Here is a 71,179-nt window from a genome sequence, read left to right as displayed (position 1 = left end):
ATGCTTTGGCGGTCGAGTCAAGCTAGCATGATAACGTTATGGAGATGCTGCTGTTTAGCCAACGAAGTTGGCCTCGTAAGACATACGAAATGATCCAAACCGATAACTGATAAAAAACAGTTTCTAAAGCCGTTTATTTCACCATAATCACTGGATACCTGAAATGTATTGGTTAAAATATAAATGTTTACATTCAATGAGAGCACGTTGTTATATAGCAGTTTGGTACGAATGAATACATCGTTAAACAGACATGGATCCTGTTTTGAATATTAATTATAAATAGAAATAATAATGAATTAGAAAGTCAAATGTCTAATCTTCTCCTCGTCGTTGCTGATGTCTTACGAATTCATTAAGTCCGTCAAAAATAGAGAAATTATGGAATTTCATTTTCATGTTTCAATTAGTGTGATGTTTGCATGATAAAAGCTATCCTAAACATTGCAAACATTCCATAATAATTAACAGTGAATAATTCAGCCTAACTGAAGCGCCTTTTAATCTGTCCATCACTGAACACAAACATTTTCATTCCCTGGTTGGCCTGAAATCAATCCTTCACAAACCAGCGTGATTACAGTGGACTGTTGCTGACATTGCTGACTCGAAATGACTGCTGATAAACAGTTTACTAGATTACGACAAAGCTGTATGGGAATCACTCAAATACTTATTGAAATACTCGTAAACAATATTGTAGAGCTCTGATATTATAAAAGTAGCAAAACAGGTGGTATACGGTTGGGTTAAGCAGCGCAGACGAGCGGCTGGAAATCGACATACGGACTTATCTCACTCCAGACTTACACGCTCTCCAACAGATCAAGACATATGTACACACCGAAAGATGTCTCATTGAATCCTTTGAGGGCTATTATTCAGCTCACCATTTTTCACTTTTTGTCCGGACCAATGTCTTTCTTCACAAAATTGTACATCTGGAAGTATAGAAAAAAAAAACAAGCAGAAATACAGATTTCCATTGACAAAAACCGTTATAACATTTACATAAAATGCATAAACATATGTTATGGATAGGTATGGATAGTTGATTAGTTTATGTACGAACCCTGAAGGTTTCGTCGACGAACTCTTGTTCAGTAATCCACCCGTCATCTGAAAATAACAATATGTGCAATCGTAAGATCTTCTTTCTCTGGCTTACTGTTTAAATGGACATGTATTAGTGTGAAATCGATGTGGGTGTGAAGTGTGAAGTCGTTGTGGGTGTGAGCTATTTAGCGCTTCGCTCTGGCCATTAGTAATCATTGCTGCTTGGAACCAATATTTCTTCCCAGATTCGCCAAACGCTGTTACTGAGATAAGATAATATGCAAACCTTCCCCTTTTTGTACAGATAAGATAATTCCACGGGCATTATTCTGTGTTAAAATGTGATCTGTTCTGTACTGTTCTGAACATGAATAAATTTTTATTCCTGATAGCAACCCATCCATATCATTAAAGACAAAGTGCGAACCAGTGTTACGCAGGGCTATCTCATACTGTTACAAAACAACAACACCACCAACATAAATACCACCACCAACAACAACGGCAACAACAACAACAAAGACAGAAACAAGAAAAAAAAAACCAAACAAACCCCCCCCAAAAAACAAACAAACAAACCAAACCAAAACAAAACAAAAAAGACTGAAGATACCGCAGTTAAACCACTCGGACGCATTATACTGACAACTAAACGACCAGTCCTTGTACCGTTTAATGTCGAGCGCCGGGCAGGGACTATGAAGTACCATATTGACGTATTCTGACGCGGCCGGGGATCGAACCCACGACCTTCCGCTCTCCGGTCGGACGTTCTCACCACTACACCACGGAGGCCGTCTCAACTATGAAGAATCTATCATTTAGGAGATGTCTACCACAGAACACAATTTATCTCTTTACCGTTAGAAAGTCTAAAGATATAATTGTTAAGGACAGAAAAAGATTCATTTACTTACAGTTTGTATCAAACTCCGTGAACAATCTGGGTACTTCTTGCATACTGATAACGCCATTGTGATCATGGTCCAGGTATTTGTACACTTCTCTTGAGACGAACCGTGTGAAGTGCAGTGTGGTTGAGTACTCTGTCAAAGTTATGGAGCCATCACCTTCAATCAAGGGAAATAACTTCGTGTCTAAAATTATTATCAGCTCCGATGGATGGATGATAAAATATTAACTGTTTTATTGAACTACATTTATTATTATTGGATATTTATATAGCGCATATATCCATGCAACTAGTGCTTGATCAAGGCGCTGATATTAGTTTCCCTCGATCACTGGATGCCAATCTCATCTTCACATCGCATCATTAATCTCAACTCCCTGTGAAGTATACAACTCTTTCTGCCACTAGGCCCACAGAGTTTACTGTGGCTCTCTCATCCTAACGGGGTACCAAATTCACAGCTGGGTGGACTGGGACACATAGTCACAGTGCTTTGTCCAAGTTTACTGCACGTCGCTGTACCCGCAAACAGGTGTTTGCATGTATTCATGTGGCCACCATCTGGTCATATACCAACGGATTCGTGGGTTCTTTTAAGTGCACAGGGTTGTAAACTGTACACTAGGAGTTGTGACAACACATAATGAGTCTGCACACAAAGTTGACTCCAAGGTTTCTACACCCGGTCCCAGGTGGGCTCGATCGCGACACCTCAACCTCGCTGGATCACTAGCCTTGCGCTTTAGCCAGCTCGCCCACCGCGCCCCCAACGGCATCTTTTATTATGTGAAATGCAGATCTTCGCCGTGGATCAACTGCCAGCGTGGCTGTTTGATGTTGGATTAAGATGCTTAATCTGCTTGGAAGACAAATCTCAAGGCAGATTATAACAATAGTCTATATGATTAACATTTTGACTTAACGAAGGATCGACACAGGTTACACAAAATATGCTATCAACGACCATCAGCTCCACCTAGTGGCCTCTGGTGACCAGTGAAGGATCAGGGGAGTTTCTGAAGTGACCCATTGAAAGAAACAGATTTACTATACTTCGTGCCTCAAACAGTCAACATTTATTATGCACATTTGAATTTGACGTTGTTGGAATTTCACATGGTGTGATCAGCACTCGTTTCTCACAATTTTCCAGCAATGCCTTCCGGATGTTTTGAAACAAGATTGGAATACTAACTTGTTTATAAGAATTACCAGTGTAAGTAAGTATAAGAGACCACTGTTAACATATAGGAGTTTTAATTCCTTTTGAACTCATAGTATACGATGTATATGATAAAGAAGGTATTGGAATGTGTGTCCAAGATGAATGTTTTGAGTGTTCAAGATATACAACAGTGAGAAAACACTTATTGCTGAATCTGATATGAAGGGTACTGGTTGCTTTTTATTTTTTATTTTTTAATCTTGTTTAATAGAGACAGATAAATATTATTATTACTATGTTTTACAGGTTAGACTATAATGCAGCAGAGAGTGTTCGGGTGATCCTGGCACAGTCAGGCTGGTAAAGCTCATCATCAGCTCAGGGCCCTCGCCCCCTCTACACGTAGCCCAGACAGCGAATGGGACTTCTCCCAGGAAACACTGCCTAGTCGAACCCACCAAGAACTTTCCAGAGAATATGAAGGCTCCCCAGCCTTCTGCATTACCCAGATTGTCAGAAGGGCTGAGCTTCCGGTGGAGAACCCGGGCACTGTCCGTCTTTACATTCATTGATTTCGGTGCATCGCCGAATGCTGAGACCAATGTTTTACCTAATTTAACATTGTTTGCACGAGATGTCTTGAGGACCCTTTTGGTTGGTTCAGGATGTGTAAAACATGAAAAACGTCCTTTAATGAATGTGATTTTGATATTACATTTAAAAAATCCATTGAATTAAGTGTGGATAACATAGCTTGAGGATAGAATAATGGACCTGAATCATCTTAACACACACCGAATCACTGATCATTTCATAACTTCAATGAGAAAGAAAGAAGGCAAATTAATATTTGTGTCAGTGCATTAGGACCTTCACACTTCGTCCTTGAAATGTTACCATTCAGGTCAGCCTGTCTCCACAGCTGCTCGAACTCCGACAGAGTTTGCACGCCATCATTGTTCAAGTCATCTCTGTGAAACATAATCCTGAAGAGGTCTTCCAGACTCAGCGGCGTCAGTGTTGGCTTTGTCGTTGTTGTTGTCGTTGTCGTTGAGGGAAGTCTTCATGAAATATCAATACAATGTAACAATGTTGTTATCCTCTTCAGCTTGATATAGATGTACAGGAATCTTAGGCTATTGTTTTGTGTAATTATTCTGGTTAGATTTGGTTCGTCTTGCCATTGAACAAAAGACCATCGTTAAATCTTATGGCATTGCTTGCATATGTTAAGAAATAAGGTTCGATAGCCCGCTTGTGCACATTGTTAACATTCCTGAACCTAAAAAGATTGCAAAGATAGTCGCTTACTATCTAGTTTTTCGGACCAGTTTACTCTTACTTACGACATGAACACGAGCTAAAGATCAGTGCTGAAAGTATGCAACTACAACGCCATGTTCAACTATACTGTGATAAGAAAATGAGATTCTTTATGGACAACAACTTCTTTATTACATATGGTGCGACGTTTCTCTATGGATCCTTATACCGTTGCCGGATCCTTATACCGTTGCCATGCAAGAGTGGAGTAATACGGCACAGATCAGCTGACGATGGGGCAAGAAATAGGACAGAAACTTGTGTAAACAATAAAGAAGAAGCTGACATTCATACCACTTTGTCTTATATTAGAATACCGACTTCTAAATGCCTCTCAAGAAACAGACATATATGTGAACAGGGATAAAGCAATAACAACATGTGGGTATGAATCAAAGGGATTAACAACAACAACAACAATGGATGATGGCAAAGGTAACTGAGGCCGAAACAAAGTATTCAAGGTTGATAGGGTAATCAGTAATGATGGATGGAGTGCTCCAATCTGTTGTTTTTATCAGTTCATTGAATGCAGTCGGGATGAGATACCCTGATCTCAGTTGATTGAGGGTTTGATGTTATCTCTAAGGAATCTCACGTTCTTATTACGCATCAACTTCTAATAATGCGAACCTAACAAACACCGTGACATATGTACCAGCCTCGTGGTTGAAGTGGCTACTCGTCACAGAGGCCACGAGGATGCCGATGGTCATAAGTCACGTACCCTTGCAGTGATAGGGTTACCAGTTCCCTCTTGCCTCTACATATCATCACTGAAACATTCTCAGTCCCTAGGCTACTAGATTTACTCTTCTCCATCACAGTTCATGACTGAAATTAAGATTTTTGAGGTTTCCGTAAAATACTCATTGATGTTCGGGAACCATGCGTTAGACTCTATATGACCTATTGCGGCATTGGCTTCGATCTAAATTGCCATGTACAAGGATGAAGATGACATACTTAGCTGCTCCCACGCAGAGGAGGAGGCCAGCCACGAAGCACAGGGTTGTCCACATCCTGAAAGAATGAGGACAAAAGGTGAAAGAAAAATAAAATATATCCTAACTTTTTCAAGAAAGACATAGTGCGGTACCAATAGGTCACTAAAGTCGACATGGGTCAAATTTATGTTCAATGCCAGGTCAAGTCAGTTGTCCACCAGAGTGGTCACAGTACAAGATATTTAGGAAACTCTGGGTCAAAAGTATTAGTTTCATACCGTGTACTGTTTACAACAAAGCATTTGTCTGAAAAGTCAGAATAACATACAAGTATTGTTACCTAATAATAATGAATGAATGACTTTGTTGCAGCCACATGCCCATCATACGGTGCATTCTACAACACCACATGTCCATCATACGGTGCATTCTACCGCACCACATGTCCATCATACGGTGCATTCTACAACACCACATACCCATCACACGGTGCATTCTACATCACCACATGTCCATCATACGGTGCATTCTACAGCACCACATGTCCATCATACGGTGCATTCTACAACACCACATACCCATCACACGGTGCATTCTACAACACCACATGTCCATCATACGGTGCATTCTACAACAGGATACAAATACTGCTGCAGGCGATATGATAATATTCCTGGTCAAGTCGGTGACAGAAACAATCTACGTTTCTTCTTTGCAAGATATGTATACTTCCATAGATATTCAATCATACGTACATTCACTGATGTTAGATGTGGACTTAATTTATTTTCTGGTGGAAATTTACAATGTTCTCTTGGTAATATTGATTGTCTTAATTCGTTATAAAATGGGCATTGTAGAACAAAATGTAATTCTGTACCTACAACTGGAACAATACATAACGGACATAGGCGTCCTCTGTAAAATGAGTGAAATGATAATAATGATAATTATACAGCGCTTAATGTCAACAAAACAAATAATTATAAATATAACTAAAACAGCAGCACCAAAGGTTCATATGCCTGCTGAGATAACGAATATGGGAAAGAGTTCATTCCGCTCCCCCACTTCTTTCTTCCGCAGATTATTATTACTTTGATAACCCAAGTTGTCGGTGGCCCGGAAAGTGAGTCACATGCCTTTTCTCGCTGGGTACCCATTTTCTGCTGGGTGAACAGGGAGGAGACAGTTTAGAACAAACACAGTCGCCAAACTTGAGACCTCACGAGAGGCAGTTCTAAAAAAAAGATTATCAGGGGTCAAGCTGCCACACACGATCACCCATCAAAGAACTCTCCACGCTCAATATAGGGTAATGTCCGAGTAACTCTCCATGCCGCTGTGGTTTCGTCTTCATTACATTTCAGGAATGGTGAGCTAAGAGGATGTTGCTCTACTAAAATTACATTCAAAGTATTGGGTATATTTCTGTGATCAAAAGTAAGTGTCAATGAAGTCTCTAATTTGAAACTGGTACACATCGCTCCATTCCGAAAGTAATGGAGCGAGCAGACAATGGAATGACGTCACAAATGTAATTTAAGCGTTGTTTAACTTCAGCTGATTTGTGACCTGGATACAAAGGGCTACACACACCCATGCTGTTTCACAAAATCCTACCTGTTTGAAGTCGATCCTGTGAGAGACATGGCAGATAAAACGTTATCGGCAGTTTCTAGTGCGACCTTAATCGGTGCCATGAGGGTCAAAGTCTTATCTGTTGTCATGCGATTAGTGTTTGGTCCCTTGTCGGAAAGGAAACGGTTTGTGTATGTTTGTGTACTGCAAGACATACAAGTAAACAAGATATTCTTTGAAATCCCGCGGTTGATGTTGTGAACGTCAGTCAGAGTTGAACCTTGGTTTGGTGAGGTTTGGGCTAAAAATTTCAGAAGTTATATTGTCGGTTTGCGGTCGTTAAACAAGAAAATGAAAACTTTTCCTACCAACCGTTATCTTGAAAACACACAACGTGGCCCGTAAAGTGTTTTTGTTTGCTAACACGAAATGCAATAAACACTGCAATTTATTATGTTTGGTGTAAAATCACCAACGAGGTACGAGTGATTGCCGAGTCTTGGCGGGGCACTGACCGTTATTTCAACGAGGGCATATTTCCTGTATTCATTCGTACCGAGTTGGTTATTCTATTTACTACCGAGAATGTAATTTAAAAGGAAGAACCACGAAATAAACCATCCGTGAACTGGTTGTGATAGAGAATTAAGAGGTGTACATGCTATGTTTAAACCTGAACACATTTGTTCATCCTTTATTTAAAATCAACACAGGCTAGTTGTATTCCGTTTGTCTTGACATCATCGAAGTATGGCTGGAACGTTCAAATGATGGAGCAGCTGAGCGTCCTTGAACAAAAAGGAACAAGAAGATCTCTAGTTATCTACCTTAACACTCCATTATGAAGACCTGGCCGAGAAGTCTGGGTATTTAGCATCAGACTGTCGCGGAAGGCGGCGGTTGATCAGGCTCGGTGTCTGGCTTGATACCGTCCCGTGGTACCATTTTACCGTGATGTCACTTTATCCTCGCACAGGAGCAGCATGCAGCAATCACCCAACTATTTACAGGCGCCATTCTTATAGCTAGCGTATTGCTAATTGCGGCGTCAAACAACGAGCAACCAAAACAAATAGTTAGAAAGCATGACACATGTGTCCGTTAAAAAATAAGATGTTAAAGGAGGTAATCTGCCAACCGATTGTTATAATTATATAGACTGAAAATTGTTCTCGACAATCTGCAGACGTTATTCAAAAGATGATGTGTGTGTGCCCGCAACGTAGTTTGAAATACGGCTTGGGTGAATGACGGAGCCAAATGCTAATAGTATGAAACAAATAAGTAAGACTGATTCAATGCTGATATAACGTTGTCTTATGATTTCTCGAAAAGGGAAAAAGCAAGTTCGCTGGATATCTAAATAAGCCGAAAACATGTGTTGTCAAAAAAATACGAGGAAGTATAGTAGACGACCGCAAGGCTGCATTAATAGGCGCTTCAAATACTGGCCGATATCCCTCGTCACCTCGAACTATCATGGCGCTCTGTCCTGGACACAAGAGTCATTGACATTTTACCAGCGCTTCAGTCATCTTCTGCAACAATTAGACCAACAATTTCCAGTGATGTATTGCAGTATGCTATATGTCCCATGAAGATCTTTGCTAGACTTGCTTCCAAATGGCAGTGGATATGTGTCTTGAGTCAACAAAACCGAGAGTGGGGTCAGAATTACTGACTTGGCAGATGCATGTCACTTCAAACTAACTCCGTAGATCGATGCGCATGACATTGATCACGAGCTTGTCCAGCCCAGTGTGTTTGTTACCTTAGTCATAAAACTAAACTAAGCCTTTTCAGTATGGTGTTAAAATTATAGAACAACCCATCAAACGCTGAATTCAAGTTGAACATAATTCCAAAGAGACATCGAATATCATCTGATTTGAATATAAATATACCTACATGCACAGAGTGTAATGGTATGTGGTATGTGGTATGTGGTATCTTCTTGGCAAATACTAGACAGGGTAGCTACATGCACCGTCTATTGACGTGACAACGCCGATGCGTCGATAATCGACTTCCTATGAACCAATTTAGCTGCAGACTGAAGTTGCTAGATCGTATAGATGACGTATGAATGACGTCACAGACTGAGGAAGAATGCCGGTTAACAGTCATCCGTAGAGCCTATCCGGAGAATGTGTTCATATGTATTGGATTAGCGACATTTCACTAAGGTTTGATAGACCCTCTTAGCAGTGTAATGAGTAAACCTGAGCCTAAGTTTCTTAGGAATGCTATTTGTGAGAAATGACTTGAGATCTACTTTTTTAAAAGTCACATTGACAAGACTTGACTATTCTGTAGTCGTGATATAAGGAACGATGCTCACATAAAATCTCCCAATATCTGGTTCGTCTCCATACATCTTTTGTGAGTGCACAGCCACAAAAGACATCACGACTTGACACATGTTATAAACATATTAACCCTCCAGGGGGCGCTAACCTTGGCGAGCGAGGCTCCCATATTAACCCTCCAGGGGGGCGCTAACCTTGACGAGCGAGGCTTCCATATTAACCCTCCAGGGGGGCGCTAACCTTGACGAGCGAGGCTCCCATATTAACCCTCCAGCGGGCGTTAACCTTGACGAGCGAGGCTGCCATGCCCATGCACGTACTCAGTGCACAGTTTAATATGCCGGCATCAACAAAGCGTGAGGTCCATCTTTCTTATGACTCGTAGTTTCAGATGTTTCCCGTCTGTTGGCATTGCTATTCTGTGGCCAACTCGTGACTCCGTAAGTAGCTAGTCGGCCAAGACTAGTATGTGCACCTTGGCGTTTACTACATGCACCAGTGACCTCTTTCTGACAAAACCGACCTCTAGTACATCTGTATTAGTGACTAGTAGGTCAGTCCTGGAATGTAGTCTTAACGCTATTCAGTCTAGCTGTCGTGTTCAGTTGTGGGAAGACTTGTGGTAAGCCGACAGTTTATATATTTTCCTCAAATGAGATGACTGAAGGAGACATAATGATAAATACACCGTTTTTGACGCCGTTTATTTCATCTGAATCATTGGTTACCTGAAATATATTAGTTAATATATAAATGTCCATACTATTTGGGAATCCAGGGGGCGCCAAGTACCCTGTTTTTAATCTGCAACATATAACTGACGATGGATCATGGTGAATATTTCTAACACGTTGATGTCAAAGAGTACGCCATTAAGTTTCCTGTTTTTTGACTACTTTATGAACAAATTCAGACAATCCTTTCCGAATTGCTATCTCTAATTACTATTTGTTGCATTATTTACCTGGCGAAGGTGAACTACAAATGTAATTATATTTCATAATGATAGCTAATCCAATTTCCAATTTAATATAAGCCCTTAAATCCTGATTCACTGTCCACAGACGTAATGTCTTCCAATATTATGTGTCTCAAATGAATGCTGGAAAACCGCGAACTCGTAAATAACATTAAAACGTGAATAGCTAAATGACATTACATTAATACAATATTTGCCTAGGAAAATAGATGGCTTTAACTTACTTCCAGATCAAGGAGTGAAAAAATGATTGAATCCTACAAAAACAACAAGTACAAAAGCTCACCAAAGTAACTGTTATCGGTGCCAAGGTCTGTCGTGATAAACTTGTATATCTGGAAGTACAAAGAACCATATATTAATATAAATTATATTGATAATGATAAAAGATTATCACTGACAGAAGCGATGTAGTCATTTACATGAACTGCAACACAAGTAGGTGGATAGTTTGTAACCAGTTATGTACGAACCCTGACGTTCTCCTCGATAAACTCTTGTTCAGAAATGAAGCCGTCAACTGAAAACAATATGTGGAAGAATATCACTTTGATTGTATGGCTTACTGAATATATAGTACTGTTATGCATATTGTGCTCCCTCTATACTGACATCCCTGTAAACCGACATTGTATTTTGTCCCTATGCGACATCATACAGGCAACTCCCTTAAGTAATCCAACACACAGCGCTTATTAGAGGATAGTCACGATAGTTCCGTCTTTACACTTTGAACATTGAACGTGGACACATGGGACATCAGGAAGACAGAAACTGATTCGTATGCTTACAGTTTGTATCATACTCCGTGAATATCCGGGGTAATTCTTGCAGATGGATGACGTCATTGTGATCATGGTCGAAGTATTTGTACAGCTCTGTGCTGGTGAACTTTCCGAACTGATCTGAGTACATGTACTCTGTCTTGGTTACAGAGCCATCACCTTCAACCAAGGGAGATAACTTGTGCCACTAACACATATCTTTCATGTACCACTGATGAATAGGGAAACTTTGTATATTTTGATTTCATCGGTTTAATGGTTTTGTTAAACTACATCGTTTAGCCCATGGGAGTTTGTGACCGTGTGAGCATCTTTTGTATAGATTTGTGAGAATTTTGGTAGATCTTTGTGCATCAACTGTCAGAATGGCAGCCTGGTTCGGATGAAGACGTTTAGTTACCTTTACATTCAAATGTAGATGATATGTGAACATTGAATTAAAAAATATCTTAAGATGAACGTTTCGAGTTGTCATGGCTTCGAATTCGTATGGTCAGTCATTTTGTTATGAGGCAAAGTACATGTTAATCTGTTTCAAGAACAGTGGCATAACATTTATCCCCTCTGATTAATGAAGGACTTAGTCAAACAGGAATATATATCTATATGATGTTAGGCTATGATATATAATAAATCTTTGGTGACACATAAAGGAAATGAACTGTCCATTTTAAAACTAAGAACGTATGACCCTTACGCACTATAATGATTAGAAACTGAGTTTACCTTTGTGCCCATCTGAACATTCTGTACGAATTAAGCTTATGCCAGAACGTTAAGTTTTTTCTCATTCTTTTAACGACTCCTCTAAGTCGCCCTTATCATGCCAATATGGTTTCTAAGGTACACATTAAATTATAAACAGTATCGCTCTTAAATGTTCGTACTACACAACTCCTATCTCACAGCCCCGGTCTGAAATAAATGGATATATTGGACTTAGAGGCACAATGACGAACATTTTCGACAATATTTTTGACCTAAAGTTTATATATTGCTCTCATTTTAGCTTCCAGTTAATGCAACAAAAGACTTATTATCCTGAAATCACTACTTGCCTGAAATCACGAGAGGGGGTTTGATTCATTCGAACCGTTTAAATTTTCGGGGTAATACATTTCGTGGTAACGTCCCTGAGGGCTAATAGCTAGTATTATTGACAGAAATGTATTGTGTGGAGAAATGTGGTGTAATTTAACTGAACTGACACGGGCTGACCGGGAACATCTTCCTAACGAACATCCGCTCTTACGACCAGGATCTGTGAAGGATGGGATTCAAAGAATACATTCATAAAGGTTAGGGACTCACTTATCCTACATCTATCGAGTATATTCGATCGGGTGTAGTGTGGATGTCAGATGAAGCGGGTGGTACCTGCAATCATGTCTAACATTCCTTACAAAAAGCGTTATAGACTATCAGAGTGAGTGAGTGAGTTAAGTTTTACGCCGCACTCAGCAATATTCCAGCTATATGGCGGCGGTCTGTAAATAATCGAGCCTGGACCAGAAAATCCAGTGATCAACAACATGAACATCGATCTGCGCAATGGGGAACCGATGACATGTGTCAACCAAGTCAGTGAACCTGACCACCCGATCCCGTTAGTCGCCTCTAACGACAGGCAAGCATGGGTTGCTGAAGGCCTATTCTACCCCGGGACCTTCACGGGTCTGTAGACTATCAGAGGGTAACACTGACATACACACGCAGTTGTGAACAATATGTCAGCTGTTTGAGTGTAACAGATTTAGTATCGTTAATTCCATTGGAGTCGAGGTGTAGTGACGGTTAAATGTCAAACTGTACTTTTTGTGTAACATATTATCAAGTAAACGTAAATAATTCAGTTTTGCAATATCAACTATTGTTTCTGCCGGTTTAATCTTGGACCAATGTAGAGAGATAATGAGGGTCCTTTAACCGATTTACAAATGTGCAAAATTTTCAGAAGCCTTAACGATATTAACTGCAACTGTTCAAACAAATGGAGATAAATGTCGCCCATTCAAACATTGTAAGATGTGAACAAAGCAATTCAAACATTCTTCAGATAAAACTGCTTGTCAAGTTCATCCCAAAATAATCATTTACCAAAGATGATTTTCTCAATGCAGAGTAGAAACAACAATTTGTGTCTCAAACAAAGCCATATCTTGTTATAAGAAGAGTCTATTTTGAGCCAGCCTCGTGTACCTAGGTGTCTTAGAAAGAAATTAGATAATTTAATGTCTTGAGACAGTATATAGGGCCCTCATCGCATCTCTTCCCTAGATCGTTACCGTCCATGTCAGACAGACTCCACAGATGCTCGAACTCCAACAGAGAGTGTACGCCATCGCCATTGAAGTCCTCTCTCCAGAACACTATCCTGAACAGATTCCTCAGACTCAACGGTGTCGGCTTCGGCTCGACCCATGCTGTTGTCGTTGAGGGGTGCCTTCACAAAATAACAATGCACCTTTTCAACAGTCTTATCCTCTTGCCCTTCAGGTACATATTTAGGAACATTATGTTAGAGTTGCTGTAATTATCCAATTTACATTAGATTCGCCTTTTCAGAATCGCAATTTCGTTTGGCACTTTTAATCGTCGCGTAATGTTAACAAAGGTGTCCTTTTTCTATGTTAAGAATCACTATTACTGCATTGCACAGGTAACTCTAGTTCGAAGTGTTTGCCTCTATATGATGATGTAATGATAGTGTTTCCGTTGATCTACACGTGACAGTTACTGGGGGAAGGTGACATACTTCACTGCTCCCACACAGAGGAGGAGGCCAGCCACGAGACACAACGGCGTCCACATCCTGAAAGAAAGATCAATATGAGGACAAAAGGTAACGATTAAAATGCATAAATGCAAAGCTGTTCGTGACACTAACCAGGTCTGGCCCGGACAAGATGTGGTGTTCTGCATCTGACTGAGATAAGACTCTGAGGAGATGCGGTGTCCTGCATCTGATTAAGACATGACGTTGAGGAGATCAGGTGTCCTGCATCTGATTAAGACAAGACGTTGAGGAGATGCGGTCTTCTGCATCTGATTGAGACAAGATGCTGACGTGATGTGGCCGGATACTCTCGCGTCGAGACAATATTCCCACCCCATGCCAGCAGCAATGCCTTGGGGCTCCAAAGTTTAGAATCAGAATGAGTGTTAACGTGTAATTTGATAAACATGATGCATATCTAGGAGCGGCAAATCGACAGTGTCATGTGTATACAGTTACATGTAAAATAATTTAACATCCACACCATTAAACTTCATTCGTGATTTCCGTGCCAAATATCCCTGTGTATGCCATACACAATGTAACATCCCACTTAAATGGATCGATCCGTCACTATGTGTGGCTGATGTAGTCTAGTCAACCTGAATTGTTGCTGATAGAATATACTACTGAACCGCCAGTTACTACTGAAAAATAAAATAGCTTATTATTAAAAAATCATTTTTATAGTAACCAAATACTGAGACGTAAGTCAATGCGGATTATAAAAACTTTGACAGAAATGATGTCCCACTTAATCGACCTTTCCTCAAAATGGTCAAAATCAGGGATGACCCATTACTGGCTTGTCTAGCTCTGTTGTGGGCCGGACCATGCAGACTATAGGACATGTTCCAGTACCCTTATAAGCGTTATTGCATTGGATGTTTAATGCCTAGACGTATTTATACTCTAGCATATACACTCTCAGTGCTCGATACGAACTTTTTTACCGGTTATGTAAAGTGACCAACTGTTCCGTGATGCTGGCACAGTCATTTGTTCAACTAAACGAACACAGGGACAGTAGCTGTCAAAAATTCCCATCCACTGTTCAAAACTAATTATCTATCGCAACAACAAAACTTGATATATGGCTAAATATATTGAAATCCTACCTGCACGGAGGCGACCCTGTGAGAAACAAAGCAGACAAAAAGTGAAATCAGCAGATTGTAGTCTGACCTTGATATGAACCTTATCTATCGTTGTACAACTAGACATTGATCACGTGTTTGCAAGAACTTGATGCCAATTAGTTTGGGCAGTGCTTCGATTCATACAAGATAATTCCAATCAATATTGTAAGAAATCACGTGGTGGATGCTATCAGCGACAATCCGCGTCGTTTGGGTACGATCAATACTTTTCCTCCCAACCCTTATAGTCCAGACATACAACATAATCATGGAATTATTACGTTCATTACTGCGACTTTCCAGGTTAATGTGTTTGGTGTATTCACTCAAGTAAAGAATGCAGACATTAAAAAGGAATATCATGTTGCCTAATTTTACCATTACACTTTTGGAGTGTATTTTTCTCACCCGCCTTCGTTTTCGTATTTTCGTAACGTATTCATAAAAATGCAAGGGAGTTAACTCGGCAAGTATTCCATATGGCGGACATGTGATTCCACAAGTATATTATTTTAGATTTATTGGTCCTTCATTCTGCTGAACCGGATGGCAGCCGGCAGGGATAAGGTACTATCTCTCTCCTTCATAATTTAAGGCCAGGGTGTAGGAAGGTTATTTCTTTGCAGCAGCATGTACAAAATGAATACCTCCACACCCCTAAAATGCAAGTGAACTGGGCCAAGTGTTTGGCTGCCGTCATGGCGATTACGATGTAGCTAACACAATACCGTGATGCTTTGCGGCCATAAAAGTTTCACTCCAGTCCAGTATATAACAGTCATTTTATAACATTAGTACTGTATGGTTGAATTCCAATGTCAGGTGCAAACCCTGTTTCGAATGGTATACTGGACAAAAATAGTAAGGGATAATTATAAAGATATGGAAATTATTATGAATTATGATGTATTTATTCATTGTCATTCTGATGAATTATCAGTCATAAAAATACCAATATCCCTATCATGTTGTGCCAATACAGTTTATTTCAGCACCGGTGTAATCCTTTCCAACTACGTTTGTTATTTAACGCCACCCTTAGCATTATTCTACCTATAAGAAGGCTGAGTACGTAATGGAGTCTATCTGGTGATGCATGATCAGTATAATGAGCACTACTCCACCACAATAGGATACAGCCCGTGTACAAGGATACTGTAGAGTTAACATGGGGCGTCAACCATGTTACTTCGTCGACAATGTGATATTGCTACTGGGCTGTCTTATTACCCAGACCGTACATTGGTCTTCATAATGAAGGGTTAGGACAGATTAGTCGTGTTGATAACAATCACACTAAATGGATATTTCCTGTGCTCTATAGTCCATCCAGGACATGCCCAAAGTGCTGCATATACAAACAGTCACAAGAGTTTATTGGGAAAATATAACAGTGAGTCAAAATGACCATCGTGATATTTGACTGATAAACATTATCGTATTCATTTGAGAGGAAAGTTTTGAGTCCCGATTTTGAATGCTTCTAAGGATGATGCATTTTTTATGTGGAAAGGAAGACAATGACCATAGATCATGCACATTTGCGGCACCAACCCTGTGGAACAAAGTGTTTGAGATGAACTTGGGGAACTAAGAGGAGATCTTGATTCTGGGAGCGGACAGAACGGAGAGAACGAGTTAACACCATCTGAGAGACGTAAAGAGGAGCCCAGCATTTCTGAGATTGTTCGATTACTTAGTCGTTCAGACAGTCAATCTAGAAGGAATATAACCAGTGTGATTTGGTTTTAAGACTGCATGTAACAGTTGTGTGAAGATTTATAATAATCTGTACACATGTTGCAATGGAACATTGTAATATCGGTTAGGTTTACAAGTCAATAAACACCACTGCAAACTAATTATAATGGAACATTATTAAACATGAATATTATAATTGGATAAGATAGTCCATGATATTATTCAGTGTGTACTGTACGACCCAACATCAATTAGGAAAATGAATATTCCCTTCACAACGTGTTATGAATTTCGTGCAAACACGCCCGTGTTGTGCAGCCGTTTTCTATGATGTGTACATATTAAAGGGGTCGGGATAAAATTCAGATTTACAGCGAAAACTATTCGTGGGTTGTTCGTTTTGACATACAAGTATGCTACCTCAGGAATAGCGATGTGCATGTTGGAAGTTGGAAACTGGAACAGGGTATGTAAGTCTCAAGTGTAAGACCATGCTTGGCGGTCACAGCTGTTGACGGTCGTAATAGTTGCCTCGTTTGAGGATGGATAGATTGTTAAAAATTGTTATTTCTGCCAGCATTATCGGTTCCGCACAGGCATGAGACCATTCAAAAAGATATGAAACGTTGTTAGTCACGGGAAGAGCTAATGTCTCGGAGGGTACCGGGAACCTCTTTTGCCCAACAAGACAGAACATCGTGGCACGAGCTGGCAACGTTTCACAGTCAGTAATTAGCTGGTTGCACTCTCCGATGTCAAATCCTTTGGTGAAAACAAAACAAAGAGTTTCACCTTGTATAATTTATATGCATTCTTTAATACTCATCACTTGGTCCGTTGAGGAGAAAAGATTCCTTGTAAAATGGTCAACCTGATCATGAGGTCTTAGAACAAGCAACATGACTAGCATATTAGAGGACTGTCTACCCATCATGTGTTTTGCCATAAGATACTAAAATTCTGCAAATATTTAAGCAGTTTAGCTTAGTTACAGAAAGATCGAGACCAGTGATAGCGTAGGCTGTCCATTCCCGTATATTTCATGACTGATACGAGCCTATAACGGGTATGAATGGCCTTGGTTTGCGACTTGGCCAATCGTTCCTTGGTGGCGCTGTTTATTTGCTATTGTTCCCCTGGCACCGCGGTGCAGATGGAATATTGCTGCGGGGCTGCACAATAATCATTGTTTTATCTAATGCCGCGCCCTGCAATAGTCCAACGACATGACAGTGATCTGTAATAACTGAGTAAAGCCCGCACATTCCGGCGCCTTCAGCATCGGTCTACACATTTGCGACAGGATGACATGTACCAAGCAGGACGGCGAAACCGACCGTCCGATCCTGTTACTCGCCTCGTACGATATGTATAGGTTGAATACCAAGTCTTCACCTAATGTGCCGCGCAGTAATAAAGGATGTCCAAGGACCGACATAGCGACATCGAGTTACATGGCTATCAGCTCTGACATATGCGACTATACAACAATATATGACAGCCTTGTTTACTGGCGTATATCACAGATCAAAGGAAGGCCTTTTAACAGTCTGTTCCTTATGTACAAGTGTTTCTACGGTATCCTCATCCTGCGACTCGAACGTCGCAAGTTTACATCCGGGTATCAGCAGAATGAGCAGGGCCGCAGCAATCACGAAGAGACCTTGGACAGAGAAAAAAGACATGGCAAGCATGCATTTGTAATGATGGAAAAGTAGAATACGATAAAATTCCACGTTGAGCACATACACAGTGGTCCCAATTCATTGATAGATCAGACAAAGTGATACGTGGTAGGCTAAACAGGATATATTTGTATCAATCCCCAGTCATTCAAATGATTGCCAAACAAATGGTACATGAAACACCATAGTCAGTACAGCGAGTTCAAGCAAGTTAGGTTTGGTAAAAGTTTCTAGATGGGACACTTTTTACAGGGACTGATTGTACGTATTAAAAATGGGACGAGTTTAAGATAAGAATATTTTTCAACCTGACCTTGTCTTATCAAACCCAAAGTGTCAACGTTCTGAACATTAGGGAGTTCTAAACATGAACTATTGAACTGTCTCTTATTTGAACAACGTATTGTCTTTTGATTGTGGACCTATAACCATTAATTGAAAAAAAACCAACATAAAACACCAATTAATCATTTAACCTGTGTCAGTTACCAATTTCACAAGATCTGATGCACCTTTTACTCAGAAATCGTGCACTAGGAGCCATCAGACCATATGCAAAGTGCTCATTAACTTAGTTTTTTTAACTTGTTAAAGGAAGCATCCACATGACAGCAGAATAACTGAGTGCATTAATGGGCAGTCTGAAAAGACCGTTTCCGAGTAACTATCATGCACAGACTATAGTTCTAAAGACGTAGTACATTCAAGCTGAGTTACTCTTGGCAAGTTTTGTCGCAAAACGCACGTAAAAAATCCGATGCCATGAAGCAAAGCTTGCTCCTTATAGTTTCTAGGGATTAAGTCTCCTATAGCAGTAACTCGGTACCAGGGAGGATAAGATACGATAAGATTTACTGAGCCGTAAGGCACACTTGCTTGCATACTCACCAAGGAGTTGAGAATGAAAAGCGAGTGACTACTGATCTGTTGATCAGAATGTTTATAACGTAACATTTAATGTTACTATTTAAGCGGTTTGAAAGTAGTAAAGACCGAAAATCGAACTCAAAAACTGCCATCATAGCAAAGGAAAGATTCAGCGTTGTAATTAGAATAGTCTATTTTTGGATGACCTGGTTATGAGTAAATCATTTCTCAGTATTGTAGGGTTATTAACTTTCATGTTGGTACAGATTCTCATTATGAGGTAAATACTGATGATTATCATGTTGTTACTATGATTTCCTTGATATTACTGACACTTCTCCTGTGTCACTCAAGATAAATCATTACCCTAAATAGGAATGTATTGTACAATGGTTTGTAAATGACGAGCAGGTTCATGGTAGAACGCTCTCAAAGAAAAATTCGGTTCCCAAGTGTTCAGTAATCTGTATTCACTTTTCATGGCAGAGGCTGTCATTTACTTCTATCAATATCGCGAGCAAAGATTGAAGTTTCGAGGTGATATGAAAACGTCAGTTCGAAATGTCTGTCAACAAAACGAATGGTTAGCCTCATGAGATGTGAAATCTCCTACCTCCTACGTGAAACCCGCTCGAGTAGGACAGGGTGACGTCATGTAACCAGCCTGCAATGAAAGTGAGTGAGCGTTATTTCTGTCCTAGGCCATGCACGTGTATCGTCCCTTTATGAAATATGTCATATCGACCTGCATTAGCGAGTGTTGTGGCGGCTTTATTGTGCTAACCAGCGAAGATACCCACGCAATAGAACACTAGTTGAGCAGCTCTTGTATCATAAATGCAAAGTGTTAGGCAGGATAACATGCAGCACCTTATAACGCACCCAGGGGATAATACCACCGACTTTCCGGTGTTCGGGTAGATGTTCTTGTTACTTGTTCTTCAATGCCGCACTCAGCAAAATTCCAGCTATATGATGGCGGTCTGTAAATAACAGAGCCTGGACCAGAAAATCCAATGACGCCATGCCCAACGATGTACAGGATAGAGAAACGATGACATATGTCAAACAAATCAGTGAGCCCAACCACCCGATCCCTTGCGTCGCCTTCTACAACAAGCATGAGTTACTGAACATTAATTCTAACCTGGGTCTCCATGGGTATTCCGACGTTAAACCACGGAGACTGATAGTAACATGCAGAGCATGCTGCGATACATTGTTACAGTGTGTAGTGGTCGTCAAAATGTAACAGTCTTTAAATGTATGAACGTAGATGTAAATGTATGAACGTAGATGCAAATGTATGAACGTAGATGCAAATGTATGAACGTAGATGCAAATGTATGAACAATATGTAAATGTATGAACGTAGATGTAAATGTATGAACGTAGATGTAAATGTATGAACAATATGTAAATGTATGAACGTATATGTAAATGTATGAACGTATATGCAAATGTATGAACGTAGATGTAAATGTATGAACAATATGTAAATGTATGAGCAATATGCTGTTCATGCGCGTCAGAACGTCAGTGTCGAGGTCCCTGAAACCTCTAAATGTCCTCGGCAGTGGGTCCACAGTAATGTTACCTGCGATGACAGGGCCAGCAAGAGAACCTGCACCTCCCCATAGCATGATCCAACCAAACACTGTCGACAGTCTGTCAACTCCAAACAGTTGAACAACCAACGGTGTTAACGGGACCAGGCTAGCGCCATAGAAAAGTGACACCAGTATCTGATAAGCCAGGACACCAACATAGTCTTTAGCATACAACGGCATAAACACAATGACTAGTCCCTCCAAGACCTGAGTACTGAAAAACACCATCTGGAGGTCCACGGTAGTGTCGTTACACAAAACTCCACACAGTACCCGGGCTATAGAAATCACAACGCCATAGGTAGTATATAACCCTGGAAGGAGAACATGGTCTATGTGCACTGATTCCGCATATGCTGGGAAGTGAACAATCTGAATGCCATATCCAATCATCAACAGGCCGTAATTTGAGCACATTATCCACCATCTTGCATCTTTCAAGAACCACAAACGTGTTTCCGGTTTACAACATTGACCACGGATCCGTCTACGGCGTGTACAGCACAATGTAGCTTTAGTATGTTTTGTCGGGAAATATAAACATCCGATCACACAGAACTGAAGACTAACACATGCCAATGCTGACACAGTCAATCGCCATCCATAACCGTCAATCAACCAGATCGCAACGTAGGCTCCGACAGCCAGACCGGTACCACACGAAGCGAGGGAGATCCCGTTGGCCAAGGGTTGTCGGTGCGTAAAATAATGGCCAAGTATCACGTTAAGTGGCGTATATATCAACCCGAAACCAGCACCTGCAAACGACACAAAAATACATGTAATTCGTTTAAGTCATTCATATCATAATGTATTGTGTTCGCCTATCATTTTTACCCTTGGAACAGGTCAGCAATATGGAGGAAATAAATCTCTGACAATCTCTGCCCCCAAGGTTCAGCAAGATTAGCGAATTAGCAGGAAATTTTTAAAGAGTTTCAAAAACAGTTGTTTGTTCACTGATATAAGATGTTATTTCCGCGAGAAATTAAATTGCTACTGCGAGTACATACAATGTATTTGTGACGAATGCCGGATTACTTTCACGAGCACACGGTGTTATCACTAATTGACCGCCCTTCATGGGACCAGAATCATGCAAAGTCAGTTTCTAACGAGTACATTTCGGCCTGCTTCGAGAAGACCCTCGGGACCATTATCGCTTGTCGCGGTCAGAAAAGGACACAGGTTTTGTCTATGACAGATCGGATCATGTCCTGGCATTATCTAGCCTTGCTGTAGCACTTAGTCCGCGAATAACGAAATGAATTTTGCCTTTACCTCCGAGTGCCCCAAATGCCAAGAGGAGGTGAAGGAGGTCGTTGCTGAAGCTCGCGATGATGAGTCCGAGAGACATCAGGACGCCTCCCGTCATCACTGCCACTCTGATGCTAAACACGTTGCACAGTACGCTTGAGAAAGGTCCTAAAAAGTGGAATTATACAAGCATATCAGGCGGAACATTTTGGTAAATTGAGGTCAGAATAAGTGAGTTTAGCTTTAAACCGCACTCAGCAGTGCCCCAGCTATACGGCGGTGGTCTGTAAATAATCTACTGCGGACCAAAGAATCCGGTGATCAACAGTCAGCATGTCTGACCACCCGATCACGCGCCTTTAACGACAAACATGTGTTGCTGAAAGCCGGATCTTTAAGTGTCGAGTGAGGTTAGAGACACAAAAGCGTCTGATACGGCACCAGAAGGTGATGCAAATGTGGTAGACACATACGATTATTTTGGGACCATATTCAGTTTTACATGAACACCACGTCTCTCAATGTAGGCCAGGTGTTTGTGTCGGTTGAAGTTCACTGCGAGTGAAGTGAGATATTGTCCTTAAAAACAACTCAAGGCCTCTGTCTTTCCCCTATCTACCGCTTTCCCCGTTTTGTTTTAGGTACTCAGTCACCGGTTGAATCAGTGTTTAACTCACCTTACTATCTCGTATTCCGGAAAGAAGCTTACCCATGCCCAGCTCCAGACACAGAAACGTAGACGTGACGAGACTGGTGTAGCCGGTACTCTGAGAAAAGGTGTCCAGGAACTCCACCTGCAGGAACCCAGTTGCTACTGCGGCAGTACCCGCAGCAACCATTCCAAGACTTGTGGCTGCCAGGACCACCCATGCCCAACCACCGTCAATGTCCTTGTTTGTCACCATGCTTCTGGAATATAGAGAATATAGGAAACAATGGATGTCAACATACCATCAATGAAGTTACTGTGCAAAGTCAGGCATTAATTATTATTATTAACACACAGTGTTAAGGTTAATTAATTGCCGTGACAAAAGGTATAACAAATCCTCATTGAACTAGCAAGATATAACACAGACATGTCTACAATATTCAATTATGTATTGAGCAAACAAGGAGCAAGTTACAATGAATCACAATGAATGAATGAATGAATGAATGAATGAATCACAATACAGTCTAAGGTAATGGGTCACAAATATAAAATGGTAATTCACCAGAATCTTGGCATCACTGTGCCTGAATGTCAATCTAGAAGGAATATAACCAGTGTGGTTTGGTTTTAACACTGCATGCGACAGTTGTGTGAAGATTTATAATAATCTGTACACATGTTGCAATGGAACATTATTCACCATTACTACTAACTAGCATTCACTTGTTCTATAACATTAATCTTAGTCACTCACCAAACCAAAACGTAAAGAACAGGTGTTAGTAAGACATTGTTATTATGCCATTCTCAGGTTGAAAAACCCAAGGTGACCAAGAATTCTATTGGCAACAGAATTCAGTGTGAAACAGTGAATGAAAAAGTGTAACAATGCTTAACAGATGCATTGCAATATCGGCTAGGTTTACAAGTCAATAAACACCACTGCAAACTGCAAACTGAAAAGATAGTCCATGATATTATTCATGGCATCACAACAACAAAAGAAATTTTATATTCTATATGGAGCTTGTTTCCGGTGAGAGAGCAGTCAGGCACGGAGTATCAGTCTTGAATATGATGTTGATGACAAACAGACGGTGATAGGCTGAGACAAACAACTACAGTATTTCCGAGTGTAAGTCCGCGCGTGTGTCTCAACACAACAACCAGCATTTATATACACAGACACAGTGTCGGAAATATTCGGGCACAGTGCAGCAGCAGGGTCTATTATAATGAATCAGAATCACAGAAACAACTCAAACGGACAGAGGCCTGTGACAGCTGTGATTGGATGAAATAGTATAAGATGTGTATGTGTTTTAAAAGCAAGTCTATCTAGTAATTAAAACTGACCACAGTATTCAGTGCTTTATCACCATGACTTATGCTTATGTGTGCACCGATATTTTCAAGTAGGTAACATTTGGTGCGGAATGGAGGGTTGACGTGTTCCGCTTCCTGTGCTGGGAAAAATCGTCGGACAAGCTGGACAGAGTTTGTGTTTTATTGTAGTTTAAAGCCACACTGTGCCCCTATGTACATGGATTGGTTGTTGATAGCCTGGATATTTGTTTTAAAATGTTACTATAGAAGTCTATGGGAAAACATTTGGCGTTGTATAACCCGCACCACCATTCTCTTGGAACTTTCTCGAACAGGAAGTAAAAGGTAGATTGCCCAGGACAGATAACAGAAGCGCTATCAAAAAGACCTGCCGCGAAAAATATTATTGCCACTGAACATATATGATAATAAGAATGACCCACAATACGACCTCAAACCTCTTAACATTGTGACCCAGTGATAACTATCACTTAATCAATGACAATACAAAATACAGAAAACATTCTCTCGTCACAACAGTAACGCCCCCACCACTTCCCCATGTTGCAAAGAATGGCTATGCTGACTTCCTGTGTGAGCTAGAAGATATGGTACATTTTAGAAAACAAGTAGTACTGCTGTAGACCTGGGTATTTGTACCTAGTATGGGACAATAAGCATCGGTACAAACTACAATCGCTGACTTTGTTTATATAATGTGTGAGTGAGTGAATTTAGTTTTACGCCTCACTCAGCAATATTCCAGCTGTATGGCGGTCTGTAAGTCATCGAATCCAGACAATCCAGTGATCAACAGCATGTGCATCGATCTGCGTAGTTGGGAACCGATGACATGTGCCAACCAAGTCGAGCCTGACCACTCGAACTCATTAGTCGCCTCTTACGACAAGCATAGTCGCCTTTTATGGCAAGCATGGGTTGCTGAAGGCCTATTCTACCTCGAGACCTTCACGCATCCTGTATACAATAAAGATAAATTTGTCTCTGGGTATACAATGAAGGCACATCTGTCTCTGGGTATACCTTTGCGAACCCTCGAGGTGCAATCGAGCATACTGTTTTGATCACAATTTATCTTATGCAGAATGGTGTCACATGGCAAGAATATAGTTTGTCCTTAAGTACACTGATCACTATCTATTTCAAGAGGAGTTCGAAATGATGAAATTTACACCTGGTTTGGACCAAATTTGTTTTTTGTTGAATGCTGATCAATGCGTCTTTACGACGTATGCCACCCATGTATCAGCTTAACGGTTGGCTGACGTGTCCAGTCAGCACCGGTATGATATTCCGATTATCACATGCATCGTTGCATTCTTTCATCTGCACAAGCCGTTTTGAATCATGCGTGCAGAAATATTTGCTGTGACAATACATACTAGATAAATGCCATTCGCAGATGAACATCCACTGAAAACTAAGACAAATTAACTATAAAGAATCTGTGCGATGAATTAGACATGAATATAATGGGCTACCAAAGGTAGGCGTTGAAATGTATAGGGTTAATATTAGCTCCGAGCTGCATTCACATTCACGTAAGGCGTGTTTGGTTGGCGTCCTTCACGCGAGAAGAAAGTACACGCCGATCAAGCAGAGAATGAAACCACGGCAATATGCTCACATTTATTATACATCTTGTTACGCTCATGTCAGTTTCACTGTGACTTCAGGAAACCATTCACGCTGTAAGTGTTATGTTACAGTGGAAGACAATGTGCCGGATTATAGAGCTGATGATAAATGTACAAGCCATGGATGGGACTGAGATTTTATGTCGATGAACTTGCCGGATTGGACAGATGCCGGTTTTGACAACTTCCACTATATATTTTATTTTACGATATCGTCAGGCTGGATAGTGTAATTAATGAGGCAGGTGTATCCGCTGTACATTAATGTTTCAGCTGTTATACACCGTACATGTAGATTCAGTGAGGGGTGAGGGTGCACAAATTGAGACAGTTCTAATGGACACCAGTTCGAAAAAAAAACATAACTGAACTTGTATTCAAAATTGATTAAGCTCCCACATCTCTACTTATCACGACTGGTGCATCACTTTGTCAGCATAAATTAGCGTGGCTGCACAAAATCAGACATAAAACAACAGCAGTGATTTTGGGCACACCGATGGCAATATCTACATCTCAGCAACAGAACTTAACTTCCGAAATGGGGCCATGGAACGAGCATCCGTCGCCAGAGAGTGATCACAAATGATGCTGGTCTTTTTGTAGCTTGAGGTGCATTGTGAGATGCGTGGCGATAGCAAGCATCACTAAAACACTCGCAGACAGACGCGCCTGGAATAGGGTCCTTGTTGCCGTTTTCAGGTAAGTCAGTAATATTTTGTGCGGTGAAATGGGTGCCCCCCCCCCCCCACACACACACACACACGCGCGCGCGCTCACACACACATACACACACACACACACGCGCGCACATCACCACCACCACCCATGCCCTTTTCAGGTCAGTCAGTAATATTTCGTGCGGTGAAAAGGGTGCGCGCGCACACACACACACACACACCACCACCACCAACACACATACTCCTATACTCCTTTTGTACTGTCAGCTTGTCAAATGTACAATGAACCTCTCGTGAAACTGAAGCGTGTAGCCCTCTTTCTCAACGGTATGTCCCCTATTTCTCAAAAAGCTGTATCCGCCCCTGAAGTGGGTAAAGCGATCACTCTTCACTTACAATGAAGTCATATCAGGTGGCCCTCAGCCGTGATATGGGTGGACTGTTGCACACTCTAACTTGATATTTTACAATACGGTTGATACACGATGGACTTAGCATACAGAGCAGCAGCTTCTAACGCTAGTCAATCTTACCTTGACATGCAGAATAGAAGCTTGTCGGTGTTGCCTGAAATTTACGTTTAGCCCTTGGTCCAAATAACATCTGACGTCGTTTGCCCGTGAATGGACAAGTCTTGATGACCAGTTGCAGCTATGCTACCAGCTGAGACGCGACGTGCAGTCATCAACAGCTGTGTGTTCACAACTCAAGCCACGCAAACTGGATGTTGCCCAACAGTCGTTGCCGCACTGCACTGCACTAAGTGACAGAGTGGTGACCACGTGAACCAGAACTGTGCGATCACCGACTCTGGGTCACTTTGGCTTTACAGTGGTTCCGGTTGGCTTACACACGCATAAAAGTAGCGAATAAACGGTAGCTTGTTGCTTGTGACCTTGTTGTTGTGTGTTACCGGCTACACAATGACTTTCAGAATAATCATATTCATGATAACCTTTAGATCCGTGGAAGGACATTGTAGGTATAAATCCTCTCAAATACCATACGTATCTAAAACAGCATTTTGATGGAATGCACAGAGGTCACACACACACACACGCACACGCACACGCACACGCACACGCACGCGCACACACACGGAGGTATAACATGTTAGTGGTTTGATAACGCATGCAGTAATGAGAATCATACATCTTTAACAGCGGTTTAGTAACTATGTATTTATGCATAGGCCTTCCGTATACTTCCAGTGACCTTTTTTCTGCATGGTTGTAATGTATGCAGTCATGTCGCTGAAAAGACCACGGAGTCTGTATCATTGGGGCTGTTCAGCCTGCTTCAAAATGACAGGCGAGGCGAAATGTATCTTTCTTGTGCTCTACAGCAACTCCTAGCTGTACTGACAGACACAGTTATACAACATTAACCCATCCTAACAATCTGTAGAGAGTCATTGATCAGTGACATATGTTTTGTTTGTTGTGTTGTTTAACGAGCAGATGCGTGTTGTTTTACGAGCAGATGCGTGTTGTTTAACGGTCTGTGAATTATCGAGTCTCAACCAGCCATCCCATTGATCGACAACTCTAACATAAACGCTCACAGCTTACATTACTGTTGTAGCTCGCATGTTTTCACTCAAAACCTATCACACTGCAGACATAGAATACAACATACACCACAATAATTGTGATCTTGGCACATATGCAAAGCAGTTAAAATGAACCACAGTGTAAGCAAATGTCAGTCTTGTAAAACCCAGTGTTAACAATGAAATTTAGTTCGGCAATGTTCTACAGACATGAAAGGTAAGGAATGTGAATCCGCTCTCCGCTATCTACAGGTGGACATAAACTGTTAACTGATAAATGTATGGCTTTGGTGAGCATCTCGTGATTATGCAATGAAATATTTGATTTTCGTTTCCACCGCCAAATAACTGGGCTGTTCAGTACTAAAGAGGCATTAGAGACAATGACATAAACTCTCTGTCAACCCCAACACTAAGCGCCACCGTTACTTAGTGATATAATGGCGACCTCGTCGAGTACTTGCATGATACTGTTCATGATGTAAGGGAAGTAACTCTTTGGACCATTTCTTCTGGATTAAATATGTAATCATTTACATAATTTGACGTATGAGTGAAGCAGTACAATGCAACATCCGCGAGGCATGTGTACGGTTACAAATGATAGCTGTCATATAAACAAGCATACAACACAAGATTTTAAACCACACCAGTTCAAGCTGTTCTCGCTCTTTTCACTATGCATTCACCCTAAAGGCATGACCTTTGTCTGAAAATAATTAGATCAGATCCCACTTTTATCCAGGTCAGACCACATAACCAGCTCAGCTATCTTACGACATTAAGTGAATTATGCAAGTCACTTTTCTCCCTTATAAATCAAATGTTTCGGCGTAGACGAAATATAAAACCTTAGTCGCGTTCTCCCGCCTCCACAGATCGACCTGTCTCGCTTCGTCGTATTAAATTCCCTTTTAATCATATAGTATGTATTTTAATGACAACAATTAGAGTCTCGTAGGCCTTGAAGTTCGTCGGATGCTCACCTTTAATATGTGCATTATATCTGGTGAGGTTTTATCAACGAGTTTATTGTAGAGCATGTGACACTGATATAGAATATTTTTATCAACGCAACATGGTTGTAGTTAGTTTAGCTTCAATGCGCATGGCACAAACTGACGATAGGACAAGACAATAGTTTATTCACATCTGTAAACATGATTGTCGTCAGTAGGAACGTGACTTATGTAACCGAAATCGAGTATGACCGTATTTCACTAATAGGTTTAGACAGCTTAAACTTTCAATTTGACTTCAACACACAGTCATCTCGAACTGAATTTGTGATACAAGTACTTTTTTCTTGGCAGATATTTTGCAATGCAAGACTTGGTTACCATAGTAATGTATGTTGAGGTGAACGTAATGACCTGTTGAGGTGACGCGTATTGACATGTGTCTAGCCCGCGAGGTGTGCCCCACTTTTCTAAATTAGGGGATCATTTTTAGATCAGGGTATTGCGATGGTAAGGTTGGCAAGGGCCACGTGCGGATAAAAAAGAACACAAGCAACTTTGACGGTTCATGGTTTGTATTTTTCACCATTTTACAATATATTTCCACATCCATCCTCCAACGACCATCACTGACACTGATTTCAAACACGGTTGCGATCTGGAGACAATGATCAACGTCGAACATTTATGACGGACGGTACACTTGAGCGTTCCTTTGAAATCGAACAAGAACCACCAAAACGGCAACCTATACACGAGAAACGATTTGAAAAAAACTCACTAAAACTAATCTAGAGGACCTAGAGAACTAACCCAAAGATTTAACCCAAAGCATTAAAATCACTACACTGACTGGGTGTTGTTAAAATACTCCAAGGCTCTGTGGCGCTTCATCCAGTGATCTCAATTTCTCTATGGCCAATGTCTAGTAAAATGTCCCTACGGAACTGCATAAATATGTTCGTATATATGTCGAAGGGATATATGAAAAAGTTGCCCATTATCTAGACCTTGTTCAACGAAACATTCTGTGGTCCCACGGAGATAGCTCCAAATTAGTTTTAGCAAGGCATAATGCACACGCTCACACATAATTTGTATTATATACAGACTGGGAATGCGCGCTCGCGCACACGCACACGCGCACACACACATCGGATTTTGCTTTAATACGTCCATAAATGCAAAAATGTTGCCGTCTGCTGCTGCACAGATATGTGCACCTGAATACTATATGAATATGTTACCACTGACTGCGAGGACTGAACTAATGCAAACCTCAGTTTAACATATTATCTGGATCAAATGAACTTCAGGGAAATAAAAATCAAGATTAATCTGAACGGCAAAGGAACCAAACCAACTACAGGATATCCGACAAGCTAACAAAGCACAAACTGTCCCTCATTTTGTTATGTTGGCAACGTCATATCACGCAAGTGGCAAAAACCGACCATAAAGTCAGTATCTGGTGTCACCAACAACAACCCCACTTGCATCACTGACCTTCCTCCTCGTTGCCTGTATCAGACGTAGAAATGACGGTGAGTTAATGCATGCAATTTTTGAGGCCTTGTTCTAATGCATCAACATGCATTCTGCAAAGGAGTTAACACAGTTAACTCTCGTGGTCGACCTCAACGTTTAACGTCAATAATTTGCTTATATTTTTCTGGTCAATCGGCTGATAGTTGATGGGTAATAATAAAACAAACACCCCATTACCCACACTCCACTTCGAAAAAAACCCAAAACAACAACAATAAAAAAACAACAACAAAAATAACCAAACAACAAAGCAAAAACCAAAACAAATACACACACAAAAGAAATGTGATGTAATTAACAATTGTAGTTTAAATTAAATACGTTTACAAATCACAAAATTTAAGAACTAGCACAAATAACTATAAAGGTGGGGCGGTGGGGTAGCTTAGTTCGTCGTGCCGAGGACCAAGGTTCAATTCCCCACATGGATACAGTGTGTGAAACTCATTTCAGGTGTCCCCCGCCATGATATTGCTGGTATATTGCTAAAAGCGGCGCAAAAATAAAGTCACTCACTCACTATAAAGGTGTCTCTATGGCAGTGACCCGTGAAGATCCGGCTAGAATAGGTCTTCGGTAACCCGCGCTTCTCGCAAGAGGCGAATAACGGGTTTGAGTGGAACTCATCCCCTTGACTGACTCATGTCGTCGGTTCCCAAGTGCATAGATCACTGTGGTAGTACAACATAAAAGAGCAGTGATGATAATATTCATCTCTCAGCAACTTAAATCCAGCTCACAACTTGTCCAGGGTATTATCATTTTGACTATAATCTTAGATATGTGAATTAATTGTTTTACATGGATGTAAATGTGCTTTATGTAAATATTGTAAACGAAACATAAATATTGTGTAGTTTGACACAGCAGTGCTATTAGTAATTAAGAACTTAATGAAAGTGTAGAACAGACTTAATGTATTAATGTATGCACTCTCCCCCATAATTTATGATACAGGCAAACACGTTCTCATACGTTTCATATTAATACAATGGTATTAATCTTACCTCACGCATAAATGTCGTTTTTTTTGACCGGTTGAGCCAATCAGGCGAGTAACATTCTCTATGGTACTCGCTGGAAAAGCCGAACAGTGGGAATTCGTTTGAACTGGTATTTCGTGGCAATGGTGTATGACCTGTTGCCTAACTCTTGTACTCATTATTATGAACCAATAACCGTGTCTGAAACAGTTCTAAACTAACAAGGTGTTTGGTTGTAGGCCCATGTACCCCTCACAACCAGTGAACAACTCATAATGTATGCATGTATATAAATGTACAGTTGGCTTAAAATGTAGAATTGACAGGGTTATGTTCCAATTAATTAACAGTTGACCATTATTGAAAAACAGTTGATCAGTTCCCGTTACTTGGTAAACATGTATGTACGGGGCAGCTAAGTTGTCTAACTTCCGTTTAACTTCCATCACACACACTGCTGCACTTCTCATGGCTTGTAATGCGAGACGTTGTGATTTATACACTTAACAAAATCACCAGGTTCTTTCTACGCTGTTATCAGAGTCACTATGCACTATGGGTAACATAGCCCTATCCGATACTCTATCTAAATGTAAGTCTGCACATAGCACACCTCCACCCCTCACTGAACATCTGCTCCTTACTGAACGTTTCAGTACACTTTATTAAAGGAAATATGTAGTTGGTAACGGACAGAGGACCAGCGTTTTCTCAAGATTCATAGGTATGTTAGTTTCACACACACGGTATCTGCCTCGTCACCAATCTGGTGAAGTACGAAAAAGGCAGCTTAATTACTCAAATGAATCATGACATAATAGAGGAGGGTTTGAAAATGTGAGCCATGATCCACATCGTTCCGATCTAACAAGTGATCTTTGAGTCCGTTCTTGTGACAAACATAGGTGACATGGAGAAATGACAAACATGGAGACCAATGTTTCTGAGCCGAAATATCCTACAGGTATAACTTCAAATACAGCCTTGCGGATAATTTGAAGATTTCCATATTGAACATGACGATCTACATTGACTAAAACGACTTGTGATGAACCAGTCATAAGATATGACAGCCAGTTTTCAGGAGCAAATTTCATAAAGTATATTGCGTTTATTAATAGTGGTGTGAGCAATGAGGGACAGGCCAGAACGTGAAACACAGACTGAATTGCTTACTGAACCTAGAAACCATCAGTGAAATGTTTCCGGAGTCTCCAGACATAGTTTTGGCACGAGAATGCCCTGTGCAGTTGATGGCAGAGTGGCAAGTATAGCATCATCTTGTTGTCACCACACCTCCGTTCGAGCGCAGGATTTTATAAGCACCCCCCAAATTACCAAACTAACTGTACAGTACATATCAAGTTCATCATCTCCATATATGGCTTAGGTTTCAACGACTATCCACCCTGAGTGGTAAAGTATGTGTAATAACGTGTACATTTTGCCTGATCCAGCCGGAGCAGATGTGGACTGGCTCACACAAGTCACGTAATCAGATAGGATGACTCATGCATACATAGGACGTCACAGGGCAGGAAAGGCCAACGAAGGGTGGGTGTTTTAATGCGGTCATGCATTCTTGTAGAAAACCCTTAATAAGACGTGAAAGCATGACGAAAGCAAAGTGTAATGAACAGAGCTATGTAGCAGGGTGAAATGTACACGTTGTGATCATACTATACTACTACCCTGGGAACAGAAGACCTTGCACTGCGTTTCAGATATACAGCTGGTGGTGATGTCTTTGATGGAAGATATTATGAGTTGCGAGAATGATGCTCGTGGCGTTTTATGGCTAAGAGTGTGTCAAGGTACATGGTGTGGAACATTCCAAGATTCTTATCCTAATCATAAAGCGTGCGAAGAAATGTATCCTGACGCGATTGTACTGGCTCTTCATCTACCTGTATACTGTCATTGTCTTCTTCACCTTAAGCCCACTGGTTATTATTTAAATTTAAACCCGTGAAGATTCGGGTTTGCATTGATCTTCAGCAGCCCATGATTGTCCAAAGAACGGGATTGAGTGATCAGATTCGCTTGGATGACAGCAATAAAGAAGGGCATTAAGTGGTACCAGTAGGCGATGCTTTGATAGCCTATAATGTGATTGGTTCCAAAATGTTCCAATAAATACCGTTCAAGTAATTTTAGTAATATTTGGTATTCAGGCTATGTTATCTATCCAAGGAGTGCTGACCGCGAAAAAATAGGATATCAAGCTGTAGAAAGCGTTTTAGACCTCCAAATTGAAAAACAAAATGTCCGCCCAATCGCCTGAAAGTGGTAGGTGTGCAGGCTGTTGCTTTTTTAAAACGGAAACTTCACTTTTTAAGATATTTAAAGTGTCCTGATTATGAATGAATAGGATTCCAAGCTGATACAAACCCTTAAAATTGAAAAGCAAAATGGCCGCTATAGACAAGTTGTGGTGGATAAAGAGGATGCAAATAAGAAAACAAAATTGACCCATAAAAACGAAAAACAAAATGGCTACAAAAACAGCTGATTTTATGCTGATTACCTCATTGTTACCTTGACGGTATTGAGACTGTGGGGAAACAAATAGTACTTAAACATGTACCAGTACATGACTATCTGCACACATTTTTCATCAACAAGTTTAATCATATAAGATGAAAGTGTAGCAGGGCGTGGAGTCATCCCAAAGATGACATCCTTACCTTGTCAGCTTGCTGACGGGGGTTAACCTCTTTGGTCATGTGGACAAGGCGTCCGACTTCGGATCGGAGGGTCCACCGTTCGAATCCCAGCTACAAAAGCACTACGAGTAGTCAATCAGACGTCATAACAATAATGCAAATCTGTTTGCACTTCTACAAATACTTTGGTCAACACAACCATAAATGGGTTTGAATTCAACAACTCATAAAAATATTCAAAACTTCATTAAATAATCTGAATAATCCTTGGAGAGCCGAGTGGAAGGATCATCCAACGTCCTCTGTCAATCATCAGAGTAGTCTTTCATCTGGTCTCTCAGGGTATCTACAAGAACAGTCTGGAATTGCCGTAGAAGTGCCGTGTACAACTTTCGAAGGGCCATCAAACGTCCTCTACTGAGTGATTATCACAAACAAGCACGTACGTTTGGCTGGGTGTTTACCGTAGAATCTAAGGTCTAATGAAAGCCGATTCCTTCTTCACGTAACTGACACAAACTTGAGAGTTTGCAGGCAATGAAATACGGCATTTGCTACAGAAAGAAAATCAACTAACTGTTGACCTTGGTGGAAGTTCTGTGATTATAAGGGGCCGACTCTCCCACGATGACACACTTAACTTGATAATAATACTTGGGAACTGAATGAGTGATTAGTATATCCTGGAAAGATTGCATTCATTTGTTGTTTCCTATTTTGATTATCATCCTCTTGCTACACGACCTGTGTTTATGACAACGCTAGGCCACACCTTTCTCGTTCAGTGAATGTCAGAATAATGCAGTGACTGACCTCCCGAGGCCCATCATGAATCCAGACCTGGACCGTCTTCAGCATATTTGGGACCTGTTCAAAATCTATATGAGTTGGAAGCAGCTTTGCATGTACTTATCCAAACGCGACCTTTACACTTGCTGTCCAAACGTTCCCACGTACAAATACACGTTTTCGTCTCATCACATACACATCAGATGATATGTGCTTTGTGTCATACCAGTTGTCAAATGGTTGACGGGAAATCGTTTTGTGTTTTCTTGTAGCGAAGACATGATCTTACAGATACAATAACATGCAGCTTTACCAGCTTACTGTGCGTGCACACCACAGTTGTTAGCAGCTTTACCAGCTTACTGTGCGTGCACACCACAGATGTTAGCAGCTTTACCAGCTTACTGTACGTGCACACCACAGATGTTAGCGGCTTTACCAGCTTACTGTGCGTGCACACCACAGATGTTAGCAGCTTTACCAGCTTACTGTGCGTGCACATCACAGATGTTAACAGCTTTACCAGCTTACTGTACGTGCACACCACAGATGTTAGCAACTTTACCAGCTTACTGTGCGTGCACACCACAGTTGTTAGCAGCTTTACCAGCTTACTGTGCGTGCACACCACAGATGTTAGCAGCTTTACCAGCTTACTGTACGTGCACACCACAGATGTTAGCGGCTTTACCAGCTTACTGTGCGTGCACACCACAGTTGTTAGCAGCTTTACCAGCTTACTGTGCGTGCACATCACAGATGTTAACAGCTTTACCAGCTTACTGTACGTGCACACCACAGATGTTAGCAACTTTACCAGCTTACTGTGCGTGCACACCACAGATGTTAGCAGCTTTACCAGCTTACTGTGCGTGCACACCACAGATGCACACCAATATGATTGCAACATGCCCCTACCTGCTTGTCCCGATTGCTTAAACATTTTCCATCTTGTAAGGAGGTAAGACCTTTTAGAAGATCGTTGTAATCGTTTTATTAACGGCATAACAACCTCTCTTCGCGACACATTCAAACAAGTCATCCGTCTTAAAATTCCATCCAACTAGGTAGCTCATCTCGTCACTCCACACCGCTGTACATGATGCAGCACGTACAGTGCATGCTGGAGAAGAGAGATCAAATACCTTGCGACGACTGCCAAAAGGTAGTAAAATGTGTCCCAAGCTCATCAGTACTAATCAAAAGGAACCCAATAGAATTCCAGGTAAGAATTAGTTTTAAAGGTCACATGCAACCAAAACAATCAAACATAATTATAACACAGTTATCACTGATTCGTGATATATAAAATGAATTGCTTATTAAAAAATAACAACAAACAATCTAACCTATAAGCGTATAATCGTCAATCAAAGTGCAATATTTTGTACTTGGTAAAACTGCTTGGAAACGAGGCAGTCGCGATACCGAACCTAGTCAGAGCCGGTGCTTGCGCACTAAAGTGTAACGCAGCCTTTTCACTGTCCACTGGTTCATTTGCCAATCCGCTTAGCCGGCTCTTATAAATCCGATTGGTGTTAATTTCACATTGCATGTGGTCAATGAGTGAAGATGTGCATTGCATATTGTCATTAGCAAACAGGCAAGCAGTCATATAGGTGTCAATAAACCAGACATTATTTTTTTCTGTGACAGAGTTTGCTTACCAACATGATTTTTTTTTCATGTAACGAGTAGGTTATTTTCTTGTTTGTGTACACAACCAAGATTAAGCCACTGCTCACGACCTCACACTCCGTGTAGGCATACTACGAACCTATTCAATGCGCATGCGTTATGAGCGCAACGTAGCATAGCTGTTGAAACCACTTTTTCCCCCAGCGCAGGGGGAAACTTTGAACTCCGATTTCTCGGGCTTTTTTCATCGCGGTTTTTCATCTTTATTGGTCGAATTGGCATTTTTGATGATTTGTTTTGGAAAGGGCATACCGAAAGGTATAAGATTTTGCAAAGTTGTGTTTTACGTTGCATGTGACCGTTAATGAATCGGGTGGTCAAAATAGCCGGCTTTGTATGGGAGTGAGTCGTTGTTCCATAGCGCTGGATTGTCTACTCAGATTCAGACTCCACGGTATTTTCTGTTGTAATACATTTTTCAACGTGTATCGGGTCCCGTTGATGGTCTTGCCTTTCCGCACCCGTAACATTGTGCTTGCTTTCTACGATCGGAATCAACAGTAACAGAAAGGCACTGCTTATCATAACGAATCCTGAAATGAGAAAGGGTAGATGCTAAAGTTTTTGTTTAATCTGTTATTGCTATTAAAGACATCACAAGAATACAAAGCAAATATTAAACAATTATATAAAAAAATAACACTGTCATAGGATATGAAAACGTGTTAACACTTTAATCCCGTCCGCTGATGTAACAATCATCTTTGAACGTTTTGGTGACTGGCCAGGTGTCACTTCATTACTCACCTCCTACATGGAATCCCATTGCATATGAAGACGATACGTCAAAGATACGCCCTGAAAGAAAAGCTCATGTTCATGGGGAGATTCCAAGTGCATCAAAAATGCTAGTTTGTTAACGCTGTCATTATATCGATGAACAGAAACTGACGATAACGGCATCCAGAACAAGCCAAGAGTTGATACTGTACAACTCCGACAACATTTTGATCCTAGTAACAGTAGCACATCCATCACTAAAATTACGTGCGACCCTTTGAACTAAGACTCTCAAGAGAAATTAATTTGGCAAGTGTGAAATATGTGATTTTTACGTCTTTGCAATATGTAACATCACAAACGTTTTTCACAAAAAATTATGCAAAGGTTCATTCCCAATATGATTCCCCCGAGTGTGACTACCCGTCCAATACACATGCTCTCTTCCCTCCATCTGCACTGTGTAGTAAGTGAATTAACTAACCGACGTTTCAGTGCTGTATAATATGTTGAACTATGGGCAGCACAAACGGCACGGACTGTTGGACTAAATATGTTCGTTACGGTGTTAGTTAAGCCTGGCAACGATATGAGCTGCTACAGAAAATCAAGTTATAAAAAGCCTGTTTTACATTGGATATATACAGAGAGATGATAATCACTGGAAATGAACTGGTGTAATACATTTTAAGTTGAGAATGTCACTGTTTGTTGACCTATTCAATGCACTGTTACTTGATCGTATCCTTGAAGATAAAGAACACAGTTGTTCTTAAATGTTAATAGTCCCGACATGTAATAAGGTAGTGAAAAGCGTCTCCTCTATTATGACCATATAAACACATGGATGTTTCTCATAGGTGTCATCGGAAGTTGAAAGGATTATGTCCAGTTTTCAAAACAAACAACCTGCTCTTTAAGTTACAAATTATCAATCCGAGTAGAGAAGTTATTTCCAAATTTCAAAACAACCAATAAATGATCACATGATCCCCGATTCACTTGGCTTGTACTCATTAGAATGGGATCCCCCTCTTATGGGTTTATTGCTAAGAGTAGCCAAACTGGGAGTACTCATAACGGGAAGACACCCATGTGAAACAGACAATTAATTAAGAGGCTTGCTTTTCACTCGGAACAGTTAATGAAACAACAGGCTTAAACGTTACATGTGCTGCATGAACAACGTTATTGCAGGATGGAATATCGCCCAGCCATGACATAACTCATCCATCCATGACAAGTGTCTGAACAACGTACATGGTATCCTCGTTTACTTCAACATACATTCCTTGTCATACAACAGACAAGAGACGTTGAGAATATGGAAAGGGTATTCTCGTGCAGAATCCCTCGTGACCAACGATTGTAACTGAAGGTTTATGTTCAGATCAATTATTAGACTGGGACAAAGCAAGAGTAAGTGTCCTACTAATTGATACATGGCAACAGATGTGGTTTTCTGTAATGTTCGTCAACAAGTGCTCATTTTAAGTGCATAGATTCGCTGGATAGGATAAGCAAATACATAATAATGTCAGCGGATGGAATATGTATACACACTATGTACCTGCTATAACAGGTCCTACGAGGTATCCTAGTCCTCCCCATAACATGATCCACCCGAATACTGTTGCGAGCCTCTCCACTCCGAACAGTCTGACAACCAATGGTGACACGGGGACAAACGACGCTGCATTGAATAGAACCATCAAGACTGTGTATACCGTCAGCTCTGTGAAGGAATTCGCATGAAAAGGCATAAACACAATGAATACTCCTGACAGACCTTGTGTTGCAAACATGAACATCAACAAGTCCACGCTGTCGTCATTGCAACAAAAACCTCCAAGTAACCGCGAAAAGATCATTGTAACTCCGAACGCTGTCCCCAAAGACGGAATGTCACGCAGCGGCACCCCGCATGATTCTGCATATGAAGGAAAGTGTACCAGCTGTATTCCTAGTCCTACCATCTGCAGACCGTAGTTGACACACATGATCCACCAATAGGGATGGCCGAGAAACCAGAGGTGGGACTGCAAGGACGTTTTGTTCTCAAGGCACCTTTTTGTACAACAGGGAAACCGAGTTCTCTGTGGTTTGGTGGGGAAGAACACACTGCCAATGATGCAAAACTGACATGTTAAACATGCTACCGATGCCATGGCAATTCTCCACCCCCATCCCTCAAGCATCCAGACAACCAGATAGCCACCACAAGCAAAACCGATGCCACATGACGCACTAGCTATTCCGTTAGCCAGAACCCGTTTCTTGCAAAAATAGTGGCCCAAGATAACGTTTATGGGAGTGTAGGCTATCCCGAATCCTGTTCCTGTGAATACAAAGTTACAGTGTCAAAACTACGCAGTGAATGAAATCAACGTCAGCATTTGTGAAAACGATTTTGTATAATGTTGTCCGTGACCGTTTCTCATTTGAGCTAAAACAAAATGTCGCTTCACTTTGTATCTGATAAAGTTTTGGCTTTATTTGAAACGAGTCTCATGTAGAAGCAAAGGAGGATGAAAGTGATTCAGCCGCCTTTGTATTTTGGCTTGAACGTGGTCGGATATATCGCAACGTTTAGAGTTCAACACACCTGACATGAGACTGTACGTAGCCACAAGATGTAACGGGTTTGTTGCAAAGCTGCTGAGGAAGAGACCGAGAGACAGCATGATGCTTCCGGCCATCATAGCAGCTCTGATGCCGAACACGTTACACAACAGGCTTGCGGCAGGACCTGGGTTAACATGAAACGCAGTATGTACAAATGAAACACGTCCTTCCTTACGCCAAAACACACACAGAGTAAAATTCTCTAAAACATCCCATGAAAACACACCAGGACGAAAACAAACATGGGTCATTTTGAGCATTGCCCGAATCCAATTATCCTGAAAATTATTTTGACATTAGAGATTTAGGGAGATGAACCTTATCTTGTTCTGGTGTACATCCAGGACATGATGACGAGTCTTGCTTTACCCATTGTCAGCTGCAGCGACATGAATATCGAGGAGATGAAGCTAATGGAGCTGTTACTGCCAGGGAAGTGCTTCAGGAACTCTGTTTGGAAGTATCCCGTGGAAAGAACCACCACGCCCGTGATCACCTGACCCAGCGACGTGGCCACAAGCACCACCCAGGCCCAGCCCTTGTCCACGTCTCTGTGGTTAGTGTAGTCCATTGTCACAACGACTCCTTCATCGAACCAGCACTACAAATTCGAATACGTCGTCGGTGTCCTGCAGTTGTCTTTCGGTCAAATATCTGGAAAAAAAAACCACTAAAACGTTTTGTGTGCCCGGAATATTTGATTTGATCGTTGATTTCTTTATAGCTGTAGCTCAAATAGAGTTGCTACACCGAAAACAAACAGACACATGAAACTAGAATCTATCTTTCTATGTGCGAGCGAAGCGAGTAAAGGTTGGGCAACACTTTTCCCTCGCTTCGGTTTAAAATATCAAAATAACATATCGCCAAAGGTAGACATCCTTTTCCTATTTTCCTCCCCCATCTCTCTGTCTTTATGACGCTTGTTTTTTCTCTTTCACACTCTCTCTCCCCTACTCTCCATCAGCAAATATTTACAGTTAAATATTTATAGTTGTTGCACACGCACATGCTAATGAAGCCACTAAAGCTTACGACTGACCGTGATCCAGTGCGGAAATGTACACGTACACAATATATCAAATTCAAACTCTTTGTTCAACCAGAGACAAATTCACTGAGTCGAATCTCTGTATTTTGCGTGTTCTCGGATAAATTTATCCCTTGACGTATTTACAGATTACATTTTGTACATCCGAGTATTGATATAACACTCGTTACCCTTACCGCAGCTCTGAAATTTGCATCTCAAGTAATGACGCAAAGAGTGCAGGATAACAGAAGGATACACCCAATTACATATGATAATAACAGCCATCAGTAAATGAAATGACATGAACCAATCGGAACTCTATAGACTGAAGGCATATTGTGCAAAACAAAAGATTTCATTAGAAAAAAAAGATTGAATCCAATCCACATGAAAACTCATGTATAAGATGTAACATTCTCGTGCAATGTCAGGCCTGTCAGTTGTACACCTTCTGAAATGAAATAAATACAAAGAATAACAAAACGCAAACAAACAACGCTAAAATTAATATTGAAACTATTGTACATCAATACTTAATCAAAACAAAATATGCACAGATATGTCCACACATAAATAGCATTAGGAAGGTTTAGGTCAGAACATTATGTACAGATGCTATAGTTTTGAGCAAAGAAACATTTTTAAAACAGGAAACATTTTAGCCTAAACAGGCAGCATGAAAAGAAATACCAGTTTATGAAAAGTGGAGATTATGTAAATTGAGTCATTTTAACTTCAGAAAGCAGGCCATTTCATCTGAGCGCATATAATCTAAAAAAATTCCATAGGGGAGCATGCCCCTCTATCATCGGCTGCTTCGCGCCCTCGCACGTGGATAGTCGAAATCGGTCTGTTGATAGTGACCCCTATTAAGAAAAGTTAAATACGACCCTGTCTACAACCGCGACACAACCGAGTCTGACTATCATTAGCTGCACTATCTTATCAAACTGAATGTAGTCGAAATTCTTGAGAGGCGTTCAGAAGTTGGCGAATATATAAGGCGAGTATATGGATGACAACTTCTTCTTTATCGTATAGCACGTCTTTTTCGGGCAACTCATTGTCTCTTCATCGGGTGATTATAGACCGGAATCTACAGGAAGCTGATTCTCCTGATGTTTAAGGCTTCAGTCTTTTGCGTTTACGCGAATCATGAACATTGGTAGCCAAGATGCTAGTCTGGTGCCAGCCATTGGAGTGGGTGGGTTTGTTATTTATATGCTCTGAAATGGCATTTTTGTTGTCGACGTTTTCAAGAGATGTCTTGATTCGTATACCCAAGGTGCGTAATGTCTTTCCAAGGTACCGTCTCCTCTGCCACAGAGCATCTGTAGCCGACAACAACTTCACCTTCTTTATTCTCATAAAACCACCATTGGTGGTACAAGAGCAAAGAGTATACAATATTAACAATATAAATGTACGCATGCGCCATGATGATGAGTTAATTACGTAACAATTCATACAAGTGAGGGATCAAATGTGATAAACATTTGCTAAGTTTAAAGCTGACAGGTGACACTTGCTAAGAGATAATAAATTGGCCCAAATGTGATATTTTTAATTTTTTTGCGGTAGGGGGGGGTGGGGGGTGGGGTAGATAAATAATCGTCTATAAGAATTAAGCAACATACATTTAAAAAGATAATGAGATAATGGAATTCGTCACCAGCTAAGTTGCAGTTGCATAATCTACATATTCTTTCTTCTCTCGGTATTTTCTGCCGTCTTCCAGTTTCGACTGCAAGGTTTAGTTTGAGGTTCTAAATTTCAAAATAGGGATGTGTACAGATTTTGGAAATAAAAGATATTTTTCAAAGGACAGTGTTTTTTAAAGTATTGATAATAGAATCCCATAGAACTGGAACGTTTATCTTCTTGCCATTTTTGAATAATCTGATCTGTAAGGATTTGTTTTGCTTTTAAAACTAAGGACTGTAGAATATGCCGAAGGATTTACATATATTTCGGATACACCGATTCTGCCTAATAAATGTCTTATGGACTGTACCCAAGGGTATGCAGTAGGATGTTGTTCATAGTCATGACTAATGTATTGGTACAAAACATGAGATAGTTTGATCGTCTCAGTTGACGCGAGTTTGTGCCAGAAAGACAACATATTGACATAGATTCTTATATATAAAGGAGTTCTACCTAATTCGCCATAAACCATAAAGTTTTGGGTGGATTTTCTAAGGCCGGGTGCAGTTTGTAGAAACTTTAAATGGACACTTTCAATAAGTTCTAGTTTCTCATGTCTCCATATTTCGGATCCGCATGTAAGGATTGGTGATATCATGACATCAAAAGCTGACATGAGACAATTTAGTGGTAGATTTACACTTACAAAACGGGAAATACCAGACGCCATCAGCATCAGGTGATTACGCCCAGAGATTAATAGAGATGAGAGTGTATGCCTTCTTAGTTCCTTTCACGTCACAAAAGACGCCTTTGTTGTCATTTAATTAGATGTATATCACTCTGCTGTGTTCTTATCGCCTTGTTATTTATCAATGCTTTCTATTTGATCTCTTCTCATTGGTTGATTGTATATTCATGTACATCTCTGTCTTTCTGTAAATCTAATTAACACGTCACAATTTAATTCTGGACTCACAATAGTCCAGAAACTCTCCGCACTGTGACCGCTCTCTCACAAGAGATTTAGCAAAAATAAACATGCAGCTATTATGAATATGTGCTAAGGATGAAAAATTGAAAAAAATTGTTTTCGAAAACTGAAAATTTAAAGTCGAACAGCGACCCATAGACAGGCCCATGGGCAGGCCCATGGGCGAGAGTGTTTAATTTCGTCCAGAATAAATGTTTTGGAGGTTGTAAATGAATGAAAAAATGTTAATAAGTATCATGACTCAAATTTCAGCTCGATTTGACTTGACTCCGCTAACTGACAGCGATTTTAAAAAATCTCGCCCATGGGTGAAAAACATATTGGCCCATGGACGAGAATATTTACTTTCACTGAAAATACATATTTTTCCCATGTTTTGCAGTTTGTAAATAAATGTAAGTATATTTATTAGTGTCGTGACACGAAAATTAGCTTATTGTGACTTAATTCTGATAATTTAGAGCGATTTAAAAATATCATTTGGCCCATGGGTGAGAATATTCACTTTTACTCAAATTACATTTTTTTGCATATTTTGGGTGTTGTAAATGAGTGAAAGTATGTTCATAAGTATCATAATACAAATTTCAAATTATTTTGACTTAATTCCGTTAATTTAGAGCGATGTTTAAAAATCTCGCCCATGGGTGAAAAACATTTTGGCCCATGGGCGAGAACATTGCCTTTTACCCCAAATATATGTTTTCACGTGTTTTGGAGGATGTAAATGAATGAAAGTACATTTATGAGCATCATGACAGAAATTTCAACTCATATGACTTAATTCCGCTAATTGAGAGCGATTTTAAAAACTCTCGCCCATGGGCGAAAAACATTTTGGCCCATGGGCGAGAAAATATTTTTTCACTCAAAATAGATCTTTTTACATGTTTTGCAGTTTGTAAATGAATGCAAGCATATTTATAAGTATCATGACACGACATCCAACTCATTTTGACTTCATTCTGCTAATTTAGAGCGATTTAAAAACAATCTCGCCCATGGGCGAGAATATTTCCTTTTACTCCAAATACATCTTTTCCAATGTTTTGAAGGATGTAAATGAATGAAAGTGGCTTTACGAGTATCGTGACACAAAATCCAACTGATCTGATTTAATTTTGAGAATTCCATGGGATTTTAAAAAATATACGAGAATAATTACTTTTACTCAAAATACATCTTTTCCTGTGGTTTGGAGGTTGTAACTGAGTGAGGATATAGCACAAAATTCAACTCATTTTGACGTAATTCCGCTAACTACAAGAATCTGCACTTCCACTCCAAATACATAGATTTTTTTTATTGTTTTAGAGGTTGTAAATGAATGAAAGTGTGTTTATAAGTATCACTCCTGTCTTAATTCGACTAACCTCGCTCGTGGACGAAAATATTTTCATTTGCTTGTTTTCTTTATTTTGCAAGCATATGGTTAAAATTCAAATGAAAATACAATGACAAATAATTTCAGTTTAATTTAGTGAGTTTAGTTCTATGTCACACTCAGCAATATTCCAGCAACATGGCGGCGGTTTGTAGATAATCAATTTTCGACCAGACAGTCCAGTGATCAACAGCATGACCATCGACCTGCACAATCGGGAACCGATGTGGCAATCAAGTTAGCGAGTCTGGCCACCCGATCCCGTTAGTCGCCTCTTACGACAAGCATAGTCACCTTTTATGGCAAGCATTGCTTGCTGAAGCCCTGTTCTACTCCAGATCTTCATAGGTCCGGAACGCAGAGAAGTTATTTGTGAAAGTCCTTACTCCTTACTATACTGGGACACAATAAACAGCGTTGTGAGATCTTTAAGCTGTTTTGAAATATGTCTTGTCAATCCCACTGACATTCGCCAATAACCACTTAAATATAGAATATATAGTCCGTGCTCCTTCAGAACAAATAAGTAATTAAGGATCCCCAACTGGGTAATTAAGTAAACAACTCAAAATACTGTCACTTTCTGCCCAGGACATCACGCGTCACCAATCGTGAGGTAATGACCTTGTAAAACCCCTCAGAAGGAAACACAAAGCACCAAAACTGTATTTCTTTCTAGGTGACACACGGTATGCTGTCAAAATTTTCGTTGTGGAATACATTCTATAGTGGGCAAAACCTTACGCTTGGAAAGTGTACCTACCCAGTAGTTTTAAGTGTACCTACCCAGTTTAGTATGTTTCGTTTTAATATTGTGGGATCCACTTTTAGTAATTCTGTCAGTTCTTCGACCGAGGTTTTATGGGGTATTCTCCTATTTGTCAGACCAGGAATGATAGGTCACTCTCTTGCTTTCTTTACCATTTGTACCAATTAACATGTTCCTCGTCATGCTCCAGCTCACACAGTCACGTGGTTCGTTTCCAGTGCAACTTCGGCTGCGTTTAACAGTACTTCAGCCAGTTTACTGTATCAGTCGAAATCTTACAATCAATGAATGAATGAATGAATGAATGAATGAATGAATGAATTAAGAGCAAGATGTATATGTGAATGAATGAAAGAAATAATAAAAGAAGTACATATGTGAATGAATGAAAGAATAAATGATACACCACGACCATCCCTTCCTAAACATGCTAAATAATGCAAAACTATCGTTAGATCACATGTGTTAACATCAGTTAATTATAGTCTGCCTTGTCAGACATAACAATTTTCAGACAGGTTTAAACAACAAACTATCTGCTTGACTGCACAGCTGCCTGTTGACGTAGTATACCCACCTCACCTAATTTTCCTGCGTAATCTTCATCTACATCACCGTAAGCAGAGAGCACAGAAGGCCGAATATCTGTAACCACTGAACCGTGGCGTCTCACTGGAACAAGCTAAGTTCCCAAGTGCGGGTGTCCTTCTCTACCTTTTCCATTAATCTTTAAAACATCTAACAAGCTCAACGCATGCAACGTTTAACTAAAATGTGATGTTATACATATAATAAAGGTAATTTTTAGGTATTATTCAGTGGATAAATTATCGTTTTATGATGCATATATGTATGACATGCTGGACGGGTATTGGGCATTTTGTGATAATTTACCATTACCATTTTCATGATGCATAAAAAAGACACTCATTAATCTATCACTGAGTTTTGTCATTCTTTCACTCCAATACGGCCGCTAAATCCCCTCTGATCATAGTATATGGACTCTCCCATACCAGATTCACCTGATCCTGAGAAATCAACCAGGCATGACATACCCACATCACCTAATTAATTTTCTGTACCTATCGATCAAAAAATACATAAAACGGGAGGACACCCTGTTCACTAATGGGAGTGAGCCTTGTAGGGAGTACCCTCACTCTCACAAACCAACCGACTGGGGAGAAGCTGCCGTGTTTGTCGGGGATTCTTCTGGCTTTGCTAAATAAATCGTACATAAACATGTAAAATATATTGCTTTGATTGTGTAACTACCCACATTAGGACATTGAGACCATTCTGATTTATTTGTTTAGATTTATTGATTTATTTGTTTTTGTTGTGTTTTTTTACTGCTAGTGACCAAGCGAGTGAGTCTGCTTTGATAACTGTAAGTTTATTCTGACGCTTGACGAGAGGGACATGAACAAGAACATATATGGAGCCCTTGCATCAATACATATTTAAGACTAAAGGTTTTGAAAAATAAAATTATTCTAGACCAATATTTGTACATAACTGGTGAAATGAAACTGCGCATTCAAGGTTCATAAGCACGTAGAGGGCACATTTATCCTACTCCATTTAAGAATGTCCATTTCTGATTGCTTCACGTGACCTTTCGAGGGAGAATGTATCAGTTTTACCCCGCCACGTGGGAAAAGCAAGCTTCCATGGCAGTCAGTGAACCGTGAAGCAGTGATTCGAATCGACTATAGTCAGTACCATGTTAATAAAATACATTATTTCAGTTTGTTTTGATGCTATATTTACATAAAGTGAGATTTAAACATTCGTTATGGTAAATGCGGTGTAGCATTGTGATCCACCGATCCGAATGTTAGTATCCTCTTTTGGTTCACATCCGGAGTGCCAACTGTTTGATCGAATACACAACTGGGCTGTCGAGAAGCAGCGGAGTGTGAGTGTCGACTGCCTTGGAGAACTTGCACCTAAGAATAGGAGAAGACTCGGCTCTACTCGGCTGTAATTAACGAGGGAGAACACATACACAAAGACATCGGTGAAAGAATTAGCTGTGGAACCAATTCCTGATTCATAGTCGTCGCACGAACAGTAATCGAAAAAGCTGGCATCATCGTGAATCAAGAATCTGCGAGCATTATAAACTGCATATTGTAACAAAGTGGCCACAGTAAAGAAGACAGAAAGTTTCAGCGTGTCAAGAACCAGCTTCAGAGACAAGAGATTTCCATAATAAGCTGTGCTGATCAGACAGTCTACCTCGTTCATAGTGGCCACATGAAAACATGTACTGTTAACGTATTTTGTTTACCTTCTTGTCCGGTGTGTTAACGCCATAGTGTTAACGTCGGGTTACCTCCTTACATATTGGCCGAAACATCGAATTTACAAAATTTCAATTTTCGACAGCCCAGGTGCGTTGTTTATTTACGGAGTAAGAGGATTTTGAGGCATGGTCGACTAGGTTTCTTTGTTTAACTAATCCCACACGGCCTTCACCAATAGAGGGAATGATTTCTGTTCAGTTATGACATTGCTGTTCTCCATATGTTTCTATTTTCTCAACACATCTCCAAGATGTTGTGTTTTTTGTGTGTTTCGTAAACACTGATTGGGACTGGTGAACAAGCTTTACAGTTTATATCAGTACTTCAGCCATACAACATATAATACAAAATATAAATGCAGTATGTGTCGTCATCCATATGAACTATCACATAATAACATATGCATACATATCATTACATCAAATACACATCTATCATATAAGTAAACATAAAAAAGAGTTACGGTTTGTTGTGTCTGACTAGCTCTTTGTAGAAACACTGAACAATTGTGAGAAGGTTATTGATAAGTTAATTAATTTTCTGTAAAAAAAAAACAAGCTTTGTGTTTTCATGATAAAATCATTGACGGATTCAACTATTTTCTGGTTTTCACAGTGTATAAGTTCTTTGTTTCCGTTCACCGAAGTCATCACAGACCACCGTGAGAAAAGGTCCATCTTCAAGCAGTAAGGAAGACCACGATAGAGCATGGAGTACTTGTGTCTTCCTTGGCTTGGTCATCTCCACCGTTACCCCCTCCACACCCGAATCCACACCCCACAAGGGCGTATAGGATTGTGGGGCCGTGTCAGCGACAATGTGGCTCGGTGGATAAACAGGGACTCCTATAACCCCGTATACCCTTCATCACAATGCTATAATTTGTCGGCTTGGCGTATCCGGTTTTGTGCATTCTGTAATATTGTATAGTACTAGTGAAGTATTAATCAAAGCAATATTTTGCTTGTTAAACGAACGAGATTCTTTGAGAATCAAAAGATGTTTTAACTACATTTTCAAAATTGAAATACAGCATACACACAATAACTAAATTGAAAAGAATATCGTGCAGGAGAAGGTTTTCCAGAGTACATGCTCATAAATGCCATTGTCTTTCACAGACTAATATGTGCAGGTCTTGAAGAAGGACAAAGTCCCCATCCCTGTTTTAGTAAATAGGATTGTTCAATCACACATGCATGTATATATACTGATTTCAATATATATTTACAGTAAAATTTAATGCACATAGAATTTTACAAAAGGTCGAAATTCGAGATTATTCATGTGTATATATAAGGTCTGCATGCATTCCCAGTATAAACAACAATGTATTTAGACTCTAAGTTCACATGGAGGTTTATACACAGAACCGAAACCAATTGGTCAGCTCGACGCCTTATAAAACAATTAATTCGAGATTTCCCTTGAATGTGAGATATTTGGCTGCGCGTCATGCGCAGTCAGTCTTTTTCATCCATATACACTCACGAACACCTGTTCATTTCAAAGCTGGTGTCACCTAATGACCTAGAGTAGTCCATGGATGGGATGTCTATATGACAAGTAAAATACACTTGAAAGCGGCAGCTGGTTTATTCCAATACACAAGACCAGCGGACGAGACACGACGCGCAAATTGTAGCAGGCGCTTTGCGGAAATTACGTAACTGAACGCGGAAACAGAAAACGTCATCGTTCCGCTCAGTGGTCTTGCCTTTGCGAGTTAGGCTGAAATACTCAACAAATTAAGATAAAAGTCAGAATGATGAAGTCGTTGACAAAGTAATATCTGTTCAGGTTATGATAATTTGAAAAACAGAGAAAGTTATATGGATATAGAAGTTCTTCTAATGTAAGCAGCATTTCGGCGTGGGTGTTAAACTCGTTTTCAAGCAAATGATGTCTACGGGGTAGTTATGTAAGTTAAACCTTTGTTTTGGGTCAAGGTCAAAATCGTTTGGTGTAGTGACAACGGTGCTGTTTTAAGGGATTAGACACTGGTTTTCTAAAAAAACACAAAAGAAAATGTGTTTCTTTAGGAAACGAAATAAGACACGTGTGCCAATGTAATTGAACCGATATTAGCGAGTTCACCCAGTGACTTTAGTTAATAAAATGAACTTTCAGTTCACCCCTTCCGTTAGTAATGAGTTATTCAGTTTCTTAATAAAATTGCTTGCAATGTGAATTTTGTTTTCTTTATCATTTTAACAACTTCAGTTACGGCAAATGCGCTGCTATACTTTGCGTTTCCTCCTACTTATTTTACGGGAAAACACCTTTTTGTAAACGGTTATATGTTCATTGTGAGAATATTTTTGTAGTAAAAAGGGAGAATGTATCTCGTAAAAAATGAATTTTGAAAGACTGCAGATCAACAGTTCCAACAGTCTCAACAACATAATTTCTAACATACTTAGAGACCACAACCATGGACCTGTACACAACGAAGCCACGGTAAATCTTTTCGACTGTAGCAAAAATAGCGAATATTTATAAAAAGATAGAAAAGTAAACGCAAAATCAATCTTGAATATTTTACGTATTCCCCATAGCCCAATATAAAGATTACACATTAACAGTATGGATACGTTAATCTATAGTTTAAACTAATCTCTTCAAGTAATCGGGACTGGATTGGCAAGCACAATCATGCATATCAAAGCCACTCCATACCAATAATATAATTACATAACATACATGATAACTACACAAACCTCGTCAAACGTCAGAATAAATTTACAGTTATAAAAAAAATAAAATCAATAAATCTAAACAAATAGATGAAATACTAAAAACAACCAAAACATGCTCGCCCCAGGTAGAAGGGTAGAGTGCAAAAGTAGCAAAACCGGTAAGATATGCCAAGATTCAAACTCTAAACCATACAATCGTATTTTACTCGATAAATCAGAATGGTCTCAATGTCCTAATGTGGGTAGTTACACAATCAAAGCAATATATTTTACATGTTTATGTACGATTTATTTAGCAAAGCCAGAAGAATCCCCGACAAACACGGTAGCTTCTCCCCAGTCGGTTGGTTTGTGAGAGTGAGGGTACTCCCTACAAGGCTCACTCCCATTAGTGAACAGGGTGTCCTCCCGTTTTATGTATTTTTTGATCGATAGGTACAGAAAATTAATTAGGTGATGTGGGTATGTCATGCCTGGTTGATTTCTCAGGATCAGGTGAATCTGGTATGGGAGAGTCCATATACTATGATCAGAGGGGATTTAGCGACCGTATTGGAGTGAAAGAATGACAAAACTCAGTGATAGATTAATGAGTGTCTTTTTTATGCATCATGAAAATGGTAATGGTAAATTATCACAAAATGCCCAATACCCGTCCAGCATGTCATACATATATGCATCATAAAACGATAATTTATCCACTGAATAATACCTAAAAATTACCTTTATTATATGTATAACATCACATTTTAGTTAAACGTTGCATGCGTTGAGCTTGTTAGATGTTTTAAAGATTAATGGAAAAGGTAGAGAAGGACACCCGCACTTGGGAACTTAGCCTGTTCCAGTGAGACGCCACGGTTCAGTGGTTACAGATATTCGGCCTTCTGTGCTCTCTGCTTACGGTGATGTAGATGAAGATTACGCAGGAAAATTAGGTGAGGTGGGTATACTACGTCAACAGGCAGCTGTGCAGTCAAGCAGATAGTTTGTTGTTTAAACCTGTCTGAAAATTGTTATGTCTGACAAGGCAGACTATAATTAACTGATGTTAACACATGTGATCTAACGATAGTTTTGCATTATTTAGCATGTTTAGGAAGGGATGGTCGTGGTGTATCATTTATTCTTTCATTCATTCACATATGTACTTCTTTCTTTTATTATTTCTTTCATTCATTCACATATACATCTTGCTCTTAATTCATTCATTCATTCATTCATTCATTCATTCATTCATTGTAAGATTTCGACTGATGCAGTAAACTGGCTGAAGTACTGTTAAACGCAGCCGAAGTTGCGCTGGAAACGAACCACGTGACTGTGTGAGCTGGAGCATGACGAGGAACATGTTAATTGGTACAAATGGTAAAGAAAGCAAGCGAGTGACCTATCACTGTTGTAGATTATTCCTGGTCTGACAAATAGGAGAATACCCCATAAAACCTCGGTCGAAGAAAACCTGGGACGGGCAAACGGGAATTACTAAAAGTGGATCCCACAATATTAAAACGAAACATACTAAACTGGGTAGGTACACTTAAAACTACTGGGTAGGTACACTTTCCAAGCGTAATGTTTTGCCCACTATAGAATGTATTCCACAACGAAAATTTTGACAGCATACCGTGTGTCACCTAGAAAGAAATACATTTTTGATGCTTTGTGTTTCCTTTGTGAAGGGTTTTACAAGGTCATTACCTCACGATTGGTGACGCGTGATGTCCTGGGCAGAAAGTGACAGTATTTTGAGTTGTTTACTTAATTACCCAGTTGGGGATTCTTAATTACTTATTTGTTCTGAAGGAGCACGGACTATATATTCTATATTTAAGTGGTTATTGGCGAATGTCAGTGGGATTGACAAGACATATTTCAAAACAGCTTAAAAATCTCACAACGCTGTTTATTTATGTGTCCCAGCATAGTCTTTGTGTCACTGCAGTAAGGACTTTCACAAATAACTTCAATTTCATAGCTCTGCGTTCCGGACCTATGAAGATCTGGAGTAGAACAGGGCTTCAGCAAGCAATGCTTGCCATAAAAGGTGACTATGCTTGTCGTAAGAGGCGACTAACGGGATCGGGTGGTCAGACTCGCTAACTTGATTGCCACATGTCATCGGTTCCCGATTGTGCAGGTCTCATTCATTTACAACCTCCAAACCACAGGAAAAGATGTATTTTGAGTAAAAGTAATTATTCTCGTATATTTTTAAAATCCCATGGAATTCTCAAAATTAAATCAGATCAGTTGGATTTTGTGTCACGATACTCGTAAAGCCACTTTCATTCATTTACATCCTTCAAAACATTGGAAAAGATGTATTTGGAGTAAAAGGAAATATTCTCGCCCATGGGCGAGATTGTTTTTAAATTGCTCTAAATTAGCAGAATGAAAATGAGTTGGATGTCGTGTCATGATACTTATAAATATGCTTGCATTCATTTACAAACTGCAAAACATGTAAAAAGATCTATTTTGAGTGAAAAAATATTTTCTCGCCCATGGGCCAAAATGTTTTTCGCCCATGGGCGAGAGTTTTTAAAATCGCTCTCAATTAGCGGAATTAAGTCATATGAGTTGAAATTTCTGTCATGATGCTCATAAATGTACTTTCATTCATTTACATCCTCCAAAACACGTGAAAACATATATTTGGGGTAAAAGGCAATGTTCTCGCCCATGGGCCAAAATGTTTTTCACCCATGGGCGAGATTTTTAAACATCGCTCTAAATTAACGGAATTAAGTCAAAATAATTTGAAATTTGTATTATGATACTTATGAACATACTTTCACTCATTTACAACACCCAAAATATGCAAAAAAATGTAATTTGAGTAAAAGTGAATATTCTCACCCATGGGCCAAATGATATTTTTAAATCGCTCTAAATTATCAGAATTAAGTCACAATAAGCTAATTTTCGTGTCAAGACACTAAAAAATATACTTACATTTATTTACAAACTGCAAAACATGGGAAAAAATATGTATATTCAGTGAAAGTAAATATTCTCGTCCATGGGCCAATATGTTTTTCACCCATGGGCAAGATTTTTAAAAATCGCTGTCAGTTAGCGGAGTCAAGTCAAATCGAGCTGAAATTTGAGTCATGATACTTATTAACATTTTTTCATTCATTTACAACCTCCAAAACATTTATTCTGGACGAAATTAAACACTCCCGCCCATGGGCCTGCCCATGGGCCTGTCTATGGGTCGCTGTTCACCCATGGGCGTGCCCATGGGCGAGCGAGTTTAAATTTTCAGTTTTCGAAAAAAAATTTTTTCAATTTTTCATCCTTAGCACATATTCATAATAGCTGCATGTTTATTTTTGCCAAATCTCTTGTGAGAGAGTGGCCACAGTGCGGAGAGTTTCTGGACTATTGTGAGTCCAGAATTAAATTGTGACGTGTTAATTAAAACTTTATTAGCTGTATTCACGTGTCCTCATTGTTTGTGGCAACTGGCTTTACAATTTCCCTATGATCATTTTTGTCCTAACTGCGCTTGATCGGTCCTCTGTGATTGATGGTATATACATGTACATCTCTGGCGTCCGGTAAATTGTGGCATAAATAGTGTGTTTGTACTCCTTTCGTTCATCACCTGGAGAATGGACAAGTAGTAGCCCGGAAACATGTTATACAATAATGAAGAAGTTGTGATCCATATAATCCTCTCATATGAATGTAGCCGTACACATCTGGGTTCTAGGGGATAGATGGTTCCTGTTATACTTGTTATAGAGTCTAATTCAGGTCAGGCATTGTTCAGATATTTCTAATGACCAAGACCTTTGTAGCCAAGCCATGTAAAACTTAACTGCAATTATGTATAATTATTTCATACCTCATTCGTGTATACTTTCATGCCATGACTTGTGTAACCAACTAAAGAAGTCTGCCATCAACTATGACTTCCTCTTCGTCAACTTATTGAACGAATACTTCATGTTAATTCCGTGCTAGTTCCCTTGTCCACCATATACAAAGCGTTGACATACAATCTGGCTTCGGTAAGTTGGTTGGTAAAAGTAAAGATACCAAGAAATGTATTACACCAGGAAGAAAATGGTTACTGCAGACTACTGTTTATAATCCGAATACCAGACTCAAATCATCAGCTGTCTTGCAAATGCATAAATTCTTTAAAGCCATTCTTCTTACAGACTGCAGTGTCCATTCTGATTCAAAATACATGGCATTTACTATGTTTGTTTGCTTCTGTACTTAACCTCGCAAAGATAATTCACTGCAACATTTTCGGGTACATTATCTTTGCCGCTTTTATAGGTGTAAGTTGGAAATAAAACAAATTGCCCTGAAAATACCTTGAAAAGAGTGCTACACTGTCCATTTGGAGGAACAGGACCTACGGTGTGCACTTGAACCCCTTGGAAAACTGACCGCCTTTGAATGGTAAACCAACAGATCAAACTAGCTGACCGATAGTGAATTCGTCTTAAGACTTTAAGGAATTTAAGGAACACGACTAACTGCTGTTCCTACGTGGTAGGCCGCGACCTCATATAGCACACTTGGGATAGAGGGGTTGCAACCTAGTTTAGTCTATCCGTAATTACTCTGTGATTCCCACTTTCCGTCCGCCCTGAATTTTTCATTTCGACGTGAAATCATAGTTTAAAAAGTAATTATACCGTGAAAAATAACATTAAAAAGTCTGTCCTCACACACACACACACACACACACACACACACACACACACACACAAAATATATATATATGATGTCGACAGATGGTCGACCAATGATGTGCATGTATATGCATGATGTGTTCACATACAGCAGACTTCTGGATATATATGTCATATATTGGTGAAACTGGTCGACCACTGGCTATCAGGTTAAAAGAACACAAAACATCAGTTCAAAATCTGGATCAGAAGTCTGCTGTATGTGAACACATCATGCACAACCCCAATCACAAGATTGTTTGGGACAACACCAGGACATTAGTTAGGAACGCCAATGACTTTAAAAAACGGAAGCTCCTAGAAGCCTGTACATAAGTTGAAGCCTGTACATCAATCAATCGAAGCCTGTACATCAATTAATAGAAAACTGTATATCTTGTTATCCATTGTTATCAGTCTACTGTTATGTGTATATATACTACAACCCTTTAGTTTTACCCTCACTTCACCTGAAGAAGAGACTAGAATCTGTCTCGAAACGTTGTGACCTTGTATAATAAACAAGTTGAACCATAAAACACCCAGTCTGTTATCAAGGATGTTATAGAAATTATCATTTAAACTTTTAAGTTTTACCTTAGAAACCTGTGCCAGTCTTGTGTGAACAAGAGAGTATGACCCCATCAATACATACAAAGGGGGCCGCACGACATTTAAGTCCGCTTTATCTTTGTATGTCATAAATGACAGTGTTACTGACACAGCAACTCAAGGTGATGAGGTTATCATTGGCAGCATTTGTATGTGAAGTGAGTCTAGATACAGATTCCGGTTTCGGCTTCAGTAGTTAAACTACAGATCCCAATATCGAGTCGTTTAAGTCGCAGCTTTCACTAACTGTTTACCTTTTGCGAGAATCTTACACGGTATTGACTACAGATCCCTATATTTAACGGTTGAGCGGTTTTATCAGTAAACACTGAGGTCTCAAGCGTTCAGCAGCTAAATACAACAAAATGCAAATATCGTAATTACATACAAAGAAGTTTATAATAGTACATTATCAGACAGTTTTCTTGTTCGAGCCTGAACGGGTTAGGAAGCTAACGTTGAGTGAGTGAGTGAGTGAGTGAGTGAGGTAGTTAATAATGGTATTTAATGTCACGTCGGCATTGTGAAGAGTGAAACCTGTCGCCGATGGCCAGTGAAAATACTAGAATATCCCAAACATGAATATAAAAGTAGTATGTAAAAACATTTTAATTAAAGAAGACAATGCAATATAAAACACGGGCTCCAGATCGCCAACAACTGAAGATACAGCACCATGCTAGGAACCATGGGGACTTACATTACATTTGCTACCTTCATCGCCCATAGCTGGATTTACACCATCCCTTTTCAGACATTGGCGTTTATGCTGACATTTAGCCATACATTAAAATGACAAAAATACTACAATGAAAAGCCTGGTAGACTTAAATCTACATTAAATGTTTTGGGATTTACCTATCCTTTTAGGAGGACAAGAATTATACAAAACTTCAACCCTCTTTGAGGGTACAGCCACTAATAATCTCAATTACTAATTCAGACTTCCAATCATAAAATATTCATCTATGTACAAATCAGTTAAATAACAAATCTATTTCTTATAAAATGCAATAACAAAATGAGAGTTGATATTATTAGAAAAAAGATTCTTCATTGTTCGTGATTTGAAATCGTTATCCCTTGTGATAGAATATTCCACATGTTCAAGCAAGACATGCTTGGCCGTGATTATAACATCACAAAGGATGCATAAAGGAGGATCCTCACTTTCCAGTAGGTATTCATGAATATATCGTGTGCCGTCAATATGAGTCGCATAATATCCAAAATTGAGTTTTATTTCATGTAATTTATTTACACCTACATGGGTGTCCCACTTCTGCATCAGATCAGATGCAGGTTCTAATGCTACCGTTGTAATCACAGTATGGGACAAGAAGTGATGTCACAGATTTGTTCAGTGCTGCCTTAGGAGTAAAAGCGGCTATTGTATTCCCAGAAATTTCAACGTGACTGGGCAACCAACAGAGGACGATGTCGTATTGGCCAGTAACAAGATCATAATGCGTTCAGTATGGAGGTTAACTTTGTGTGCTGGTGATTTGCTCTAGGTGTCTGACTCTGAGTGTGTGTGTTCGTATCCATCATTAAATGGGACTCATCCCAACAAAAGTACTAGAATCCGTACTGAGAATGTGCAATCATAAATATAAGATATGTTACATGAAAACAGAACAGCTGTTAGTTAGTATGAGTTAAGGAGTAAATACTCACCACTGATGTGGCAGGCTTCTCTTGTTTCTATAGTGTCTGCGCTGCCTACTAGAGTCACGTGGCCAAGAGCGCCCTTCAAATGGGGGGAATGACCGACAACAATATCTAAACAATGGTACCATAAATCAGATCTATCCAACAGAATCTAGCGTGTACAATGCTCGTTGTGCTGTGAACTGTAATAGTACTACCGTATCGTATTCCACAGCGTTTCACAATTAACAGCATCTCTGAGAACGTAATCCTCTTCAGTTGACATTCAAGCAATGTGACGATGTCTATTTTTAACTCATTTTATAGCCGCTGCTGGTTTTCCACTGTTTGACTTTGTGTTGGTGCTTTGTGTACTCGTGATTATGTGTTCAGGTCAACAGTCGCTGGAACACCCATGTCATCTCTGACTGTTAGTGATCCATTCTCGAGAGGGCGGAAGCAGGTCATCTGGCAGATGTCTTTAATCATTATCAAAATGCCCTTATGAACAGAAAATTGAGGTTTTGTTAACTACTGAACATTATTGGCGATGTCAATATACTTTTTCACACCAATCGTCCATTACCTTATCATGTCCAACCAACCATGCAGCAAAATCAGTGTTTGGACTTGAACTAACAATGTGATTATCTTTTGGGGTACATCTGGTATGGTGAAACAGGCAGGTGACACAAACTGGTAAGCTCGTGAGGTTGCACTTCCAACGGTGACTATTGAGGCGAATCTGTTCAGCGTCATGAGCAAGCAGTCACGCATACCAGCATAGCTGGGAACACTGAAAACATATTAAGCCACCTCAACTAGATCTAGAACTTTACCCAAAATATACCAAACAACCACAAAAGATTGTACTTGATTCCAATTTCAGGTGAATTTTTCAAGGATAGATTGCACTTCTAACATCGTGAATGACACAATCACACATATATTTCATTAGTCTGGAAATAGTGCACTGATAAATGACTGGACACAACTAACACGTCATTGTGTATTCATTGCCGTGTACCGCCTATCGCCGGTTACCCCAGTTACCCCAGTTACCACAAACCAGCGGCGTTACTAGCTCTGCCACTATTTAGAGCACTGCGACTGAAGCATAAGAAAAAACATGATTTACGGACGTCCATTTTTTTTGTTGTTTTGGAGCGTATGCGTGTGCTACAGCGAAGCAACGCTACTTAGAAATAGTCTTAAGTGATACAGCTTGTATACATAAAAATAGTAATAGCACCAAATAATCATTTAGGAACCAATTTTTCCCATATTTTCTAACCGCATATCAATCATGCCTCAGCTGTCGTCAACCAAATCATACATAAATGATATCTGCACTTGAACCAACTGTTTGTATGAGTTCACTATCAGCATATTAATGATGTTGAATGCATTTAACGTGGCCGTCATTGAGTGCAAGATAAGCACCACGAACCATGACAACATATCTATTTTATTTACAACTATGACAACACATCTACTTCATTTACATATTCAATAAGGACTGAGATATTGTGTATGACAATGATCATGCAAATACACAATATTGCCACTGTCTATTCTTCGACGTTATACATTAATTTAGTTGTCGCTTTACGTTGACAATATTCCGAATATACGTATATGTATATAAGCTATGTTAGGGCATTGTCGGCACACTTTCAGTATGCATCTCAATGCCGAAACCCAGCATTTCATTCTTTAAATGCATTCGGCTTCAGTAGTTAGACCCTACCAACAACAGCATAATCTGAGTACCTTCCTACCTGTATACTGCATGCTGCTATATCACTCACTGCATACTGAACATGCTGCTACATCACACACGGTATACTGTATATGCTGCTATGTCACACACGGTATACCGCATGCTGCTATATAACACACTGTATACTGCACCCTACTATATCACACACTGTCTACTGTATAGATGCTGCTACACAACACATGATACACAGTATGCTGCTATATCACACACTGTATACTGCACCCTGCTTTATCACACACCGTATACTGCACCCTGCTATATCACACACTGTATACTGTATATGCTGCTATATCACACACTGTATACTGCAATTCAATTCAATTAAATTCATTTATTTCCAATAGTGTAGGCCATCGGCCCATGACTACAGTACATGCTGTGGCATGTCAAGGCGTACATACAATAAAATGTTGCATTACCTAACACAGAGATACTGATCTAAAGAGCATAGCTTTATAGATGTAGATAGATAGGTTCTTTATCAGATCACCATTCGAAGTTGACATTATAATGTTAAATTTTCCAAAATGTTATATTTTCCAAATATTTATAATATTTACAAGGTATATATTGTTGCCTCAACTCCTTGTAAGACTGACAAACTAAAAGAAAGTGAAAAAAACTGTATACTGTACATGCTGCTGTATCACGCACTGTATACTTCATAAATGCTGCTATATCACACATTGTATACTGCACCCTGTTATACCACACATTGTATACTGCACATGCTGCTATATCACACACTGTATACTGCACCCTGCTATATCACACACTGTATACTGCACCCTGCTATATCACACACTGTATACTGCACATGCTGCTATATCACACACTGTATACTGTAAGTGCTGCTATATCACACACTGTATACTGCACCCTGCTATATCACACACTGTATACTGCACCCTGCTATATCACACACTGTATACTGCACCCTGCTATATCACACACTGTATGCTGTATGTGCTGCTGTATCACACACTGTATACTGTACCCTGCTTTATCACACACTCTATACTGTACTCTGCTATATCACACACTGTATACTGGAAGAGCTGCTGCATCACACACTGTATACTGCACCCTGCTATATCACACACTGTATCCTGTAAGTGCTGCTGCATCACACACTGTATACTGCACCCTACTTTATCACACACTGTATACCGTACTCTGTTATATCACACACTGTATACTGTAAGTGCTGCTATATCACACACTGTATACTGTATATGCTGCTATATCACACACTGTATACTGTACTCTGCTATATCACACACTGTATACTGCATATGCTGCTATATCACACACTGTATACTGCATATGCTGCTATATCACACACTGTATACTGCAAATGCTGCTATATCACACACTGTATACTGTACTCTGTTATATCACACACTGTATACTGTATATGCTGCTGTATCACACACTGTATACTGTATATGCTGCTTTATCACACACTGTATACTGTACTCTGCTATATCACACACTGTATACTGCATATGCTGCTATATCACACACTGTATACTGTATATGCTGCTTTATCACACACTGTATACTGTACTCTGTTATATCAAACACTGTATACTGTATATGCTGCTGTATCACACACTGTATACTGTATATCCTGCTGTATCACACACTGTATACTGTACTCTGCTATATCACACACTGTATACTGCATATGCTGCTATATCACACACTGTATACTGCATATGCTGCTATATCACACACTGTATACTGCATATGCTGCTATAATACACACTGTATGCTGCATATGCTGCTATATCACACACTGTATGCTGCATATGCTGCTATATCACACAGTGTATGCTGTATGTGCTGCTGTATCACACACTATACCGTACCTACTGTATCACACGCTGTATACCCTATCCAAGTTGTCGAATACAAGCCTGCTACAACGTGAATATTTTAACAAAATGAGCGAGATTTATCATCGGCTTTGGTAAGAAATATCTGGATACGTTTTGGTAAAAATATACCCATTTCGTACCCGTTACACAACTTAAAAAGCCCTTGGCACCCGTGAAGAGCCACCACCTCGTGGTGGGTGCTGGGTAACGCTAAGCGCTCTTCTCCCGTGTGGACCCGGGACAGAATGTGTCCACAGCACCCAGTTGCAGGTCGTAAGAGGCGACCAAATTGGGCAACCTGTTTGCCGTAGTTTGCGTCCCGTATCGGTGGAGGACGGTAATCTGGTGGTTGAGGGTCGTAGGAGACTGAACCATTTTTTTGCTCCTTTTGCTCAACACACCACTTCGGCCCTTACTTCACCTAGACTTGTGGTAGAATCGGCCCGATACTATCAATCGGCTGGTCACCGCAAGCCCTGTGTATGGGGTATATTTATTTGTCATTACACAACTTGGATTTGAAAATGTTTTTTTGGTCTTGTTCCCATAAGATATTTATAATTTTGAACTATGATATTTTGCACTTTGCCTAGAGTCTTTTGCCAGAAGGCGGTGGCTCATGGGCGAATCTGGTGGATTTGTTATTTGTAACTCTTCTGTTGGAGTATATCATCCGAGTATCCTTGGTGCTGCAAGTTGGAGACCCACTTGCTTTTAGCACTGTCCTTGTGATACTCTGTGGTGGGTGGGGAGCTCAGATGATGAAATCTAAAACACAAACCATGGCTTATGAAACCCCAAACAAAAAACTAAACGTCCTCTCGAAAATGACCTTGTTGACAACGACCTCAGACTGTCCAAACTAATTGATTACTGGCCACGATTTGTTGTCATGGGCACAAAGGATTTGACACAACTAAAACTGAACCCTTTTGCTGTGTCTATACTAAGGGTATCCAAGGCATTGTCGGCGATGTGAAGAATATTAGAAGATTGCGTTCAGGTGCACTGTTGACTGAGTGTGCTAAGAGACAACAGTCAACTAACCTTTTGAACACCAAAACTTTTGTTGGCATTTCTGTTACCGTATCGGCTCACAAGACCCTCAATACGAGTAAGGGAATTGCTAGACATCGTGAGTGATTGCTGGCTGACATGTCGGAACTAGATATCATTTCCAAGATGAAGGATCAGTGTGTACTTTTTGTTAAACGTTTCTCAACCCGTAAAATTGGCACAACCATTCAAACTAACACCTATCTATTCCTTTTCTCTACCTAATGCACCAAAATCACTGAAGGCAGGTTATTGTAACCTCAATGTTGAGACATAAATTCCTAACCCTCTTAGGTGTTTCAAATGTCAAAAGTTTGGGCACGGTGTAAGTACTTGCAGATTGTCTGCTGTGTGGGCTCACCTCAGTGAAAAGGCACACACAACAGGAGATTGTGACTGTAATGTCAAAAAATGTACTAACTGCAAAGGGGAACACCCATCATTCTCAAACGACGGTCCTGTTTGGAAAGAGCAAATGCCTATCAATAGAATAACATTTACAATGGATGTTAGTTTTGCAGACGCAAAGATATTGGTACAAAGCTCAGAACAAACACACAGCTATGCTTCCATTGCCAGAACGTCATCAGCCACCCCTACAGTCACTAATTTATCTGTTAGTTGTCAGACCAACTTAACATGAATGACAACAGATAACCTATCTCACCTGCCATATCTAGTCAATCAGCAGAACCACTTCCTAGTACATCTCAAATCCAATCACAGACATCCTCTGATCATGAACCATCTTCTCAGTCAACAGTGAAGTCTCAACACCAAAAGGCTAAGACCAAAGGTAAAACGCCAGATTCCTCGAAATGGCTCAGTGGCAGAACCCCTAAAGGATCAGAAAACAAAATTCAGCTGTTCAACACATATCGACCCCTTGAGGATATGGACGTGTCTGAAAACATCCGCTCTTTGACCCACAGTTTGTCACCTACCAAAAACGTGCGGGATAGATCCCCAGTAAATCTCCCCCCCCCCCCGAAAAAAAAAAAAAAAAAAAAAAAGAAATAGGTTATCAGAATAATAGTATTCAGTGGAATTGCAGAGGATTAAGGATTAACTTTAATGAACTGCAGCTTTTAATCCAGGATTTTACACGTCAGCAATCTGTCTACAGAAAACATTTTTAAAACAGGCAGATACTCTTGACCTGCATTATTTTTCACCTCAAAGTGATAGGGCGTGTGGAGGAGCAGCAAAATGTTATGCATAACTCAATAGCGCTTAAAACAGACCTCCAAGCCGTAGCTGTGCGACTTACATTACAAGTTGCATTTACACTTTGCTCATTGTATATTCCACCTTCAACCACTGTCCAGTTAACTGATCTGAAAGCTCTTTACAATGAATTACCTAAGCCCTGTATAATCATGTGCGATCTAAATGGCCACAATCCACTCTGGGGTGGGACAATTACGGACACGAAAGGTAAAGTACTGGAGGATTTTCTTTCAAATAATGATCTCTGTATTTACAATGACGGGTCACATACATATTTACATCCTGGCACAGGAACGTATTCAGCTCTTGATGTATCAATTACTGACTCCAATCTTTTAATTGAATTTGAATGGTTGGTTCACGATGACCTGTGTGGGAGTGACCATTCCCCTACAATACTAAAACCTGTGAACCCATCTGATGTTTCTCCATCATCACGATGGAATTTTAAAAAGGCCAACTGGACTTTACATGAATCTCTTTGTAGTCACAAACCTAATCCCGAACGTTTCATTACTGTTCCTGATGCTATTTAATGTTTTTCAGATGTACTCAATGACATTGCTCACGAGTGTATCCCAAAGTCCTCTACAGTTCCACACATACGAAAACCATGGTTCACTGACGAGTGCAACAGGCTAGGAAGGCTAGGAAGAAAGATGAACATTATTTCCGTCGCCATTCTAAGGTGCATAATTTGAATAAATTCAAAATTTCAATGCAAAAGCGTACCTGTAAACAGAATAACGGTCAATCTTGGAAACATTATGTACCCTAAATAAATTCTCGGACGCCCATGTCCAGGTGTGGCACATGGACCAGAAAATTTAAGGCACGGTACTAAATCTAGCGTCCATCATCTTAAACACGGAAATCAATTACTTACCGATAAATCTGATATTGCAAATAGATTGGGTGAAACTCTCGCTAAACAATCTTCATCTTCTAACTATGTACCTACGTTCCAACAATGTCAAAAACAACAAGAAAAGAAAACTATTAATTTCAATTCTGATACTGGGAAAGAATACAATGAACTTCATACTGCTCTTGATCAAGCTCATGATACTGCTACAGGGGGCTGATAACATACATTCTCAACTCCTGAAGCACTTACCAGAACCCTGCCTAGCAACTCTTTTAAATATTTTTGATGATATTTGGAGAATTGTGGAGAATTTTCCTCCCTCAGATCGTGACGCTATAGTAGTACCCATTCCTAAACCTGGACGTGATCATATGGATCCATCCAATTATCGACCTATTTCACTAACAAGCTGTGTTTGCAAAACCATGGAACGCATGATAAATAATCGACTTGTTTGGTACTTGGAAACCAATAACCTTATAACTTTCCGTAAGAACAAAAATACTCTTGATCACGTAGTGCGTTTGGAATTATCCGTCCAAAAAGCTCTAATTAATAAACAACGCGCAGAATCTTTCTTTTTTATCTTGAAAAGGCACATGTCATGACGTGGAAATATGGTATTTTAAGACATTTACATGGCTTCGGACTGCGAGGCCGTTTGCCTCCATTCATAGCTAACTGATGAAAAAGTTCAAGACCGAGTGAGGTCTACCCTGTCTGATCATTACTTTAAGGATCAGGGTGTTCCGCAAGGCAGTATTTTATCTGTCACTCTATTTAGTATCAAGGTCAATAGTGTATCAAAGGTTTTAAACGATTCAATAGATGAGTCGTTATTTGTGGATGATTTTAATATTTCTTGTCGTGGTATAAATATGCATAATATTGAACGGCAACTGTAGGGGTGTTAAATAAAATAAACAAATGGTGTCTTGAAAACGACTTTAAATTTTCTAAATCGAAAACGAATTGTATACATTTTTGCTGTAAATGCAAACCACATAAAGACCCTGAACTATCTCTTGATGGCACTCCCATCAAAGTTGTCAAGGAGGCCAAGTTCTTGGGATTACATTTTGACTCGCACTTAACGTTTCTGCCTCACATTAAATCCCTGAAAACTAAATGCCTGAAGGCACTCGATTTGTTAAAGGTTGTTTCAAATGCTAAATGGAGAGGTGATTAAGCTACCCTTTTCCACCTCATCCGTTCCAAACTTGATTATGGCTCCATCGCTTATGGTGGAGCCTGCAAGAGCAACCTAAAATTATTAGATTCCGTTCACCATCAAGGTCTAGGACTTTGTCTTGGGTCCTTTAGAACCACTCCTGTCGACAGTCTACATGTTGAAGCCGATGAATCTCTTACACAACGCCTTATAAAATTGTCTTTACAATATATTACTCCAAATTATACTCTAATGAACTTAACCCTGCATTTGGCTGTGTTTTCAATTCCCTTTATGAGGATCTATACAACAAAAAATCTTCTCCTGTTCCAATTCTAGGGCACAGAATTAAGCCATTTCTTTCTTCAGCCGGCATTGAGCTGGAAAATATAGCTCATTCCCATCTTCTTTCTTCTCCCCCTTTGCAGTTTGTTAGGCCACAGGTTGACCTAACATTGACCATATTTTAAAAAATCAAAAACTAACGAAGTACAATATAAACAAGAATATAATCAATTAAAAAGTAAATACAGAGATTACAAATCCTTATTTACAGATAGGTCCAAGGGTCCAGAACAATATCTTCTAGAATACCAGATAACAGTTCTATTTTCACAGCTGAAGCAAACGCCATATTAACGGCTCTTAAATATATTCAAAGACACCCTAAACATTAACAGTATATAATGTATTCAGATTTTCTTTCTTGCCTTCAGCCTATAAAAATATTTCTTGCAAACATCCGCTTTTAATTGAAATCATTGAATTGTAGAATGATCTTGCCACTGGCCAATACGACATCGTCTTTTGTTGGTTACCCAGTCACGTAGGTACTGGTGTTTCTGGTAACACAATGGCCGATCTTGCTGCCAAGGCTGCACTCAAAACATCTGTGACACCACTTCTTATTCCATACTCTGATTATAAACCTAGCATTAGAACTTACATCCGTGATCTGATGCAGAAGAGGTGGAACACTCAAGTAGAAATCAACAAATTACATGAAATAAAACGCTACACTGGTTACACCTACTTGGGTTGTCAGTCCAGGTTTGAAGAGATCATCATGCGACGATGTCGTATCGGTCACACAAGATATACACATGAATACTTGCTTAAAGGTGAAGATCCTCAGTTTTGTATCCCTTGTGATGATAGAATCACAATCAAGTATGTTTTGCTTGACTGTGTTGAATATTCCATCACAAGGGATAACTATTTTTAAATCACGAACTATGAAGGATCTTTTTACTAATGTTACTTATCATTTAATCATTGCGTTTTAAAAGAATTAGATCTGTTACATGACTTATAAATAGATAAATATTTTATGGTTGGAAGTTGAATTAGCAACTAAGATTGTTAGTGGCTGTATCCTCGAAGGGGATGAAGTACCGTAAAGTTATTGTCGTCCTATGAGGGTACGTAAGTCCACATACAGCTGAAGTCAGATTTACTCTTCCCCTCTTTAGCTGTAGAATGTGTGTCATTTTTATTTGTTGCTAACCTTGTTTACAGTGACCAGCAGCTGAGGGATGGTGTACATCCGGCTAGGGACCATGCAGGTAGCACAGGCACTGTAAGTCCCTATGGTCCGTAGTATGGTGATCTACCCTCTGTTGTTGGCGATCTATGGCCTGTTTTTATATTGTACTGTCCAAATATTGATACTATCATTTATTACGTTTCCACCCTAGTTTTAATACTAACTGTGATAGTTTAGTGGTGTGGCTGTCCTTCGTCGAGAGGTACTTCATAATATGCATATATATTTCTTTTTTGTATCACGTATGTTCTCGTCATTGCATATGGCTGCAATATTGCCGATGTGACGTTAAATATTAATCACTCACTCACCAAAGCCCTGTATCTTAATGGGTGATCTCAGTGGACATAAACCACCATGAGGAAGTGCTGATACCAAAGATAAAGGAAAACCGTTTTTGAAGATTTTGTCTCAAATAATAATTTATGCATATTCAGCGACAGCTCTAACACATATTTATATCCAGAAGCGGAAACATAGTGTTCTTTAGATCTGCCAGGCACTGATTCAAACATATAAAACTAATTTGGGCATTGGGCAGCCCATAATGACCTTTTTGGGAGTAACCATTTTCCGACAGTACAGAGCAATTAACCAAGCTGATGATCCACCTTTAACGTCATGGAAATTTTCTAAGGCCACACGACCCTTACTTATGGTCACCTGCCTTTGCAAACTGAAATTTGACCTTTTCACGGATGTTCCTGATCTAACTGAAATGTCCTCTGACAAACTAAAACTGAAAAAACTTATCCCAAAGTCCTCTGTAACCCCACACATACGTAAACCATGGTTGAGGGCTGAATGCAAACAGGCTAGGAAAAGTAGGAAGAAAGGAGAGAACTATTCTCATCCTACTACACAAAACTCAAAAAATCAGTTATGCTGAGGTTCGACGAATCTTTACGCACATTAAGCATCATACTTGGAAAAGGTGTGGTTCCAAAGTACATTCCCGTACTCCAATGTAAAGGTTATGATCAGACAAAATCAAAGACAAAGGTTCCAAATCTAGTAGTTTTCAGCATCTCATAGATGATACTGACTTACTAACTGAAAATAGTATGATCCCGTACACAAGTTGGGAAAAGTAAAATTTTAGTTATTTGGCTAAACACTCCTCAAATTACAATCCAAAATTTCTGACTTGTCAACTCAACACGAAAAGAAATAAAAGAATTTCAAATCTGATAATGGTGAACATTATAAAGAGGTATTTTCACTACATGACCTTCGAACTGGTTTATCACAAGCTCATGATACAGCAACAAGACCTTTATCCATTATCAGCTCTTGAGGCGAATGTCTGAAACTTTACTTACCATTTTTACCATATTTGGGGACATTTTTCTCCTTCGTGGATAACCTCATCATACAGATCCATCTTATTATCGACCTATTTCCTTAACTATCAGTGTTTGTAAAACCATGGAGCGAATAGTAAATAGTTGCTTTGTTTTATAGAAACTAACAATCTAATCAGTGATATACAATGTGGTGGATGTAAAAACGGAAGTACGATTGTCTACTTGCTTCCTTTGGAATCATATATGGCGGAGCCTGCGAAAAACAGCATCAAAATACTCGATTCTTCCCATCTCCAAAATCTAAGGCGTAGTTTGGGGTCTTTTAGAACTTCTTATACTGACAGTCTCTACAGCGATTCAGATGAGCCAACTCTTAATCAACACCCTTTAAAATTATCCTTACAGTATATATGAAAACTGTATTCTCCCGATTCAATCCCTGCATTTAACAGTGTTATAAATCCTGTTTATAAGGATCTGTACAACAAAAAGACTTCTATTGTTCCGCCACTTGTACTAAAATATTTTCCCCGTCATCTTTCGTTTCCTCCAGGGCAAGTGGGGAGGCCGCTAGTTGACCTCACACTAACATCATTTAAGGAAAAACAGAAGCTAATGGATTTCAATATGATTAAGGATTTAACCAATTAAAAAGTAAATGAAACAGATATACATCCTTATATACAGATGAATTCTAGGGTGGCAGCGCAGTGACTTGCGCCACTGTCATGAGGTCCGAAACGATATCTTTCAGACTACGCAATGGCAGTTCAGTTTTCACAGCAGACGTAAACGCAATACTAACAGCTCTGACATACATGAATAGACACCCCAAATGAAAGCAATATGTCATAGTTCGTTCTTCACACCGAAGACCAGGGTTCGATTCTCCACATGGTTGCAATGTGAAGCCCATTTCTGATGTCTCCCGTCATTATATAGTTGGAATATTGCCAAAAGCGGCTTACAACCAAACCCATTCACTCACTCAATATATATTTGCAGACTCTTTTTCTTGCTTTCGGACAATGAGAAATCTTTCTTTTAAACATCCACTTTTAATCGAAATAACTGAGTTACATAATGATCTTGCAAATGGCCAGTGGGTATTAGTCCTCTGTTGGTTACAAGGCCACGATAGAACTTCTGGTAACGCAATGGTCGCTTTTGCTGCTAAGGCAGCACTCAATAATCTTCTTATTCCATACTCTGATTACAAAGCTGTTATTTATAGCTGCAGGTTTTTAAATTAAACCTACTATCGCTTACACCTACTTGAGTTGTCAGTCCAGATCTGAAGAGGCCATCATGAGGCATGGCATTGGCCACAGCAGGTGTACACATGAATATTTCATAAAAAGTGGGGATCGACCATCACTTTTGCATCCCGTGAGATAAGAGAGATTTTCCCATCAGAGAGGAAAACATTTCAATGCAAAAACAGTTAAGGATCTTTTTAGAAGCATTTATCACCATTTATTTTTCACATAAAACTGATCTAAGTGATAAGTTTAGATGGATATGTTTTGTATTTAGACATATACGTTATTATTGTACATATAGTTAAATTAGAGACTTACATGGTTAGGGGCGGTATCGTCAAGGAAGGTTGAAAAATCGTAACATTACATTCCCACTTTCATCATTATTGCCATTTAGTCTGTGTCTAAATTTGGCTACACTCGCCAGCAGCTGAAGGGATGGTGTAAAGCCAGCTGGGGTCCATGCAGGTAGCACGAGACATACGTTGCTAAAGGCGGGTAGCATGGACCTTGTGTGGGGATCTACTTTCATTTGCTTGTGATCAATTGCCCATTTTCATATTGTCTAAAATAGTTTTCTACTTTTAAACATAGATGATGGCTAGTTTTAATTTTTTCGTGATACTGTAACTATTTTACAGGCCCCCAGTTACTGGTTTTTTAAACTACTTGTATATAATTCACGTCACTAAATGGATGATACTGTGGCGTTAAATTTCAACTCATTCACTCAAAGAAAATAATTCATGTATTATCCGATCAGCTGTTTGTCGGAACCTGCTCCCCATCGAAGGATGAAATGGAATGACGTTTACGTCAAGTCCAAAATCAGCAATTAACGTTTGCTGAATGTTGTGTTAGACATGGAAAACATTCCCCAAGATTTCTTCAATCGCTTAGTGTCGTCTATGCACCATCGTAGTCACGTGTGCATCAACTACTACATTGGACACACACGATACTAAATGTGTGGATCGAAATTTGACACCACATTTCCACAATGGCGTATCACGAATAAAAGTGTCAAATCTAATAGATTTCGATATCATGTTGTCTACAATTAAACAGAGATTTAAGGAACACACCACAAATCATGTTATTATGTTTCAAAAACAGCCTAACATCAAATTATTCACATAATGTACTTTCTCCCACTAGTATATTTATACACAGTATACACAGGCATTAATGTTCCTATTGGTGTGAATCTCATGTAAGTTAACACAAGTAAAACACAATTTCCTGTAAACAAATCATAATGCGTCTTTTTTGCACACTAAAAGAAGTATGAACGAGTACAACATATTTTTCATAT

The 71,179-nt window shown here is 39.7% G+C and overlaps 4 protein-coding genes across 5 annotated transcripts; all 4 read right to left on the bottom strand.

Moving 5' to 3' along the window:
* Positions 1–115: 115 nt before the first annotated feature.
* LOC137272229 (uncharacterized) lies at positions 116–7,067 on the bottom strand. Its single transcript, XM_067804589.1, has 7 exons — positions 7,028–7,067; positions 5,424–5,480; positions 4,032–4,195; positions 1,974–2,126; positions 1,073–1,119; positions 891–941; positions 116–158 (listed from the first exon to the last, which is right to left on the bottom strand). Exons 1-6 carry the CDS (start codon positions 7,054–7,056, stop codon positions 897–899), a joined length of 495 nt encoding a protein of 164 aa, XP_067660690.1. The 5' UTR covers positions 7,057–7,067; the 3' UTR covers positions 116–158; positions 891–896.
* A 3,463-nt stretch (positions 7,068–10,530) lies between these two features.
* LOC137274783 (uncharacterized) lies at positions 10,531–15,673 on the bottom strand. The gene is made up of 6 exons (XM_067808117.1): positions 15,621–15,673; positions 13,796–13,870; positions 13,344–13,501; positions 11,065–11,217; positions 10,747–10,793; positions 10,531–10,608 (listed from the first exon to the last, which is right to left on the bottom strand). The coding sequence occupies exons 1-6, from the start codon at positions 15,671–15,673 to the stop codon at positions 10,531–10,533; spliced, it is 564 nt and encodes a 187-aa protein (XP_067664218.1).
* A 1,797-nt stretch (positions 15,674–17,470) lies between these two features.
* LOC137272228 (monocarboxylate transporter 13-like) lies at positions 17,471–27,224 on the bottom strand. Of its 2 annotated transcripts, none has more exons than XM_067804588.1 (6): positions 26,946–27,224; positions 22,803–22,999; positions 22,118–22,261; positions 20,824–21,594; positions 19,840–19,890; positions 17,471–18,337 (listed from the first exon to the last, which is right to left on the bottom strand). In XM_067804588.1, exons 1-6 carry the CDS (start codon positions 26,951–26,953, stop codon positions 18,195–18,197), a joined length of 1,314 nt encoding a protein of 437 aa, XP_067660689.1. In that variant the 5' UTR covers positions 26,954–27,224; the 3' UTR covers positions 17,471–18,194. The 2 variants fall into 2 exon arrangements, with proteins under 2 accessions (XP_067660689.1, XP_067660688.1); XM_067804587.1 differs by having other exon boundaries at positions 22,803–23,002; positions 26,946–27,178.
* Positions 27,225–36,979: 9,755 nt separating this feature from the next.
* Positions 36,980–42,423, bottom strand: LOC137274782 (monocarboxylate transporter 12-B-like). Its single transcript, XM_067808116.1, has 6 exons — positions 42,295–42,423; positions 40,322–40,553; positions 39,933–40,076; positions 38,898–39,665; positions 37,355–37,405; positions 36,980–37,140 (listed from the first exon to the last, which is right to left on the bottom strand). Exons 1-6 carry the CDS (start codon positions 42,421–42,423, stop codon positions 36,980–36,982), a joined length of 1,485 nt encoding a protein of 494 aa, XP_067664217.1.
* Positions 42,424–71,179: the final 28,756 nt, after the last annotated feature.

This window comes from Haliotis asinina, chromosome 2 (assembly GCF_037392515.1).
Source record: "Haliotis asinina isolate JCU_RB_2024 chromosome 2, JCU_Hal_asi_v2, whole genome shotgun sequence".
NCBI classification, from domain to species: Eukaryota; Metazoa; Mollusca; class Gastropoda; order Lepetellida; family Haliotidae; genus Haliotis; species Haliotis asinina.
This window is presented reverse-complemented; position numbering and strand designations above follow the sequence as displayed.

What these genes read in the sequence shown, in the direction of transcription:
- LOC137272228 (XM_067804587.1), bottom strand. An exon ending in GTGTCTGGAGCTGGGCATGG is followed by an intron (nt 22,262 to 22,802) that starts GTAAGCTTCTTT and finishes TCCACTTTTTAG; the next exon opens with GACCTTTCTCAAGCGTACTG. An exon ending in TGCTGGCCCTGTCATCGCAG is followed by an intron (nt 19,891 to 20,823) that starts GTAACATTACTG and finishes CTTTCATTGCAG; the next exon opens with GCTGGTTACATGACGTCACC.
- LOC137272229 (XM_067804589.1), bottom strand. Translation starts at nt 7,056, where the DNA reads ATGTCTCTCACAGGATCGACTTCAAACAG. An exon ending in GAGACAGGCTGACCTGAATG is followed by an intron (nt 2,127 to 4,031) that starts GTAACATTTCAA and finishes CCTTGATTGAAG; the next exon opens with GTGATGGCTCCATAACTTTG. An exon ending in TCGTCGACGAAACCTTCAGG is followed by an intron (nt 942 to 1,072) that starts GTTCGTACATAA and finishes CTATACTTCCAG; the next exon opens with ATGTACAATTTTGTGAAGAA.
- LOC137274783 (XM_067808117.1), bottom strand. Translation starts at nt 15,673, where the DNA reads ATGACGGCAGCCAAACACTTGGCCCAGTTCACTTGCATTTTAGGGGTG. An exon ending in TGCATTTTAGGGGTGTGGAG is followed by an intron (nt 13,871 to 15,620) that starts GTATTCATTTTG and finishes TCTTTCTTTCAG; the next exon opens with GATGTGGACGCCGTTGTGTC. An exon ending in GAGTCTGTCTGACATGGACG is followed by an intron (nt 11,218 to 13,343) that starts GTAACGATCTAG and finishes CCTTGGTTGAAG; the next exon opens with GTGATGGCTCTGTAACCAAG.
- LOC137274782 (XM_067808116.1), bottom strand. Translation starts at nt 42,423, where the DNA reads ATGGCGCATGCGTACATTTATATTGTTAATATTGTATACTCTTTGCTC. An exon ending in GCTCTGTGGCAGAGGAGACG is followed by an intron (nt 40,554 to 42,294) that starts GTACCTTGGAAA and finishes TCGAATTTGTAG; the next exon opens with TGCTGGTTCGATGAAGGAGT. An exon ending in AATGGGATTCCATGTAGGAG is followed by an intron (nt 37,141 to 37,354) that starts GTGAGTAATGAA and finishes TTCTCATTTCAG; the next exon opens with GATTCGTTATGATAAGCAGT.